At 41.1% G+C, this 54347-nt stretch overlaps 2 protein-coding genes across 3 annotated transcripts; one reads left to right on the top strand and one right to left on the bottom strand.

The window, feature by feature from the left end:
* Positions 1-615: 615 nt before the first annotated feature.
* Positions 616-29197, top strand: SCG3 (secretogranin III). 2 transcript variants are annotated; one of them, XM_033070523.2, is made up of 12 exons: positions 616-746; positions 1415-1467; positions 2031-2076; positions 2178-2393; positions 3395-3537; positions 4685-4846; positions 5154-5331; positions 7153-7269; positions 18920-19003; positions 19593-19721; positions 21727-21795; positions 25946-29197. In XM_033070523.2, exons 1-12 carry the CDS (start codon positions 662-664, stop codon positions 26062-26064), a joined length of 1401 nt encoding a protein of 466 aa, XP_032926414.1. In that variant the 5' UTR covers positions 616-661; the 3' UTR covers positions 26065-29197. The 2 variants fall into 2 exon arrangements, with proteins under 2 accessions (XP_032926414.1, XP_032926413.1); XM_033070522.2 differs by having other exon boundaries at positions 21727-21807.
* A 3408-nt stretch (positions 29198-32605) lies between these two features.
* LYSMD2 (LysM domain containing 2) lies at positions 32606-44035 on the bottom strand. Its single transcript, XM_033070989.1, has 3 exons — positions 43673-44035; positions 39845-40176; positions 32606-33385 (listed from the first exon to the last, which is right to left on the bottom strand). Exons 1-3 carry the CDS (start codon positions 43868-43870, stop codon positions 33334-33336), a joined length of 582 nt encoding a protein of 193 aa, XP_032926880.1. The 5' UTR covers positions 43871-44035; the 3' UTR covers positions 32606-33333.
* Positions 44036-54347: the final 10312 nt, after the last annotated feature.

Genomic DNA, 54347 nt, shown 5'->3' with positions numbered 1-54347 from the left:
GTTCTGAAAAAGAGCTACCGCTGCAATCCTTTGTTCTGCCGCGAACTGGTGAAAATGTCTTCCTCCGATCCCTGGGGATTTGCTGATGTTCTGTCTGCAAGGGCTAGATTTTAATATCGAAAACGTTCAGAAATAGCTTACATGCTTATTGTCATTTGTGCTACTGCTTTTTAAATCCCAGATTTTAAAGAGCAGGACGTACTATAATTAAACTTTCCAAGTCCTCTCTTTGTCGTACAAAGAGTCACCGACGACCGTGCCTTTGCTGTGTAAGTCAGCCCCGTGGCGAGGGTTTGAGTAGATGGCAGGCAGTGATTCAGTGACCGACTTTCCCCGCACACTCAGCCGGTGTGTGAGCGCAGCCCGAGCCCGGTGGGTGCCGCTGGGTGCCGGTGCGTACCGGGCCCAGCACACCCTCCCTCCCGCGCCCCCCGCCGCCGAGCGAGGGGCCGCGCATGCTCCGGGCCCGGCCCGCCCCCGGCTCCTCCCCGTGCCCGGGGCCGCCGCCGGGGCCGGGCTCGACCATTTCTGCGGGCGCGGGGACGAGGGGCCGAGCCCCGGGCAGCGGCTTCGCCGAGCTTCAGCACCGCGGGCCGGACAGCGCCCGGCGGCTCCGCGGGCGGCGGTGAGGCAGGCCCCGCGCGGGCTGCGCGGCCGCACCATGTTCCTCGGGCTGGCGGTCGCGCTGCAGGTGCTGGCGCTGCTGGCCAGCCGGGGGCACGGCTTCCCCAGACCCGCGGGCACAGGTAAGCGCCCGCCCCGAGCCCGCGCCCTTTGCCGCGGGTGGGGAAAGTTCTGCGGGCTAGAGATGGAGGATGGGAAAAACTTTCCTTCCACTTGGCTAAAAGCGATGAGATCCTAAAGCAACAATATTCCATCGATCGCTGAAGCTGCTACCTAATATTAAAGTGAAGGGATAGGTGCTTGTAGAAGGAAAAGCTCTGAATTGTTTCAGTCTTTTCCAAGCAAGGTTTTCATTCATTCTGCAGTAGTGTCTGCACGAGTCTTTGCTTGCTCCCTGTCTCCCGCGATATTCTGGATGGAAGAAATTTTTAATCTCTTGGTTGTGCCAATCCGATTATTGCTATTTTAGTCAATCTCTTCCAGCACTTTTTTTTTTCCCAGTTTGTGAGTTTTCTGATCGGAAAGAGGTTGCTGATTCTATATCTGTATTTCTGTTTTCTGCAGAACCTCTCTCTCTCTGTCCCAGTCATGCTTTGTTTAAAGGTTTGAATTTTTTGTGTTCTCATTCTTCTAGGAACACTGAATTTTTTGCAAGAACTAGCAGTTGGCATCCTGTTTAAGACCCCATGTTTTATGGGAGAAAACTATAAATTAAGAAAAATTGTGCTTTCTCTTTGTAGTTGCATGTATCATATAATTGAGTATATATGTGTGTGTGTGTTTATCCTAGATAAAGCTATACACAACAGACAATTAAGTGTAGAAAGACCTTTGGAGGAACAGGTGAGTGAAATAAAAAATATTTACAAATTTTTTTTTAAGGAATTCCTATAAATATTTTTAGCCTTTCAGTTACTGGATCCATGAATATCATGAATGACTAATGAGTGGGTAAAAAATAGATTTGTCAGTAAAGTGATTATTGATGGGGTTAGATACAAAACAGAGTTTCAATAATTTTTAAGAATTGGCATATAGACTTTCACTGTCCAACATTCTAAAAGCAGGTTGTTAGCTCCAACAGCTCACAGATATGCCACCCCTTTCTATTGGCATCCTATGGGAATATAGCATGAGCTTGGAATGAAGAAGGAAAATGTAACTGGCTTTTATTTTAAAATGGAAAGTGCATTGCAGCTTCTCTTAATGTCTGGTTCTGTTCAGAGGATGGGTGGTGCTGACAGAAGTGTCCAATGCTTATTCCTGTTCTACTTATTCAGGCAAACTTCTTACTAAGAGTGAAAATCAGGCATTAAATCCTCTGCTGATACTGATAAATTAAGAGGTTGCACATTTTATTCCTTCTACCTGTTTGCTATTTTGTTTGCTTTATTTTTGTATAATAGATTGCTGAAGCTGAGGCAGACAAGAATAGGAATATAGCTCCCACAGGTAAAATATCTTTCCTGCTTTTATAGCAAGATTCATAATGGTATTCAAAGAGGTATCAGATTTTACGTTATGTTGATATTGATATTTAATATATTTTTCAGAAAATAAGCCAGAGTTCAGGAATTATTCCTTTGTTGATGACCTGAACCTGCTCAAATCAGTAGCAGAAAGAGAAAGGAATGAGAAGGAGAGGGAGTCAATTAGAAGCTCTTTGTATGAACAGCAACTGGCCATTGATGATGCAGACTCCACCAAGAACCGCAGGCTTGTGGATGACTATGACTCCACTAAAAGCGGGCTGGATTATAAATTCCAAGGTATTCCATCATCGTCTTTAAGTGACTTCTAGGTTAGATTTCTCTTGCAGACTGATTGTCTTCATGAATGTTGTATTCACCACTAAACATGAGCTCTGTTTGTTATTCCCAGTTGTGGAAGCTTGTTGTATTATGGCTAGTTTTTTGAAACACAGTACAAAAGAATTGTTCTTGATTTGAACAGATTTCCATGGATGATAGTCCAATTGTCTAATCTGTAGTGTTTTTTAGCAATTTAGATTTGATGGAAGGAAAATGGGTCATATTTTTGAATGAAAATATATTTATTCTGGTTTGTGAGGAAGAAGCACTTCTATATGCTGCTAAATCACATGTATTTATTCCAAATATTATGTGCAGCTTTAGATAATTCTCATAATCACAAACCTAGAGGAAATTACCAAAGGCCAAAGGATACTTGCCTTTGCTACAGGAGTAGTTAATTGACTTGTAGTTTAAGTGAGTCCTCTGAGAATTGTAAGCAGCATTTAGCTCAGGATATTTTTAATTATATCAAAGTATGCTGATCACAGACCAAAGCTCAGTCAATTGTATTCCCTTTCCCATTGTCACGATGATATTATTTGCCATAAGTAACAATTACATAATTAAAAGTTAATTTGCTTAAATTCAAACAAGATTGTGTACCATTTGTCATGAACTGTTTTCCATACAAAGAAAGTAGATACCAGAAATAAGTGGATATGGAAATTCTACCAATAATTTCTATAAACAGGAGAGTAAGCTCCTAAAGTTCATCTCTGCTTTTTCAGAAAAGCCAATCAGAATGACATTTTTCAGATGTGGAAAATTGACACAAAGAACTTTTCCCTGTGACTGATTTAATGACTTGCAAAGTGTGTATCAAAGTATATTCCTAATGTGTCTAAAAATGCAGTTTTGTTCTGAAGAGAAGAAGATGTGGGCAGATATTTTTTATGAGGTGTTTAATCTAAATGAGTTAGGATGGCCAGCCCAGAATAAGACTGTAATCCTTTCAGATGATCCAGATGGCCTCCATCAATTAGATGGCACTCCTTTGACTGCTGAAGACATTGTTCAAAAAATTGCTGCAAGAATTTATGAGGAAAATGACAGAGGGGTGTTTGACAAGATTGTATCAAAACTTCTAAATCTGGGGCTAGTAAGTATCTTGGTAATTGTCATTTAACTGGGTTTTGGATTGGATTAATGCTCTTTCAGAAAACAATTCAGATGGACATTGTGTGGAGTGGGACTCAGGGTCTAAGCAAATTTCTAGAGCTATTTGAGCTTGCTGGTTCAGTTCTGCAATAACATTGTTGTTCCTGTGATGTCTTTGCAACAAAATAGACCAAACTGCAGAGTGTTTCTGATGTTGAAAAAACATTCACTGATTGTACTCCTCCCATGTCTGGCCTCATTTTTCCTTTAATTTGTCCTCTGTTTTTCACTGAGTGCTTCTCTAATATTATTTTCTTTTCTATACTTAAGGGGGAAAGGTCAGTCTGAGTTCATTCCTGTCCTCCTAATGCTAATCAGTGTCATCAGCAAACACTTACTGTTGCTGGCTAGTTGAGGATATATTACTTTACTGATTTTTAGGAAGACTGAATTTATCTCTGACCTCTGGATGTCTCAAGGGCTTTAACCATTGCCGTTTGGGATCCTTTTATTCTAAAATACTCCTCTTATCTTTTGAGCACTACATTGTGCAGTTGGGTATTGCACCCCACAGATTACAGAGGGAGCTGTGGGACAGCTGTATGGGAGAGTTCTTGTTCAAGTGACAGCTGTTATGAAGCAAAGAGAAAATATTTTAATTTTATCATAGATAGCTATTTGGTTTTGGTTTTTGGGTTTTTTTCATTCTCTATTACTATATTCTGTTGTAATTATTCAACTGTGCATAGATGTGTTGCAGAGCATATGCATTTCTACATACAAGCACATGGGCACACACACAGGGAGGTGCCACACTTGCAGCTCCATCTTTCAAGCTGCACTTCTGTATGTTAAGACCTAGAGAGGTTTGGTTTGAAGTTTGTGTGTGTCAATGGGTGGGGTTTATGTGTACACACATATTTGATGTGTATTTCTATGTATATATGTGTATGAGTGTTATAAATGTAGACATGTTTACACTGTATGTATGCACACACACAGGTATTACACCTAATTTGGCTGTGCTCAGCTTTGAAGCAAACATATTCACAGCAACCTATTTTCATACTGATACCAGGTTTCATATTGATGTTTGATCTAGAAAAAGCACAGTATCTTATAGATACTCTGCACAAATATTTTAACAGATCACAGAGAGTCAGGCCTATACCCTGGAAGATGAAGTGGCAGAGGTTTTACAACAGCTAATTGCAAATGAAGCAAAGGAACGTGAGAAGGAGTCTGAAGATTTTGATTACCCTGCAAGTAGAGCAGAGAGTGATACAAAAGAAAAACAACAGGAAAGAATGGTAAGCTAATAATTTTATCTTGCTTGCCAAACAGTACTAGTACTGCATTCTTTAGGGAATACTTAGTTCAATTTGGAAACAAGATGTGTTCTTCAAGAAATTCTGTCTGATAGAAAAAATAAACATGAGTTACTTTAAAATTTAAGCCAGATGTCAATTGAAATATCTTTGAGAAAATAGTATAGTCTTCACCTTGCAATTAGGACAATGTTGGCATGAGATTGTGATAGAAATGTTTGCTCTATTAACTCTATCACCAAAAGCAATGTGCTTATAGATTTTTCTTTTTATTTTGTCTTATGTGGAGACACCAAGCAAACCTGATCAGGATAGTTTCAATAATGGAGAAGTTGATGATACACTGGATAACACGTGGTCATCATCTAATGTGTTGGAAAGAAGAAATGAGCTGCCTTCTGAAGATAATTTTGAAGACCTCCAATACTTTCCAAATTTTTATGCATTATTAAAAAGTCTTAACTCAGGTGAGCTTGTCATGTGGTTACAGAAATATTTAGGAAAAAACTTTTAAAATTGAGATTCTTTGTTTTCTCCTGCTCTTTTCCCTTCCCCACAATTCCCTAGCTGCTTTGAAAATGTTCTGTAAGATATATAGCAGAAATTATTTTGCTTAGTGATTTTGATGACAAAACACTGACAGGAACAGCACTCAGAACTGCAAAGAGTGTGGCCTAGACAGCCCTTCCCATCTTGTGCTGTGTGATTCAGGAGTCCTGAATTCTTTTCATTCCCGTAAGGACATGATGAAAAACTGGCAAATGGTTTTCCCCAGAGATCTTTCCAGTAACATCCATGTCTTCTAAGCCAACAGAGATACAAGTAAGCCACAGTAGAATCCTCACAGTGATGGTACCAGTAAATGAGTCTGAGCCTCCCAGCCTTTCCACAAACCACAGGTTTGCTGTTTATTGCAGTGAAAGCCCTGCACGTCTCTTACTATTCCGGTGCTGGACATCAGTGCCTTCCATTTATTGCAGGCAAGATTGTGGCTCCTTGCCACAACCCTGTGTCAGCACCCTCTACACACACCCACTCTCTGCAACCACACACTCTCTCTAACTTTTGGAGGGGTGGGGAGGAGGGTGTTGTTTTGTAGATCCCTTGTCATGCAGGGGCATTAATATTGCTTCAAATTGTCCCCATATGCACCTGAGTGGAGAGCTAAAATGAAAAACCTGGGGGTGTATTTTGCTCAATTCCAATCTACAAACATTATATTCTTCTTCCTGTTCTTTTTCATTTTCCCAGGGCAATTCTGCATGCTAGTTCTTCTCCTTTTTCTACTCACAATGCAGGCAGGCATGTTTGGTTTAACAGGTTATCAAGCAAACAGAACCAGGTCCACTGGCTGCACATCTCCTGCTTTGTGTTCACCTGTCAGGTTGTATTGAGCTGGAGGAGAGGCTCCAACAGCTGTGTGTTAAATTGCAGGCAGCAATAAAAAGCCTGCTCAGCAGCTCTCCAGAGTGGCTGGCTCTCTGCCAAGGTTGGGAATATGTTTCTGACTGTCCCTGCCTAACAGTGCTCTGCTGGGTCCTTCAGTGACAGCCTGGGGAGTGGGGAAAGCTTGTGTGACTCTGATGGGGGAATTTCACACTGCTAATGCAGAAATAGCAGAAATATGGTTCAGCATGTAAACACAGTGGGAAAAGAAAAGCTAAGAAACAGGTAAGTGTGGGCAAAAACTGATTATTTTTATAAAAAATATTTTTTGTAGCCTGTTCTGAAGTTATGATCCTCCCAGCCATGTAATGCTATGTTGTTCCAGTATGCAGGTCATGGACTTGTGCACAGTAACAATCTGGTCTGGGACACTTTATATTTTTGTCATTGAACCCATGGATCTTGTAGGAGAAAGGATCTCTTTCATGCAGAGCCCGACTGATCTACTAAATAGTTCACAAACAAATAAAAGAAAAACTACAGACTGTAGAAACTTCTGCCATTATCTGACCTCCGACCACCAAGTTAAACCATCAGATCACTCCATTTTGGTGTGCTTAGTGTTCTTAGCTGTAAAATGGAATTAATACCATTGGCCTTCCATGACACAGCCCCTGAAAACAAAAATCTATAAAGAAGAACCAGCCTCTGATTATATTCAGCTGTACTTTGCAGAAACTGTTTGAAAAGAAACATACATTAAATTCTCATTGCTAATTCAGCACAGCATTTTCTCTTTTAATGAGTAGGTCATTCTTTATGCATGAAGTTTGCACAGTTTGCAGAACAGTTTTTCCAAGTTGCCTGAAGTCTGACTAGTTTTGCTTCATCCTCTCACACAGAGACAGAGACAAAAGAGAAAGAGACCTTGATAACTATCATGAAAACCCTGATTGATTTTGTGAAGATGATGGTTAAATATGGAACAATCACACCAGAAGAAGGAGTTTCCTATCTTGGTGAGAGTACATACTTTATACAAATGTTATTAATGGTGTGTTCTTCCTCTACCAACGGTGATAATTACCTTCTCATCTTCCTTGCTGTTATGAAACCTGTTTCAGATTTGTTCATTGAAAATGCTAAAGCTACACTTCCAAATGATTGATCATTCCCTACAGCAATGTTCAATTCCATACTGCTTTAATATTTCCAGCTAATGAAGGAAAGGTAATTTATCAGATATGCATTTAGAGTATTATTACACTTTCACATCTGTGAAGCACAATTTATTTCAGTGACTTTAGTCAGGGTAATATTAGAGTTTTCTCTGCTCTATTAAAGTGGATTAGGTACCTGCATTTCCCAAAAAGGCTGTCTACCAAGTAAAACTCCTTCCACCTATGAGGAGTGTCAAATCTTGGCACTGAGTCGATTTTGAAGCAATATTTCTTGGATCCATTTTAGAGTCTGTGGCTATGTGGGTTTTGAAAAATCGTTACCATTTCCTGAAGAGGGAAGTTGGAATGGCCTGGATTGTGTCTCACACACCTTTCCTGGCTTTGACAAAGTCTCTTCCATTCACTGTAGGCAACCTGTCTAGTTAAACAAGCTGACCTACAGAGGAAGGGCTCATCTGTACAAACTCTGCACAACCCTTTCATTTTTCTGAAGTATTTCTTGTCTGGATTAGTCTGAAAAGCTTTTGTTTGCATCAGGGCAATTTCTCAGCTTCATAAATCAGCCTGTCACAGAGAGAGGACTGGCAATGATCTTTCTACATTGCAAATACTTGTTTGATGCAATTGTAACTGTGTGGATTGATTATCAGTTACTTGCCTACAAAAGATCCAGTGAATCATGACTCACATTCAATGCACGATTGCACCTCCTCTCTAAAGAATTCATGATGTATCTGACCAAGGCTATCCCTTTATTTGCCGTTAGAAATCTCCTTGAATTTTGGAATATTTGAACAACTTATGCCCCAGTTGAGCTCTGTATTTCTCTGTCTGCCAGTACATTTAAAGAAAGATGCATGTAAAAAAAATGGTTGATTTTAAGCATAGTGGTTTCAGTGTCATTCTAGAAATGAAGATTCTTTGGTTTGATCAGATATTGCCAAAACTTAATAGGCTAAATTAATCCCTGATGCAAGACCATGCAGATAATACAATTAATACAATTTTCCTACTACAATTCAGGGCAGTTGTTCACATTGGGTTTTGTTTGAGCAAATAGATACTGTAACCCTGGAAACAAATTGCCATGATGACATAGTACAGAAGGCAAGGATTAGGTTAAGAGTTTGAGAGGTCTGGATTTAAAGTAAGGCTATCAACTGATGTATCCAGACTCTGCCTTGCAAATGAGTGATTTAGGCAGAGATGGATTTTGTGCTCCATCAAAGCAACTTACTGTAGTGGAAGAAGCTTTCTCATAGATTCTCAGGTTGCTTCTGTGGTATTCTTTTTTCAGACTTGCTGTTGAGAAATTGCTTTAAAGCTGACCTTCATTTATTGAGCTAATACTCTCAAATACTGAGGAAGAGCATCCAGAGGAGCATGTTAGCTTCTTGCCCTATCCTTATGCATGGCAGCAGTTTTATAGCCACTCTTATTCAACTGAAAGTTCTATAGTCTGTGACAGCTGGATAGGTGCTGTGTATCTTGGTGCACTTTGGATTAGGGGATTGATACACAGCTGTGCTTATTTATAGCAGATAAAGGAATTAGCATGAATATCTGTCAGAGAAAATAATCAGTGTAAAAAATTGGCACCTTTTTGTTGCTTCCTTAGTCTATAATCAGTGAGCAGATTCTGTGCTACTTTGTGGAAAATACCTACTGGGTCTGTGCAGATGGATTACATCCTCTCTCCATTTTATTACAGTAGGAAACTGCCTAAATTAATTTTCCCCACTCTGTGACTGAAGCCATGCGTAAGCTATGCCTCTGAATTATACATCCAAAATAATAAATCATTTACTGAATCACGTCACAAGGTGCAGCTTTTTTGCCTGTCACAGGGATGCAGAGACAGTGAATTTGAATGCATATACCAGTAACAGCTGGCTTGGGATTTGGAAACCACAGCATTATGTCATCATCATTGTATCTTACTCGAGGGGAAAGTATTTCACTGCAGCAGTGACTGATGTTATTATGTTTAGCTTTAAGTTACAAAGGGTCTATCTGCAGTGTGGTGCAAGAAAAGCACAAATGCACATACATGGAAACACAAGGAATAAGTTTGTTTTTCCATACATATATTCAATATTATGTAATATGTATTTAAAGTTTTCCATATGTTAAATGTAATCTGTAACAGAATACAGAAAGCCCAAACCAGCATATTCATATATAGGAATCAGGAGAAAAAGTAAAGTCTGCCTGGAAGCATTAAAGAGAGCCCATAACAAACTGATAGAAAATGTGTGTTCAGCTGAGGTGCACCTTATTTGATAATTATCCTGCTATGGCAAAATGCCACAATTTTCTATCACTCTTTACTTTCTTAGCTATGAATACTGTTACAGGGAGCAAATTCTTCTGTGGAGTGAAACCCTCATTATAAGTTTCTAGCCTGTTCAAAGGCTTTCAGAAATCTTTCTAGAATGACCATCTGCCCTCTGAAAATTGAAAGCTACTTCAAAATAATTTTTGCCATTAAAAGAAGGGACAAATATTGTTTGGTACAGAAAGCATAAGGTAGTAAATTATGACACAGGATCTCAGGAGCACAGGTGAATTAGATCCAACTGTGATATTAACTTACCCACCTTTGGGTTTGTTGGCAGCATTCAGCAAATGCTGCCCAAACAGCTGAACTCTTGCTTGCTTCAGCCTGCCAGAGGCATGGGCTGCTCTCCCTGTACAGGCTGAATTTTGGGAAGGGCTTGGGACAGATACTGAAATGATGTTGCTGTTGGCAAGGGTGCAGTGAGGGGAATGGAAGTGTTGGAACACTTCCACGTAGTGACCAGCGGAAAGCAGCAAGAGCCTTTCAGATAAGTTATGACTGATTCAGCATTAAATATTTCATTATTCATGGCATTCATAACATTTATATTGCATAAATAGCTGATACTGATGCATAAATATCTGATTCTCCATGCACAACTGAAAGGACAATATCCTTCACAGCGCTGGGTGTTTCAAGAGAAAAAGAGCTGTTTGAGCCAATAGCAAAAGTCACTTTGATTTCAGCAGAGTACAAGGCATGCATTGCACAGATACTTGTACTGTTTAAATATTAGTTTGTGAGTAATATCACACTTCTCTTCATTTTCCTTCTGTCTGTTGAGTAACATGACGGTGGAGATTCATTCTGATAGCCTTTCCACCAAAGCCATCCATCACAGACTGGATAAATATTAAGGAAAAACTTCATCTACACCACACAAAGAATTTTTTGTATGACAAGTGATTGTCTCTGCATATGACAGGCTATCTAGCTACTTTTAAAATGAAAGCATATCAGTCCACTACCATCTTGATAAAAGCTCTTTTTATGGTAATTATATAAAGCAAACTATAGTTTTGTAATAGATTTATTTTAATAATACTGTTGTCAGCTTAGAAACAGGAACAAATGGTTTTGCCAGTTTGCCCAGGTACAGTTGTAAATCACCTCCCACTAATAAGACCAAAATAATGAGTGATTTTTAGAACCATTCTAGGAAATATTTGCAATTAGAGGCTTAGGGCCATAAAAAATACAGCCTTCAGAGATGACAGACAAATTCTTAAGAGGCATATATGTGTGTATATATGAATCCTTTTTACTCAGCAGATTACTTATATCCTCCTGCTGGGTGCTGCTTACAAGAGTAGATTTGTAGCAAATTTATCCATTGCCAGCCCAACCAAGTGAAAGTTGTGTTACTCAATAACCTATTACCTTAAAAATGCAGGTTTAGTTATTTGCACATTATCACCTTGTGTGGAGTTCTCATTTATTAACTAGCACATGTAGCTTTTGCCATTAGTATTTCTCTGTCTCACAGATGTGTACTGTATCTTCCACAACTGGAGAAAATAAAGGGGCAAAGGACTGGGAAGAAAATTAAGAATTCTGTAGCTTTGCTCTCTCTGAAGGGGATCCCACTTTTTACCTCCTTGTGGTAAACATTTAGACTACTGGAGCTACAGTGTAGAACACACAGCCCTCAGCAGACTGGTTGAGGAGCAAACCCCCCTTTATTTAGGAGGGAAACAGAGAAATCATTCCAGCTGATCAGTGTGCAATGTTTGAGTCACAGCTGCCTTCTTCCATAGACCAAACCAAAGCCACTTCTCACACCTTCTCCTTTGGCTCTGACTCACTGTCAGAATCCACACTGTCCCCCGTGACTGAGTAGGAGACTGTGTTAGTTAGAAATGGGCAGGAACAGATGTCTCTGTTTACTTTTCCACCCTCACATCACTTGTTCTTCATGGACAAAAGGGAAGAAGACCAAGCTGCAGGATACACAAGCAACAAGAGATGGATTGTTCATGGGGAACTATTGCTGAGGAATATGAACACTCATGAGTTTAGTCCTTTCCTAAAGAACAGTTGGGATATTGTTCTGCTGTAATACTGTCTTTTAGGCAGACTGAAGCTGCATGAAAGGGGAAGGAGAAGAGACAGAAAATCTCCTATTTTGATTTTAGACACATCCTTCATTAGCATCTCCACTCTAAGGAATATGAAGTAGCTGTTGTACCTCTTGTAATCATTCTTGTACCTCCACAGCTCCACTTCTGATGGAGCCAAAGCTCTGTGATTTCCCCATCGTAGCCAGTGCACAGCAGACACAATCTGGCCTTTCCTTGGGAGAGGAAAACTTGTTTGAATAATGTGTCCAATGCCTGAAGTTCTCATCAGCACAGATGCTGCAGGCCAAAGATCTGATCCTGATATTTGTTTAGTTAGCCAAGAGCAGGCAGAGAGCCAAGAGTGTGAGGCAAAGTGCAGATCCCAGCCCACACTGGCCTCATCTTCCCTCTCCTTGCTGTGACCATAAGATGATGCTCCCTGAGGCAGGCTGTGATTTCAGAGGGTGAGGGAAGGTGTGGCTAAAGCAGAGCCAGAGAGTACAGTGGAATATGGACAGTGTCTTGTGGACCTTTTGTTAATTTTGACCTGGGCCATGAAGGACACTGACAGTATTTCATACAGGGAACCATTCATGCATAATACCATCTTTTTCTTTTAAAAAATTATTTTTTCCAATGATCTCTTTGTTGCTACTGTAGATTTTCTTCATAAACATTAAATTATTTAACAATTTTCCCCTGTATTAATTTTCCTTTTTGGTGATTTTCCTTACCCAGTATTTATCATGTGAATGATGCATACAGCTGCCAGTGGGAGTTATTTAATTTCAGGCAGTTCTTTTCTCTGCTATTTATTTTTTATCTGATGAACTAAGGTCACACAGATGCCAGTATACTGTACTATATCTGAAAATCAGAGACACCTCAGATAGCAAGAGTGGGGTGAATACTGAGGAGCAGCAGTCATTATGTAAAGTATATGCAAATAGTTAAACTCAAGATGAATTTGCATGGAGATAAAATGATGTGGGGACAGGGAGTGTGCAAAGATCTCGGGGAATACTGCAAACTTGGAAGTATATTGATTGCAGACCCCACTGCTCCTTTACAGCTGTTCTTTCTGTAACCTCCTCCATGTCTGTCTGCTGCTGCTTCTGCATTTAAACAAGCACATGAATGTGGGTTTTTTCCCATTACTTAGATCTTATCTTTCCCCATTCACACTCTCACTGCATAATAAAACAAATGGGTGGCTATGGTGTGAAGAGTCTGTGATCTCACAGTTCTGGAGAACCAGGACCACTACATACTGCAGGAAACTGGGCATCACCTGAGGGTGACATTGTGTGTGAGGGCATAGTATTTTCAATATCCACAGGTTCTAAACCTTCTCAGACGTGTTTTGGGAGAGATACAGGAGTTTTAGTATCACTAATTGCTTTTCCCACTACATTACATGACTATCAAATCATGTGTTCAAGAATCCAAACAAATGCTTTACAGTTCATTCCTTTGTTTATCACTATCTATCGTTTAAATGTGCAGTTTTTTCTTGCAAATATATTGCCTCTTCTTCCATTTCCCTTGACTGCCTCTTCTATGCTTTCCCAACTGGATGTAAATCTCCATCTTCTCATAGTATCTTATTTGACAAATATATTGCTTGGTTCCTGAAGATCTAGGTTTTGCATCCTCCCAAGTAGTTTGTGTTTCCAAAGGAGGGCAATGCTTTTATTTTTTTCTCACTGTATTTAATAAGCCCCCCCCTACTTTCTGAATTCGGTGTCTCTCTGTTGACAGTTGAGCACTGAGACTTGTGATTTGAGATGATTATGTGGGTGTGGGGTAAAGAAGGTGTCACTCACTGAACATTTAAAACTCCATCCCACTCCTGCAGGAGAGGCAGCTCTGTGCTGCTTCAGTCTCAAACCATCATCCTTGTAAAGGGCATGCTGTGAAAACACATAAAGTGTGTGCACAGGCCACAAAGCAGCTCCAGGATGGGAAAGGATGAGCAAGGACTGCTCTACTCAGCTCTAAGAGACCTGCAGTAATGCAAAAGAAATGCCTGTAGAATATTAAAAGGATAAATCTGAGAAATAGCCTGTGAGGTAGGGAATTTAATAAGGGTGATAAAGAAGACTTGGTCAGAGCTATGTTTACCTCAGAGCACATCTATTTAATTGTGTTTTACTTTTGGAGTTGCTTTTAACCTGATTGCCAAGTGATACTATTGCTGTCCTAATTTCAAATCTCTCTGACCATCTCACCTGTAATCCCTTTACAAGTGATGCCATGACCTGGGATTTGTCACCTGACACATCCTCATGGCAGCATTAGGCTTCAGACACTCCGTCACAACAGATCAGTCAAACAGGAAGATTCAGAAGAAAATTCCCTATCTTGACATGTAAGGCAGGGAGCTGGAGAGCAGCAGGAGGTTTGCAAGGCTGAGACCCATCTGTAATTCCACAATGGAGGGATTTCTCTTGTTCATCACAGTTTTAGTAGTTTATGTGACATCTGCTTGATACAGCTATAGCTGACCAAAGGTCAAACTCTGCCTTTGGCTACACTGGGGAAAATCCAATGGATATTGACAGTTCTTGGACATGCATTTGTCCAAAGAATTAATCAGATATGCTCTTCCCATTTAAGAGTCCCAAGCAAATGCTGAGATGTCCAGAGATTTTTCACAGATGGAAAAAGGCCTTGCAAACTCTTAAGGATCAACTACTGCAGGGGACAGAAAAGCCCTAGGAGAACCATGATTTTTTAATGCCTGAAATATGTACATCTCATACAAGCAGCCATCAGCACAAAGCTTTCCAGCTGAAGCAGTTGGAGTGTATGAACTCATTAAGTAAACTAATTTTTTAGCTAGCGTTAGAAGTGATCTCAGGTACCTTTATGATCCCTTTTCTCCTTTAATAAACACACTCTTTTTGTGCTGTATGAAAACAGAACAGGAAAGCAGGTCTTTCTGTGGAAATTTAATGACATAGAATCTCAGCTTCAGTCAATTTGATGAGGATAGAATGTGAAACTGCCTCCCAGGAACAGGGCAATTACACAGACAAAACCCTTTAAAGGAAAATTTGCAAGAGTCTGGAAACACCTTGAATCTGTCTGTTGAGAAAGGTCCATGTCAAGCTTCCATTGCCAATTCCATTAAATACTCAGATGTCTACGTTAGTTTCTGCCTCTCTAATAAGAACAAAGTCATTTCATTTGTAATGGTTATCCATGTAGTATCTTTTCCCATGGATTTAGAGGGTAAAGATAAAATATTCTGGGTTTATGCAGTTCAGATTTTTGGATGTCTAACTTGAAGGACTTGAGAGTTTCAAAAGTGCTGGGAATTTGGATTTTCAGGTGGAATTAAGAGCATCTATAAGTGAGTAGGAACTGGGCCTAGGATGTCTCAGAAAACCTACTCAAAACAGAAGCCCTCCTGCATCATGAATGCTTCAGTGAGTCATCCCAGATCAAAGAACAAGTTAGAAAGTGAGGCAAGGCAGGAACCAGATCTTGTGACGGGGTGTCTGCTGGATGATGAGATTATCCTGCTCCTCAGAACGCTGCCGCCAGGGCACTGACCTATTTACCAGCGTAGGTCACTTCCATTAGCTCAGTAGTTATTGTCCTGTTGTTTTAATTAGTGCCATTTCAAATAAGTGGCCAGCTCTGTGGAAAGGTCAGTACCTTTCTAAGCTCTTCCTCTGTGCAAATTAGGTTGCTAAGGAAACGACACCGGAAAAGTAATCAATCCTTGTTAGACCTGCGCTAGGACACGCGGTTGCTTAGCTGCTGGCCAGGCACAGCTCATCGAGATGATGATTCACTCCATCAGTGGAACCCAGAGCAAACACTGCTCAGCCCTGGCCTAGCCACACAGGGCAAGTACAAACATGTTTTGAAACAATACCAGCTGTTAAAGCATTAATTTTGAAACGGAACAAGGACAAGAAATCCTGTTCAGGAAGAACTGGGATTATCTGGCAATATTCTCTCTAGGGTACATATGTGGGCAGGTCAGACAAGCCCCTGAACCATGGACTTTATCACTCAGGAAATACAATTATAACTGTTCAGATCCATGTTGATGTGCCATCCATCTGGCAAGGTAACTTCACCACCTCTGTGAAATGCAGTGCCTGATAAAAGGCCTGTCTTGTCAGTTTGTCTGCAATGGGTTAACTGCACCACCTAATTAGTGGCTTGTCTTCATTTTCTTCTGCCTTCACTCAGAGTCAGGATTAAAACTTGAAAGAGATTAATTTCTTGTTTGGACTTGGTTGTTTATTAAATCTTATCTAAAGTACAGAGAGTTCTGCAACACTTCTAGCTACCAACTTAAAGCAAGCAAAATGGAGAGTGAATCTACCTAGTTACAAAGTCTTTTAAAGCTAAACAGTCCAATTAAAAGCTAACACCTGTATTATTTATACTTTTGACCCAATAACCAAACACCTGTGACCTGCACTGCAGGATTTTCTATCCAACCAAAACTACTACCTGAAAGCAAGAAGAAGAAGGAAGAAGACAAAGAGACAACGCCCAAGAATGTCCATCTTGTCCCATACCTATTACTATATTCTAAAAACTCAAATTCAAAACCCTTCACCATGTGAAGTTACACACTAGCTACACACCAGTGATTCTAACTCCATCACTGAAATTTGGAAGCCTTCTCCAAGGCCTCAAGTCAAAAGCAGTGTTCTTTTGGGGGTCAGTGTCAGAAAGTACAGAAAGTTCAAAACTCCCAGACTTCTGGGTTCCAGCCTTTGTCCACATCCCCACTGACAAAACAGAGCTTTGAGAATGGAACACAGTGGTTATTGCATTCAGTCTGGTTTTAGTGGCAAAGCTCAGGTCATTAGTGGCCAGCATTGCCTTATTATACTTCATGGGGCTGGAAAGCAGTTCTGTACTCACACAGGAGTGACAGCGAACTCACATGAAATTGTTAGCCAAACCAAAGGACTCAGAGAAACTGTATAATTCCTGATGCTACTTATAGAAGTGAATAAATAATGGAGAAGTATAAATCCCATTGCCTGCAGTAGCACGTGCTGTATGTGGATATGTGTACAAGTTTGTAACACTACAGTCTATTGACAGAACAAAAACCTTTGGAAATACCAGTGATAGACATTCAGATCTAAAGATTTCTTGCAGGTTATAAATCTATCTCATGGTGGATTCTTTTTGTTTTCTGCTAATAGAAACTTACTGCCTAAATGCAGACACTTGTAATGAAGATAATGAAAGGCACTTATGAATCAATGCATTTATATATGTGTAATATTTTAAATTTTTAAATACTTTTATTTTTTAAAACACCATGTTTAGACTTAAAATTAAACCTAATTTAATAGAATATTCTGGATTAAACTCCAAAATCAGTGACATTTTTGCATTTGCATGAATTAGTGAAGGAGAATAATGTATTCACTTGAGTTTACAGAGCTCTTAACTGAATAATCTTACCCTGAAAACTCTGCCTGTTATAACAGAGAAATCCTTATATTCCTGTTGAAATACTAGTATGGTACTGATTCAGGATGCAAACTAGAATCTTAAGATGAACTGAAAGGGATGTTTACAGTCCTTTCAATAAGCTTTGGATCAAGTGATTAGTGAGGCATCAATACCACCACTATAATTCTAGCTTGTTTTTTATTTCACCAGGATGTCTGATCCAGCTTGTAACACAGCCCAGACCTGTTTTGTTTAGGGCATATGGGGCAAGGTCAGAAATCACATTAAAGGGATATGTACCAAATGAAAATATTCACAAAAAACCCCGTGATGTGATGTAGAATTGAGAGGGTGCAATCAGGCAGGGTGCCAGCAAATAATGCTTACATTTTAATTTTATGCAAATAACAAAATATAGAGGATGCAGGCAGACAGGATTATGTGATTTCTCATCAGATGGGAGGCACAATTGCTTATGGTGAACTGCCACAAAGAGAAAAATGCTTGATGAAAAATTAGTCCTTAGGTTTCAGTGCTGAGTATCTTTCTAATGGAAAAAAGTGCTCCCAGCCATTGGATAAAATACTGGCCTTATACAGAAAATATGATTTTAAATATTATTAGCCTTTTTATATCTATTCTGCCACAGTTCCCACATCTCACACTGAATATTTCAGCTGTTTGTATAAAAGGAATTTTGACAAATTTCAAAACTAAGTCTCAAAAATACCTACCAACAAGATAGTATGTATGAAATTTTGAATCCATGTTTAACTGAACCTTTAAAAAGCTGGTAAAAGGAAGGAAAATTTTATACCATGTCCATAATATGACAGAGGAAACATGGTGATCTGTATTTTGAATATTTACCAAATGTGGTATCAAAAAGATTTTTTTCCCACATAAGCATACAATGTTTATATCTGAAACATCCATCTTTATGAAGAGGTGCTTTTACTTTCAAATTAGATTAATTCAGCTCTGGAATTTGCATAGAAATACATTTTATAGTCTTCTAGAGCTGTATGCTTGGCCACAGCTGTCTAGTTGGTTTTCAGGCAAATTCTTGACTTCAGCAACTTTAAAAAGCATTTGTTTTAATCTTTTCCATTTCCATGCTTATTTCATCTACACATAATTTAAAACCTTTTACCAGACAATTTTCTAATGAAACTATATAAAATCGAGACACATAGGCAGTATAGGATAGTGTTTACCCACCAGGATGAAGCACATATTTCATAGTCTTGTATTTTTTGTGAAGTTAATTAAAGCCTTTCATTGCTTTCATCAGAATAAATTGCTATAGATAGTCATCTGTATTTTGTGACTTACATGACTGCAATATGGAATATTATGCATGCTTTTACTGACTTTATGCATGTTGGCACTATTTGTTGCTCTTATTGTCATGGTTCAGTTGTTAATTTTTTTAAGTAAGATTGATCAATATTCCATATAGCTATTTGTTCATTCTTTTAGCATTGGCTCTGCATTAATTGTTCAGGGGCAAGGATGAAGGCTGTTCTTTTAGATTTCTATTTACCATTCAGACTGGTGTTGGGGAGAATATAGCATGGATTCTGCATCTTATCTATTGAAGAATAACTGGGGTTTGGTTTTCTTTTGCCTTGATTTCTAGAAAACTTAGATACAATGATAGCTGAGCAGACAAAGAAGAAGCTTGAGAACCCTTCCACTAAAGCCAGGACAAAACTAACAGCAGGTATTTGCTCTACTGTTTTCCTTCCTGGAATCACACTTTTTTTCAACCTATTCAGTTAAAAGTATGCTAATTACTTTAGCAGCCAGACTGCTTGTGAAAGCCACAGTCTCTCAAAGAGCTGTACCAAGCCATGGCTTGTTTGTCTAAGCACACAACAAGAGAGAAATTTTCACTTAATTGTCCAGTCTTTGAGAAGTATATTCACTCTCTGTTTCTTCACTGGAGTCCAGACGTTACACATATACAAAAGCAAACTGTATCAGTGCTTGTTAATACTGAAATAATAATGAAAAAGCACTATTTGTCAACTTTGAATGTAGCAAATGCAAATTTCACAGAATTTTTCTCGGCACAAAGAAATGTGCATTTGCATTGCAGTCACCTGTATTCAGCTATTGTTTCTAAGAGCAGAAACAGGCATTCCTCTTTCCAGAGGTCTGGAGTTGAGATGACCTTTAGAAACCTTTTTGAGACAGGCTCCAATGAGGCTCTTCCTCAACCAGCAGTCAAAACTGTACTTGCCAAATGTGATTGAGAAGTGCTCCTGGTACATTTGATACAAAATTGTTTGCTTTTGTTATTTCTTTAGACAAGAGTAGTGAAGAAGCAGACAGTACAAAGGAGGAAGCAGCTAAAATGGAAAAGGAATATGAAGTTTCAAAGGATTCTACAAAAAATGAAGGACAAAATGCAGCAGGAAACAGTGAAGAATCTGGAGGTACAGAATATTGCTTTTCCTACTATGTGTGCTCCAAGTGATTGGAGTCTTTTCCTCTCTTTGGTGTTGATTTTCCACAGTGTTAGCATAAATGTCTTCAGTCACTGGGAGTGAGCACACAACAGCTTGATTCAGAAGTGTGCTTGTCTGCCAAGTTTTAGACATATGATACTACATCCCTTGCTGAGCAGACATTCACAGATTTCATAGACCCTTTTAGAACAATAAGAAATTAAGTTTGAGGCAGTAGTGCAGAGAGATTTTGCTTCTTTGCATCTGTGGCTTTTCAGTGAGATTGGATGGCCAGAATATTCAATATCTGAGCAGGCCCATTGATTTCTATAGTTTGCTAGAGCAAGCTGGGACTCAAAGGCAGTGAAGAGTTCTGCAGTGACACAATTTACGTTTCCCACTGTCAGAGGTTAAAGGTTATCAGTAATTAGCCTGTTTTACATAACTTTGAAAACATTACAGTAAGTTAGTGTCTCCCTAAGCAAATGTAGCACAGTCGTGCAGTTATTTTTGTCATGCCTCAGCATGACAAATAATGCCACGTGCTAAATTACACTGTGCTGGCTGGAGTCACCTGGGTGCAAATCAGCTACTCTAACTGAAAACAAATCTGCAGGGGACATCATGCCTCCTTTATTGTGCTGAACCCTTGAAGGAAAATGTTTGTTGGTGCAGAAACCTTTCAGTGAGTTCTTACTGTAAAGGGTCCAGCATAATATCTATGTTTTGTAATCAGTTTGTTAAACAAAATTGCTTCTTTTGCACCTGTGCTGTCTGATGCTCACACTTTTTGGAATGCAGTGTTTTCACTCAGGCTGCTCAGTAATGAATTGCAGAAATCAGGACTGCAGTAGATTGTAGTCCATCAGTCACCTGGTTCAGCTCTGTGGACAGTGCAGCCACTCGCAGAGGGAAGGTGACATTTTTTTCCAGCAGCTTATTTATTTCAACATGGAAGAGGAAAATAGCTCAAGATGGCTGTCTGATTTCACAGTAAAATTATCACAATACCCATGGGAAATTGTAAATAACACAATTTTGCTCATCTCTTGAAGGTTTGTCTTTTCAGTTTGGTTCAGATGATTTTCCTTTATCTTCAGCCCAATACCTTTTTAGAAATTTAAATTGGATCGGTATTTAGTTCTTTGTCTCATCATGCAATGCCCTTGCTCTTTCACAAAGTAACTTACTGTAAAGTTACTGCACTCCCAGCTCAAAAACGAGGGTGTACCTAATACTGCATCCACTTACTAACAGGAGCACACATGCACAGTTGGCAGTAGTAACCTTCTACACAGTAATCACACTAGGTTTTTATTCCTGACAAATATAAGAACATTACATCAATAAAGCTCCAGCCAAGTTAAGAATTCAAATCCATTAGCTGGAATATTTCCTTGGGGGCCTTATTAGGTAATCCTTGTACTAATTCTGTCCTGTGTGCTTTCTAGTCCAAAAATAGCCATCATTTAAATTTCAGCTATAACAAGGAGTTATCATGGTAATTTTAATACATCCTTTTTCTCAGTATATATAGTAACTGTATTTCAAGTAGTCTTTCCAAAAATCACAATTTTAGGTTTGCTGTATGCTGCTAGTACTACTATATGGAGGAGTTTTGATACTGAATCTCTCAGCTCTAATTAAGTCATTCCTTGTTATCTCAACAGCTTTTTATTTGCTGAACAGTTATGATGATCAAAAAGCTCCAGGTTGTTTTTAATCCACATACATAGTTTCTGTGGACCAAAAGCTATGTATAAAGATCAAAAAAAGCCATGATCCTTAGTTTGTGTATGACTAATCTTGCACAGGCAACACCTGCTAACCATCTGTGGGAATTTTGCCTAACTGAGTTTGACAGGACTCGGGTTTTAAAGAGACACTAAGAATAGTTTTAATCTGCCTTTGCTGTGACCAACTTCACCCAGTTAAGCAAGCTGCATCAATCATTGATGTAAGTGCCTGATTTCTCTCTCATCCTTTCCTCCAGGGAAATCTGAGGCATATTTGGAAGCAATCAGGAAGAACATAGAATGGCTGAAAAAACACAATAAACAAGGTAACAAAGAAGGTATGAAGTAAAAGGCCTTGACATTGGGGTGGGCACCATATGCATTAAAAAGCAAGTAGTTTATATTGAGTTAACTTAACATTGTGTTATACCTTAAATAATAGTATTGTGAAACTGTGCTTGTCTAGAGTGTAGTGATCATTAGTGGTGTTAGAGTTAAATAATACAGGTCATGTAAAAGTTAAGCCAATGAACATAAATAGTGAATTAAGGTAGATTAATGTAAACTGGGTTGAATGGCCACTGGCCACAAAACCCACAGAGGCTGACCCACAGAGACTGCTCAGCAGGGAGTTACTGTGCTGCCCATGCAGTCATGGTGGTCTGCCTGTCACCTGCTAGCTGTGTCAGCTTTGTCTAGTGCTTTTTTTCTTACCTCATCATGATGTTTAATTATGACTTTGTGGGTGAGATAGAAGCATTTGAAATGTCTGGACATGTCTAGAGCAGCTCGGTGCATCTGGCTAGCATGCCTGCACCAATAGCAACGAGTCCTGTTCCATAACCAGGAACAGTTGAGGTACAAACTTATGTCAGTAGCACTGTAATAGGTTGGATTACAGCCCAAGTCAACTCGAATGACTTGTAGCTCTCACATGCAAAGCTGTGTAGAAGGGAGCAGTGACTGAAGCAGCTGCACAGGGTTTGCTCACCAGCTGTCCCACCATTTGCCTCTTCCTTGGAGGCAGGGCTGTGTGCGAGTTGCTGGCAGGGACAGAACAGTAGCAGGATTTCTCCTTTATTTTTTACAGATCTTTATTTATCCATACATCTTTTCCCTCAAGTTCTGACATAAAGCCAGCTTCCTATGCCTGTTCTCTGCATGGCTGTGTGTTCTGCCATTGCCTGCTCTGGAAGTGAAGGTTCCTAGCCAGGGGTTCCATCCCTGGGCTATGACTGGTGCCTGGCGAGAAGGATCCTTCTTGCACCAGCCAAGCAGAGGGTGATCTGAGCTGAGATTAGCCCTGGGTAACCTATCCATCCTCTCTGTGAGGTTAAGTGTGTATGAATTCCATTTCAGAGATGACTGCATGCCTACAGCCCAACACATTCATTTTTCTGTACAGAAACTGTAATAGGAAAGACTATTAAAAAAAAAGAAAATTCCCATCTCTCAAATAGTTTCCACACAATGGCAGTCATGGCACTTAGCAGCAGGCCTACATATTTGCTTGAGAGTTTTCCTGCCAATTTTAATTAATGGTTCTCTTTAGCAATGTACTCATTGATATAATTAGATCTCCATCACGTGTGATTATATCTCTGTATCACACATACTGCCTGAGCAGCCCCTCGCTCCTCTTTGTAGTAATCTTTTTTCTGCACTGCTGCAGTCTGAAAATGGCTGTGACTGCAGATCAATAGCATTTTATCTGCCTCTGAATACATTAAGATATATATATATCTATATAGATGGATTTTCATTTGCACTAAAATATCTTTATTGTCCTCTGGCAATGGAAATAGGCCTTAAAGTGAGTGTAAGTTATGATAAAATTAGAGTAGCATTCTTACTCTTCTGATACATCATCTTTATCGTATCTTCCCATACTCTTTATTTTTGTAAAATGCTAATTCAGTTCCTCTGGGATGATATTAAAGGAAATACAGTCAGGGTAAGCTTATCTAACCATGAATGCATTGCAGTGTTTCTTCAGTGCAAAATTAGGTGGTGTTGCTGTGCTCATCAATCATTTCTCCACTTCCAGCTGGCACCTGGGTGCTGGCAGAGAAGCAATTCTCAAAGTAATTCATGAATTAAAATGGCCAGACTTTCCCAGCCCTACTCATGGATTGAGTAGGGTTTACTCACCAAATATCCTTGAAGAGGTTTAGGTTTTCTTCAGGCAAATGTTTGTGGGTCCTTCATTTTGTATGAATTTCAGTAGATATTATTCATTCAATGACTAATAACCCTGGAAATGTTGATTTGCATATTTGCATTTGGAAGTATCAATTACCTGTTAAGGAGGCTGGTAAGCTTGTGTGGCTGGGATAATTTAAAGATAAACATGTCAAAAGTCTGGATTTTGAACTCACTGCCTTTGGTGTCCAAGGTTTGTTTTGCCTGTTTCCAACCTACAGGCTCCATGGGCCTGTCCTTCACATCTCCCAGACCTGGCTTGAGGCTGGAAACCATTGCAGAACTGGGCATTTAACCCATACGTGCAAAGAGCATGTGTGGATTGTTCAACAAATACTTAGGTAGTTCAGAGCTTCATAGCAGTAACAGCAGCCATTTAGAAGTGAAAGTAAATCCTGTCATTAATTTAAATGGCAAATGGCTTGATCTGAATATGCAGATAAGAGCTCACTTCATTTACTGGAGCTGTTTCACAGCTCCATGTAATGCTGCAGCTGTTGCAGTGAATCAGCACCCAAAGCTGATTTTTCTAATTACAATAGATTCTAAATAAGTATCAGAAATTGGCGGTTATCAATTTCTAGGAAAAAAACCCAATTTAAATTGCTGTGAGTTGTACAAATTAGCCTGAATTGGATAATATCATAATGGTTGTAATCCCACGCAGGATGTTTAGTAATTAAACCTTCACATCTCCACATAATAATCTTTGCATTAGAAACAGTACTCTGGAAGTAAAATAAGCAGAGATTTTAATGCAAAAAATGTGGATATTAAATTCATTTAGTATTTGTTCTTCATTCATTTCCATTCCTTGGTAGCTCACTGGAGACCCTCATTCTGTCAACTTGAATGAAATCTCTCATCCCAATTATGAAATTGCTCAGTACTATTTGTCCCTATTACTCATACAGGATGGAGACACAAGCAGATTACATTCTCTTAAGTAATGACAGTAACAGACCAGGCAGGAAATCCTTGCCTCAGTACAGCAAGTGGCAAAATTCCTGCTAACTCAGATCTGGAGAGGACACCTCTGCAGGAGTGGGGAGTGCTGAATATCAATTTTCTGTATTTCTCAGTTGAAATTGCCTTATGCTGTTATAAAAATGATGGCAAGCAGTTTGCTTCTTAATATCTTTCTATTTCCGTTCCATTTTGGTCAATTTTTGAAACCTAAAAACCCACACATTCATTATTGTCTATTTTGTTAAGAATGCACAGTTTGAAAGAAGGTTCTTCCACATATTGCTGTGTGATGTTATACACTGGACATTGCAAAATCAGTTTTGATATATTCTGAAGGCTCCATCTGTGGAATGAGTAATTTATACTGAAAAATTCAGAATGTACTTGTACTTGTGAAAGATGCAAATTCATTTAACTTAGTATGAACCCTTAAAACATTGATGTTCTTCTTCTGAGTCTAACAAATTAGGCATTTCATTTATGCAGCTAATTATGTAATTGAAACTTTATTGTGTTTATATGTGAATATGCTGAATCTGCTGCCAGAGTCATGTCTACACGTAGGTTACCTTTCTATTTGAAAAATTGCTTTGCAGTGGAATTCTTTTCATGGAAAATAGTGATGATTTCCAGCATAGGAAAGGTCTGTTTAATGCATATGGTGTGAATCAGGCTGCATAGAGGCCCTCCTCTCTTGGAAAAGGAGGAAGGATCTTTCAGCACTCTGTTGCAGATTGACAGAGAAAGATTGTAAAATCTGACACTAACACTGTCACAAAGGCTGCTCACTGCAGTACTTTTCAAACCAGAATATTATGTTCTGTAGCAAGGTAAATAATTGTATTATTCTGACCTATTTTCAAAGAGTTGCTTTCATGAATTTCCACTACAGTGGTAATAAGTGGGCATTTTACTAGGATTTCAGTTTTACTGGAAATAGTCCATTTAATACTTTCTTTTGATTCCATGACAGTTGTGAAAATAATAAGGCACAACAGCTTTTGCTGTGCAGACTAGAACATCAAATCCCTGGACCAGAAAATATTCTTGCTTTAGCACTTGACAGCAATCAATCAAGAGCAAGAGATGATTATTCCTCTTGGATAATAAATGCACTGTGGTGTGTAAAAAGACCTTGTGCAGCTGATTTGAGTTGTTTAATGTTTTCACAAATTGCACTTCGAGAGAATTCTCTTCATGTTTGATAAAGTGCACTGGTTGGATTAACTTTACAATGACATTGTTTCTTAGGTGAAGCAGTATAATGGCAATGACTCATTGTGCAAATGAATTCTTGTTTTTCAGATTATGATCTTTCAAAGCTGAGAGATTTCATTGATCAGCAAGCTGATGCTTATGTGGACAAGGGCATCCTGGACAAGGAAGAGGCTGATGTAATTAAACGCATCTATGGCAGCCTGTAAAAAGTTAGTGACTGCCAAACCTGTAGAAATCTAGTCTAGATTCCCCCACTCCTGGCTCGATGACTTATGGTCTGTTAATTTGAGGATATCATTAGAAATGCTCTGTTTGCATTGTACTGACAATTCTAGACAGAAATGAAGAGCTGTAGTGCTCCATTCACTTTCTGTATACTGTATTTTCCTACATTCACAAATCAACCCTAAACACCAAATTCTGAAACTCAATTTCTATCTGATAAGGTAACTATTTCTGTAATGTTTTCTTTGATTTATTGTTTGTGTTTGGTTTACTTTTGTAGCTAAACCAATCATCTCTGATGGAAATTTCTTTTTATGCTACATTTTTTTGCTTTCACTCAACAAGCTTTCTATAGATGCAACTATGTAAAGGGCATTATTAGAAAATAGTTCATAGTTCTCTAAATAAAATATTTGAAAATAATTTACCTATTAAAGTTTTCATTAATCTTAATATTATTTTCTATTCATTAATTTTGGTTTTAAATACTAACACCTTTTTTTATTCTTTGTTATTTTTTTATGTAGTATTCTGTAACTTGGACTGTAGTGTCCTTAGCAAACTGATAAATCTTTGACATTACAGTTGCCTTCCATATTACAGAGCTGTATTCTCTTCTTCAGCATGTGTGAACATTCTCTTTGCACCATTTGATGATTGTGCATGCATAATTAGATGAATTCCTGATGTGAATATCCTGATAACAAGTGTAAATAGCCATTGCTTTCTCTAAAGAAAAAAAAAAAGAAGAAAGCAAATCAAGTCATTTTGTATGGAAAGGGAAGTTTGCAACTAGAAATGTTTTTAGGAACATGGGCCCTGCTTTTCAGAAAGACTTAAAGAATCTATTTTATCCCAGTACCTGTGAATATCAAGGCTGTGGTCTGATTACTGACCCCTGTTCTGTGCTGAGCAGTATTTTCTTGGAGAACTTTTTTTTTTTTTGGCCTGTATATGCTAGCATTAGCTGAGAATTTGGTACTTCCCAAAGAATCAAAAAGAAAAACAAAAATGTCATCCTCATTGTGCTTCCTCAACTAAGAAAGTTTTGGAAGAATGGTTTATGAAGTCTTTTATCTTTAAGTGCATGAATAACTTTATGTATGAAGAACTGATGAAGCAAGATCCAAGTTAAAGAAGCATTTAGAAAGGTAAATTTCAAACAGAGTCCCAGAAGATGTAAGGCCTTAGACCCATCACCTGCAGCAGTCAGTTGAGTAGAAGAACTCCAGGAAAGCCCTGTACTCTTTACTTAGAGATTCTTCAGTCATAATTGAGGTTATCCCTTCTCTGATTTTTAAAAAAACTTATGATATCTCTAAGATTGATACAGTTAAAAATGTTATCTGATGCAGAGGTTGGGATTTGCCTGCCAGTGAATGGAGATACTGATTTAGAGCACTGCCTGCACAGCACAAAGTTCTGTGTTAAATCACTCCTTGGGTCATTTCCTTCCTCACAGTTGGAGATTAAAGAGGAGGAGATTTGAGAAATGTTTCTCAGCCAACTGAAAGAAACTCTGGAATCCCTGCAAAATGTAAATTGTCAAGGGTGCATTATTGGTAGTCAGTACTAAGGGAATATGATAGCACTGCTGTGTAACAGCATAACTCCTTGCAAATTGATGAAACATAAGCCAGTGAATGTTTTCCAGCATCCACAAAATACGTCATCTCTGCCTGCTCATGCACATCCTGATGTGAATCACTGAATTGCAGTATCAGTCACTAATGGTGATTTTTTTTTTACATAAAAACTGTATTCAAAAATGTAATCAATGTAAGCTTCCTCTGACAAATAATCCCTTAGAACTCTATAGAGAAAACAATTAGGAGAAAAGAATTAATGTTATTTTAAGTCAGTGCATTCATTCTCATCTAAACCCTCTTGTTTATTATTATTTGCTATTGTTCCCAAGATCCAAATTTCTTTATGTCCGTATAGATCTCAGTTGCATTCTGCAACAGCTTCTGACTTCCTTTCTTATGTGACCATCACATGGGAAAAGCAAACTTTTTCCCAAATTTGGATTTATGACAGAGATCAGGAGGATGATAACTAACCATAGACCTTTACAGCTGGGGAAGTGGTAGTGACCTAGGTGCACTTGAAAAAAACAAGAAAGGAGAAATTGTCTTTCCCCAATGACTACTTTAAAAAAGACCCTGAGTTTTCTTCTGCTGTCAATATGATGAGTAGTATAAGAATAATTTCAATTTTCATTGGAAGTTAGTTTCTTACTTTGTCCTCTCACGAGTCTGGTACTAAAGGCCAGATGTCATCAGCTAGTGCCCAGTGATTACAAACAGTGTGTGATATTTGTTAACCTCTCAGTTTTGCAAATTTTATAGCTTGAACAAAGTATCAGTGGTATAATTTAGGAAAATAAAAACCCAACAATGGGTATGACCTGATGGTATTTCAGAGTATGCACATTCTTGGACTTGTTCTGTGCTTACTCTGCTGCTGTGCATCCCTGGGGGTACACATGGAGATACCTGGAGCAGCCTGATGAGTGGCTGAGAACAGAGCAAGCCTCTGACAGATAGAACAGAAATCACAGCTACAGGTCCTCAAACTGAATTCACTTTCCATCCTGCCCGAGCCCGCTAAACTTGTTACTTGAAAGCTTCAAATATATGGTACATGGAATGAACATCTATGAGACATCACACCTTTCAGAACCAGGCAGTGAAACACAGCCAGCCTGATGAATCACCCTGTGTTCCTGAAGGGCTGGGACTTACTCGAAATAAAATCAAACCGAGTGACGCAAGTTCCAACCTGCACCACGGATCAGTCCTTGTTTGGCAGGGAACACTTGGAGCACATTAGGACTTGACATGCACTGCTGTGTGTTTAGCCATAATTAGGAAATCATAGTGCTTGCTTTCTTCCTGGTGAGAAAGGTATTTTCAACAACTGCACATCTCTGTTTCAAAACTGACAAAAATCCCTTTCTGTGTTGTTTCTCTCTCTGCTGGATCCTTCAGATCCTTCACTTCTAAAATAAAAATGTAATAAGTAAAATATATATGGTATTCACCTTTTGAGCTTTTCTAATAGACTATTGTTTCTGATACTGTACTTTATTAAACACTTTACTACAAGCTACATTAGTGTGCTGCTTTTGGCTGGGGTAGAGTTTATTTTCTCCACAGTAGGCAGTACAGGGCTATGTTTTGGATCTGTGCTGGAAACACAATCATGTTGATAACACAGGGATGTTTTAGTTCCTGCTGGGCAGAGCTTGCCCAGAGCCAAGTTCCTGCTGCTCAGCCCAGCCCTGAGGAGGCTGGGGGTGCACAAGGAGCTGGGAGGGGAGGCAGGACAGCAGATCCCAGCTGACCAGGGGATGTTCCAGACCCTGTGGTGCCATGCCCAGAGTGTAAAGCTGGGCAGGAGGAGGAAGGGGGCAGGGTGTTCAGAGGGACAATGTTTGTTTTCCCAAATAACCATTACTTAGGGTGGAGCCCTGCTTTTTTGAAGATAGCGGAACCCCTGCCTGCCCATGGGAAGTACTGAATTAATTTCTTTCCTTTCCTTTCCTGCCCAGCTTTTGCATTACCTATTAAACTGGCTTTATCTCAGCTTGTGAGTTTTCTGCCTTTCAGCCTTGTGATGCTCTGCCCCATCCCTCAGTGGGGGAGTGAGCGGCTGTGAGGGGCTGAGCTGCCAGCTGGGGTTGAAGCACAAGAAGCAGTAGTTGTGTGTCACAATGCACCTTTTCCATCCACTGCCCAGCTTTTCCAGGCTATCCTGCACCCACAGCCACAGCAGGTCACTGCCATGCAGGAAGGGTGGGTGACACAGGGATGCCCTTCTGAGAATGTCACATGCAGCCACAGCACCTGGTGGCTAAGTCAGCTGGATTCACAGGGCTTTAGTGGTCTCCAGATACATTGCAACCCAGGCCCAAAAACAAAATTTTTTACCAGGTATGTCCCACATATTTCACTTTAAAAGATCCTGTCCAAGCCTGCCCAGGTTTTTACTTTTCAAACTTTGACTGAAGAAATATGCAAAAACAAAACTTCAAACATGCAGGTTCCTCAGCACACAATAGCTGCAAAACATGGAACTTTATCTGCTTCCCTTCAGCCTGACGCTGCCCTATTCCAGCCCTAAACAACACCTTGCAGAATTAGTAAAAATATATAAACAAAGATTGAAATTACAAGTGTATGAAGAATAAAAGCAGAGTGGGAAGCAAAATATACATGGTAATGAATAAAAATACGTAAGATACACAGGAAAATATGCCACTTTGCTAGGTAATGATGTGAATTAAGATATTAAAACATTAGTTATTTCAGAGAACACTTCTAAGAGTGAAGCCCAACCTTGACTGTGAGTGTATTACAGACAATTGCCAGGCACTGTTTCCTCTCACCTGGGGCTGAGCAGGCCCAGGGTGCCTGTTGTGACACCCATGGAGGTGATGGGGCCTCTTGGCAGGGAAGGGGTGCAAGGAACTGGCAGAGGCACAGCACAGCAAGTCCCAGAAGCATTTTACCTATACATAAAACCCAGGCAGTGTCTCTCTGGATTTGCCCTAGGGACTGTGATTCACTACAGCTACCTATCCAATCTACCTGAAAACCAGGCACAGACATTAATTAAACCCAGCAAATGCAGCTCTTCACCCCCAGGGGCTGCCAGGACAGAGCATCTGTCACCTGGTGCTCAGGGTGCCCACAGGTGAGGAGCCCTGGCCAGCCAAAGGCTCCTCAGAGCCCCCGTGGCCATGGACAACACCCAGCCCCAGGGCAGGGCAGAGTGGCTGTGGCAGACTCTGCTAAACACAGCGGGAAGAGCCAAAGAGGGCGGAGGGGAAGAGCTGAGGCCTCTCTGCCTGGCCCTGAGCCCTCGGGCACCATGAATAAAGTGTGTGTGGCAGGAGAGGAGCAGGGACCTGCTCTGGGACAGTGGTGGCAAGGTAGGGCTCTTGCAGGTGGCCCTGGTGCTGGGCAGTGGTGGCCCTGAGCTCCTCCCTGAGGGAGGATCCTTGTGTGGTTTGGGCATCTCTGGGGGTTTTACCAAGCAAACCTTGCTCTGTGTGGCTGTGGAGGGGGGCTGTGAGGAGAGGCTCTGTGTGTGGGTTAGATCAGGTTTTACAGTGTCATGGCTGTGGAAGGGTGTCCAGCAAGGAAAGGTTCCAGAGGTTATCAGGGGCTGGTATCTGCATAGTATCATGTATTATCATGTATTATCATACATTATCATACATTATCATGTATTATCACACATTATTATGTATTATCTGCAGTGTGGTCGCTGCTGTCTGAGGGGATGGGTGTGCAGCCATGAGCTCGGTGTGTTCAGGCTGCCAGAGCAGCTTCCTCCCTTGTGTTTCTGTATGGCAGCTTTCTGTCAGGTGCAGATGCTGTTTGTCCTGCAGGTCCTGCAGCCCACAGGCACAGCCCTGCTCCTGGAAAGGCCTGGCTGAATTGTGGCTTCCCAGTCTGGGAGGCAGGAGGGGCAGTGCTCCTGTGCCAGGGAGCTGTTCTGACCTGCTCAGCAAAGAACCCTGGGCCTGGCTGTGCTGGAGCACTGGGGAATCACAACATCACGTCTTTGGTAGAAAAGGATTACATTTTTCTGTGGAATAATATAATATAACTGGGTTTGGAGCTAGGGTTGCCTTTGGAAAAGTATCTCATTCTGGCTTTGTAATGTTCTACTGAAATTAAATGACAGCAAGAGAAGGTAATAATAATAAAAAATAATAGTGCAAGAAACAGATACAATCCCCATTCAAGAAAGGTGCAAGACCTAAAACTAATTCACCAGTCTCTTTAAGAAAAATCAGAACTTTTTCTCGACTCTAAGCTTTTTCTGTTCTTGTTAATTTGTGTGCCACTGCAGACCTTCTCTTTAGGACAAGCTAGAGTTGATTTGAATGAGCCTGCTGGCTCGGAGTTCCTGCCAGCTCTGGGGAAATACCAATTCCTGCTGAGCTTTGAATTTTTACTTCTGGTTTTAGTAAATTAATGAAACTTTCCATGTTGTTTCCCTCTTAACATACTGCAGAAAGGTTTTGCTTCAAGGGAGTGATACTGATGAGCTAAAAGACAGGAAGGTGCATCTGTTGCAGTGGGGATCCAGCAAATCTGTAATGACAACAGCTTTATGAAATTTATGGAATACTTGAGGAAAAAATACAGGATATTTAACAAGAAGTTGCTAATACCCTGACTTCAGGGCAACAGTGATTGCAGGCTGCACTCTGCCTCCCTGAGCTTCAGATGGGGTCCACTTGCAGAGCTGAACACTGGCACAACAGGGAAGCCTGTTCTTCTCAGAACAGGGAAGGCTTGCCAATGTGCCTCTTATTCATCTTAACAGACTGCACAAGTAGGGCACATAGCTCCTGCAGGTCTCACTTAGGAGGGTGAGTTATATGGAAAGGGTAAAGACATCATTTGCCCTGAAATTAGTACCTAATAGCTTGTGAAACTAGACAAACATCTTCCCCAAAAACAGGCTAGACCCAAGCTGACTTCATTGTGAACACACACATCAGTATTTTTTGTATTTTATTAAATTAAAACCACACAAAATTTAACTGCACACAAGAACACACATCTGATATTCCAATGTCGTATCTCACAAAAAACCTCTTGTGTAACTCGTCCCTTTTATGAGTAGAAATCCAATATGCAAACAGTTCTTCAACCAAAAAGGCTTTAACTAACCAAAACAAGCTGAATTCCCCTTTCTAGGAATACATCATAACCACACACAGACACACACAAGATTCATAGGCAAGTTTTGCAGCCCTGAAGTAGACAAAACTTACACAGCAAACTTGCCTATGTTTGCAGAAGAAGTAAATTTCTATTACTTTCATTGTTTGTCATTTACAAGCAAACTTATTTAATATTTTTAAATACTTAAAACAAATTTCACTTTAACAAGTATTTACAAAATCTTTACTAAAGATCAACATCCTGCATAAAGGTGACCTCAGGGATGGATATATAGTTGCTACCATGCTACAGTTTGCACAGAAGGGGTAAAAAGGCCATTGCTAGTTTTGGAAGGCTTAAACCTTTTATTGATATAGCATAAGGACATTAACCTATGGAAGGCAGAAGAGGTCATAATTTCAGTGCAATTACCCATTCATGACTTCTTTTAAGTACATCAAGAGGATGAGTCCAGAAGACTTGGGTTTTGAATTATTGACTGTTTAGTTCTGTAAGAACTGATTTCATGGAAAGTTTTCAGACCATCACATCTGTCTTCTACTGGTGATACGAAGAAGTTGCATAGGGACCTTCCTCATTCTCCTCATCTCTGAAAGGAAAATGATCACAATCATCAGGTCAGGAGCATACCATGTATCAACAGTAAAGCTGTAATGAAAATGCAGGTGACCAGTTTCAGTGGATCAAAACAGGCAATGCCAGCCTTGCCTAACAGGAATATTTGCAGTGTAATACTGTACTTACACATCTCTGGAGTTCCTGAGATGTTGAGAACATAATGCTGAAAACAAGTAAAGCTGTGTAAGTTCAACAGCATCAAAATGTATTTTAAAAAGTATTCTTGATCAAATCAATAAGAAAAGCTTAAAGGGTAACAAGGTGGAGGGCATGCTGGAGTTCCTGCACTGTTGCTTTTAATTTCTTCTGTTAAAACAGTAAAGCTTAGTTAGAGGTTTGTTTCAACATTTTGGATGGCAGGAGGGACAGACAGACCAAATGAAGCAAGAGCAGGAGCAGTCCATCATAGCTGTGGGTGGATCTGTCTGTGTCCTGATGCTGCAAGGCCCTTCCTGATGTATACTTCCCTTGCATCAATCCCCATTGAGACTGATCACTTGGATTTTCTTAGGAAAAAGCAATTGCTCCCAAGTGCTATTGTTAATGCAATAGCTGGATGTTGCTTTTAAAACATCCTCAGGAAAATCAGTCTGCCTGCTGTTTACCTGCCTTTTAAAGAAAGGAGTTATGTAACCCTATTGCATGCAGCATCCAGTACTAAATCAAGGATGCCAAGTTCCCCAAAGGTCAGTGCTTTGTATTACTGTAGCTTTAAATTTTGTTCCTCAGAGTCCAGCCTTAAAGCTGCTGCCAAGTTCAGTGTTCTGGTAAGAACAGAAGGACTTTACAGCTGCTACACTGTGAAAGGATCACTTTTAATACTGTGTATACCTTCATACAAAGGTACAATTAATCCAAAGCGTCCAATAATGGCATAAGGTAAAAAGTAAATATTTCAATAGCAAAACCATGAAGACTTTTCCCTAATAAACATGACTATTTATCTACAATTTAAATTTCATACAGCCCCCAAAATAGAATTGAAGAACCCTACAAACTAACCAAACAGCAGAGTAACTTGCACTTGTCTTCCCAGCAAAATTATCATCTGAAGCCAAAGGCATAATATGTCTTTTGCCTTGAAATAATCTTGCCAAAAAAAGAAACCTCAAAAAACCAAGTTTGAGATGAAACTGGTTGTTATTGCAGGGATGTGTGGTTACAGTAGCACTGAGAACAGACTTTCAGCCTTCCTTACAAATCTACATCCATTTACATTACTGGTGCTACCAACCAGTACCAAGGATGCAGGTATCTGTGTACACTTAAATAGCATCCTTCATTATCTCCAGTTCTGCATCCAAAACTGCCATGGAATACTGTAATTTAATAACATATCATTTGCAGAAGCTTTCCATGATACATGGCATGACAGTAAAGTAAGAAAGCAAATAACTCATGTTTAGTTGAAAAAGCATTAAACCACTTTTAGTCATAAATTCTCTCAAGACATTTTAAAGCTTTTTTCAGAATTGAAATCCATCAACATCCCAAGCTTGTAAGACTGGACTGCAGGACTGTAAAATTCAACCATAACAACTTGGCCAAAGCTAAATATTTCAAAAAGTACATTCTGAAGCTCAGACATATGCTCTTCTGGAGCAATGGGTGTGGATCCACATGCAGAACTTAGTTGCAAATAGCAATCTCCTGCTAGCTTGTGTGAGGATGAAGATGTTTTATTTTCAGAGCTTAGACTCCCCAGTGGGGGAGAAACTTAATTTATATGCTCTACACTGGAAATTACTTTGTACTGCTTAGTTTTGTTATGTTTCCCATTTTAGGAGAATAAAATGTGGCAGAGCTACAGCAAAAAGACCTTCCTTCTAATCAAAGGCTTTTAGAATCAGATTTTCAGTCATTCTTCCTGAAAGACTTAGAGGAATACCATCCATCCTGACATGGCAACAGCCAAACACTGGGCTGAAATGAGTTAATTATGGGTGATTATAGACAACTGAAGAGCTGAAATAATGATGTTGTTGGCAGGTCTTCAGACATCCAAGTACCAACACCATTGTCTAGGCTGCTTGTCCCCACCTCCCTTGTGCAAGGTGCACAGTTATGGGTGGCAGTGGTCAGCTGAGGGCACAAGGCCAGCACTGGGGCTGTGGCCAGCCTTGAGGGGCTTCTCCACAGGGCAGGGACATGAGAACCATAAAGCAGCTTGTTACGCTGGAACTGAAGCAAAGCAGTGACCAGGGTAATGTGCAAAGTACATTTCTGACCAAGGCTTGTAACTGCTCAGCAAGAACAGCTCCTGCTCTTCTGTCCCAGGCTGCAGTGCCAGGCTCTGGCAGCTCTGCAGCACTACCCCAAAGCAGGGGAACAACCGGAAATAATACTCATGTAGATCTTAGAACCATACACAGCAAGTACAAGTCTGTTCTGATGGCTTAAAAACAAGCTGAGCTTTATATAAAATAAAATTATATAGTAGTAGCTCTGGTCTGGGAGCCACAAGCACCACCATGGCAGTGTGTGTATGTTTAATGACCAAACAATTTACTTCATTTTTAAGATGCTTAAAATAGCAAAGTGGTAAGTCACAGCAACATTCTCCTTCAGGGGATGGAAAAGGAACAGCACAGCATTACAACAGCCTGCAGTGCTGTCTCTTCCTGTTTGCTGGCACTACTTTGCCCAGTGGGTTACAGGAACTGAAAGACATCTCCTGCAAGCCATGGTGTGCATCTGGCCACAAATAAACACTTCTGTAAAAGCAAGGACACCTGACTGTGAGCAAGTACACTCAAATGCTTGGATGCTTCTAGAATGCACAGTTAAACAAGGCAGCAATCTGAGCTGTTAGTTTTGGAATGTCTGAAAGGATTCTCCACAGACAGCCTCCTTTATTGAGGCATCTCTTTTCTCTGCTGATAGCCAAAGAGGGTGAAAATTTATTGGGCAAATTATCTCAATTAGTTGTGAGTTTTGAAGGCTTCAAGACCATACTCTTCCCTAGGTTCAAGTCAAGGCAAGTGAGCAGATGACAGTACAAGGCTCTAATCCTGTGCTGACACCAGTTACATTGGCTTGAATCACAATCACTGATTAGAGAGGCTCTGTTCAGTTACAAGGTTTTCAAAACTGGACACTCCAAGGCAATAAAGAAAGATGTGACCTGCTCCAGAAGCACAGTATATGGTTTAAAGTCTGTCTTAAGGACTCTGTATAAAGAACTTGATTAGAACATCTGGTGTTCAACTATCTCATATTCAGCTATCTGATACAAAAAGCACCACTGAAGTAATTTTCAGTTTTGGTGTAACAGCATTTTGGGCCAGGGGAAGTACCACTATATTTTCTCAAACTATCACAATTGTTTTTATTCCATGTGTGAATAAAACTAATGAGTATTCTTCCCTAATATACAAATACATGAGTTATACACTACAGACAACTGTATTAATCCCTTTGCATTTCTTTTGGCTTACTATAAAAACATTGCTCAAAACAAAAAGGCTTTATTGCCTTGAGCTGCATCTTGGGTGAATATGCATGATTAATGATTCATTAACTGATGACTTCTTGCTCAGTGAAACTCTAGTAAAGTACTATTACATGCAGATCAAGCCATGTGCTTATATAAACTCTAATAGTGAAAGGCAGCTGGCACAAACTGAATGCATCACATTCTGTAACCTTTTATACTCATCTGTTTGCATAAAATGCACAGCTATTATACTTTAATATCTAGTCTACATCTGCAACTATGTGCTCCCCAATTTTTCTACCTTAACTTTATTCCTTTAAGGGCACTTAAGGGAGTGACTCCAACAGTTCTGATTAAACAATATAATTCACTCTAAGCTGCCTTTGTAGCACAGGGCAGCTTCTGACCATGAAACTTCTGTGTGTGGTTTAATCCAAATCAGTGCATATGTGCACATGCATTCTTGGCAACTTAAAGGAGGATCAGTAAAGAGCAATTTAGTCAATGTGGTTCTCACCATCTGTCAAATCAGGCTCATGGTATGGTGAGAAGTTATGGCTCTTTAAGTTCATTAAATGATAGTCTGCTTCTGCTTGCAGTTTTGTGAGTTCCAATGTCCTTTTTGGTGGCAGTGGATTAACTCCAGGTGCTCCTTTGTTACTCTCAAGCAGGCACAGTACTCAGCAGTGTTCAAAACAGGCCTTGACAAGGCAACCTGAATACAGGCCAGAGCAGCTGGAAACAGCACTCTAATTTCATAAATGGTTTTCACTCTAAGAATAGAAAACTTGCATATTCATGAGGCTGGTTTATTAACATTGCTGTCCAATTTCCAAAGGCTTCCTGCTCCAAGCAAGGGACACAACAGGACTGGGCAGGAAGGAGAGCAGGTGCCTTCTGGGGAGCTGCTGGAGCACAGTAAGGAATATTGCCACCTTCCAGTCTGGACCCAGGTATACCATTGATGGTACACAACTCAAAAGTACCTCTGAGGTTTTTGACAATGGTCTCTCTCTACTCCTGTTCTCTGCAGAGTAAACATTGACTTTGGTCCTTTGCCCCTTCTTGGCAGACTGGAAAGGAGTCTGTCCTTTCCAATATGTTGGAGAGGACAAGGCTAGGATGGGTTTTGTGAGCCATAACTGAAAGCCAGGGGCAGTGATGTAGAAGGGAGCATTATGAAGACAATCAGATGCACAGGAAGCTATTTCTCTTCCGAAGCTTTGGGCAACATCCTGCTCAGCAGACTGACTGCAGCTCTGTACTTCATGCTTCTGTAACATCCTGATCAATAAAGATCTGTTATATGCATAATTAACAGAATCACCTGCTAAATCTGAACAGGAAAATAACTCAACCTCCTGTATACATTATTTCTTGGGAGGTATTTCTTTGTACCAGGCCCCCATTTCCCAATTTGTAACTGAAGTAGTATGGGAAATGGGTATTAGTGGCAGCAGTGCACTATTTGTTCAGTGTCACTTCCACTCTATTGGCTCTGCTCAAGGTGCAGCAAGGTCTAAGTGAATTTCCCTCTTTAAATTAACATGTTATTTCGTTGAAGAGATGTTAAAATAACTGCCTTCCTCTGGCAGGGACTGTGGTTTCCTGTTATGCAGTTTAACTGCTGGGTCAACACCTACTCTAATCTGTGGTAGGTACATACATCAAATGATCTGAAAGTCAGCAGCAGCACATTTTGATAGGTGATCTACATTGCTTCAAATGTAACAATGGAAGTGGATGAGTTTGCACAGAGAAGGTTCTGAGTTCCAACAGCTCTTTTTCTTTTCATGCAACCAATTCAAAAGAAAGTAACTGACAAGTGTGATAACAAGATGTGAGAGCATTCCAGCTTTCCCTGAGACTCTAAACCAGTGTCCTGGCAATGGAGACTTGTATCTGGGGATACTTCTCCAAAGGAGACTTGTCCAATAGCTAAATATACTGTTCTCCTTCAAACTTTTGTCTGCTGAATGAAGTTTTAAAGTTGCTAAAATAATTTCTTAGTTTAAAGAAATTATGCAATTCTATACTCAATAAATTTGGTCCTGAAAGGTTATCTTCTGCTTGGCCTCAAAATCAGAGTATGTGGAGTGAACCAAGAGGGTGGATGAAGTTTTGCATTGAACAAATATGCAAAAGCAAAGCATTTATCTGCAGGCATAACCTCTCTCCAGCTCTCTGGAAAGAGAAGCACTAGCAGTCCCCTGCAGTCATACCTCTCATTGTGAGAACAACCCCCTCAGCATCCCCCACCGAGGGGATTTCTGCAGGGAATGAACAGGCAGACAGCCAGCCCAAGAGACTGATTGTGAACAAGCTGAGGAAGCTTGTCCCAAGGACATGGAAAACAAACACTGCTGAAGTCCACTCTTGCTCTGAGTCTTGCTTTCCATAGGATACCTATATATGTGAGGGGATATGTGCCACTATTGTGGCACAGAGCTCAGAAAGTACTGCTTTTTCTATGGGCAAATATGTGGGAGCTCCTAGCTGTGGAAATACTGAGAGTGAAGTCTGTACAGATGGATCCACAAAGGGGGAAACTGCATAGGGAAAGGAGATATGAAAGCTTAACTGAAACTGTCGTGGAGAATATTTACACAATGAGGCAATTTGGGACAGAAGAATAAGAGAATCATGCCTTGCTGTACACAATCAGCTTCCTCATAGGCCTTTGCTTAGCACTCTACCAAAAACTATGTTTTTGCTTAAATAGTTGCCTATTTACACAGCAAGACATCCTGGAGAATCCTGGCCTTCTGGCTTTTATGAAATACATTTGTGTTCTCTAAACAACCTTGTGAGGCAGCCTTTCTAACTGCCATAGCAAGGCACCTGCTAATGCTGTGCTCTGAATGTATCTGGTGCATGAGCATAGCAGGCACTTGCTGTTGACAAATAAAAGCCCCAGATGCTGTCTGGGGTCAGTTTAGACTACAATGTCATCAGGGTGAGATTAAGATGCTTAACACCAAAAGCAGCATTTACCTGACACTGTCATCTTTTAGTTTTCTGGCTGCTTGTTTGGATAACTTAATCTGCAAGTCCAATCTCTGTAGGAAATCTTTGGCAGATAATTCTTCTGGTGCAGTGGGCTGATTGTCAGATTCTTGAGGACTGGGAGAAGAACTACTTTCTTCCTGAACTGCCACTAGTCCTTCAGAAGGGGAGCTGTCAACAGTTTCATTCTCAGGAGACTCCAGTGAATTAAGTCCATTGAACAGTAATGGTTTCTCTGATATAACCGGAATATTCAGGGTTTTCCTCAGAAATATACAGTCATTAGTGAACAGTTTATTTGCCCTCTTTATTTGTTCCATCTGAAAAGAAGATAGAAAAAATAAAAGTTATTAGGTTTTGGCAAAGTATAAAGCACTAACTTTCTGATATAGTATAAAACCTTTAGTTAAAATAAATCTGTACTTTATTTGCAGCAGCAGTTACTTCAGGGAAGAATTTGTTTGCATTCAAAGAGATTTCAGTTCTGTTCCAGCCTTGCTAACATCCCAGCTTTATGTGCACTTGACTCCACAATACTGCTTTTTCCAAAGTCTTGCACTACCTAAAGATGCTTTCCTTGAACAGTTTTGCAGTCTCTATGCAGGCTCACAGGAACAGCCTGCCAAAGAACAAAAATTCTATCACAGAAGTACTGTTGATTTGGATTTATATTAGAATAAGGCTCAGAACTGCAAGCAGCTCCTGCAGGTGAACTCTCTGGTAAAAATGATGCAGAATCCAAACAAGGGGGACAAAGTTAGCATGAGGATTCCACCTGTTGATGCAGATGGCTAAAATGCTTAGATACAATAATCCCATTTAAAAACTGAATAGCTAATATCCTGTATCACAAGTAAGAGAAGATCACTACTCTTCCATCTCCTAAAGCTTGGAAACCATTTTTAGTAAGGTTCAAAGAGTATAAGGGTGCAAGTTCTCTCCCAGGCTGAGCACCATCTGAAGGGCATAACGGAAGCTTTACCTTATTCAGTCATAAGATTTCTCATGGCCCCAGTGTAAATGTCAATTGTTAAAATCTCTGTAAGTTGTCTGTCTTGATGGGTATAAAAAAAGTTTAAAATACTAGCTGGAGTTTTTCTTTAAAAATACAATACAGAAGCTGAAAGCTGAGATCCTACTGCAGGGGAGTTGGAAGGTGACGCATCAAAGGTGATAAATAATGCACTGCATTGCTATTCTCTCTCCAATTTCACTGTAACTCCATCTCTGGTTATTTCTCCCTCAAATACCAGTTCATAGCATTTGGAAGTGTGTACCTCTGCACTGAGCAGTAATGAAAAGGAAAGTACCTGTTTCTAGAAAGAACACCCCTCAGCCCTGAGCAGGTTAGTTTGTATGTGCAATGTAACTCCTACAACTCAGTGTGACTCTGTACATCCAGAGGTGTAGGGAGAGCAGGATTTAACAAGAGTTTTCTTTTTTTTAGTGCTAGAAAGACTGAGGTAATGCCTGTTAGCTACAAGTCTATCATAGTGAAAGAGCAAAAGCTTCAGCACGTTTAATATTGTAACTGAAGTTGTAAACTGGTGCTGAACAAAGTCATCAAAACTACTTCTACTGACAATGAAGTACAGTCCTCACCCTTCTCCCCTCAAAAGGAATACAGCACTTGCACTGAACCATAAATTGGCTGAACTATAAACGTGAATTCCCAGTGTTTATTTAGTCAAAAGGAAAATACAACAAATGCAAGTTGTAAAGATAATAGACAGTATCTGGGGGAGGCAGTGAAGGGCAGAGGAAGAGGCCAAAGAAAGCACACTGATGCCTCTCCCCCAGCATGGTATTTTTATCTACCTGGAACTGTCTATGCCCAGTCATGCAGAGGCAGGCACTGGACAGGATGGCTCTGGCTACAAACTGACTCCCAGTGAGGAAACCACAGGGGAAAGTTCTAAAACCAGTTACACTGGAGGCAATGGCAGCCAAAGATAATTCTGATGTTTGCATTACAACTCTCACTTCCAGCCAAGAACGTGTGATGCAGGAAGCAAACAGAAGGACTCTTCAGAGAAAATCTGTCCTTGTCATTGTGTGAGCACACAACAGTCTGCATTTTGCTAAAAGCAAACATGTTTGTATACATTCCTACCCTGGGCTGAAACCCATGAAAACATAAACACAGTGGCTGATTTTGCTGAACTTGTCATTGCTCTTAGGGGCATTTCGTGTCAGTTTAACCTCTCTCAACTGCAGTCTATAATGGTGCAGCTCTGGCTTCTTAAGAAGAAGACTTATTAACTCAAATAAGCAATTAGATATTGAGAAAATGCCCCAGCATATATATTCTACATCATCTGCACAGCAAAAACTTATCAAATTCATATTATAAACAAAACTCATGGTTCACAACTTAGAGCTGTTGGTACAGGTTTGATTCACAACTTCACTTTAGCTGAAAGGGAGCTGTAAATCGCTTAGAAATGCCTTTTTTATAGAAAACTACTATTTCAGTGATCAGTTTGTATTTCTCGCTTACTGGAGTGAGCAAACACACCTCTGAAGAAGAATAACATGGCTAAAACATTTAGGCCAGAGACTTTGTCCATTATGGAAAGTCCTGCAAAAAACAAGCAAAAAAATCTAACATCCAAGCAGCTGCTTTGCCCTCTTAGTAAGCAAAAGTTTACTTTAATGTGGACCAGTGTCATTAACCTGGCAGCCAACAAGAATCAGTTAAAAGTGGTGTAATATTTTAAAAGAGGAGAAAAATAGACTTTCAACCCTTTTCACAACGAAGGCTGAATGCTGTGGAAGGTGATGGAAGGCTTTAGTAGATCTTGCAGACCAAAAGAAGAAAAAGAAACCACTTCAATCAGACCCTAATAGTTTGGGATTACACTGCAGCTCTTCTAGAAAGAGCCCAAATGGAAGGTGCTGTTTCAAATAAGTGTTAACGTGGCACTGACTGTACCAGTGCCATGCTCATCAGCTGCTCAGCCCTGAGCGATTTTCTGTGTTGGGACTACTGAAGCTGCTCATGGGAATATGGGCCACATGTAAGAGGGGATGAGGCAGGGATGTGAATTCTGCTCCTAGACTTTATTGGACTCTGCACGTCCTAGGCTGAACTGAGCCTTTCACCATTTGAACTTTCTTTTTCCCTAGAAAGTGAGCAGAAAAGCAGCAATACTTTCAAGTCAGTGGTATGCGTGCCTCACCTCTGGGCTGGCAGGCAGATCACAAATGAAGAACGTTTAGCCCAGAAGCTAATGGAAGAAATTCCTTCTCTTGTCACAGCCTGTGTGTCAAGCTCAAAATAATGTTTCTTTTCAGGATAGGTTTAATCACACTGATTTTCTTTTTTAGCCTGAAGTGATTGTAGCGGTGTGAGCACAGGTTTATTGGGCAGTAGCAGGAGTGTGTCCTTTCCCCAGCCCATGGTCCCCAGCCCTGTGCCACCAGCGCTGTGTGCTGACCCTGCGGGCAGGCCCTAAGTGCTAATGTCAGCATTTAAACACTGAAACTAAAACTCACAGCGCAGCCACACCGTTTCCTGCCCACGGTGTGTGTAAATGCCCCACGGGACAACTCCTCGCTGCCACCCGCGCTCCGGGCCCCGCAGCTGTGCCCGCAGCCGCCAGGCCACGGAGGCGGTGCCTGCCCCGAGCTGCGGCTGCTCCAGCCCCGGAGGTGTTCATAGCCAGGCTGGATGGGGCTCTGAGCACTCTGCTCTAGCGGAAGATGTCCCTGCCCACGGCGGGGGCTTTGGAACGATCTTTAAGATCTCTTCCAGCGCAGGCCGCTCTCCGGCTCCAAGCGCCGCTCGCGGCCCCGCGGGCGCTGCTCCCTTACCGTGACGCCGTACTTGAGGGCGATGCCCTGCAGCGTGTCCCCGGCGCTCAGCCGGTGCTCCACGTAGCGCTCGGCCAGCGGCGCGGCCACGCTCGCCGTGCTGCCGTACGAGCGGGCCTTGGTGCGGGCGAGCCGCTGCGACAGCTCGGCCTCCGACTCGGGCCCGCCCGGCGGCTCCTGGCGCAGCGCCTCGGCCATGCTGCCCCCGCTCAGCGCCCGCGGCCCCGCGCCGCCGCCCCGGGCCCCGCTCCGGGCATCGCCCCGGCCCCGGAACCGGCCCCGCGCCGCCCCCGGCGCGCCGGACACGGGCCCGGCCCCGGCGGAAGCCCCGGCTCGGCCCGGCAGCCCCGCCCGGCGCAGACAGGCCGCATGCGCGGGGAGCGCCCGCCCCGCGCCCGCCGGGCAGAGCCGGGCAGAGCGGAGCTGGGGCGTCGGGCTGGGGAGAGCCGGGCAGAGCAGAGCCGGGGCGCGGAGCAGGGCAGAGCCGGGCCGGGCAGAGCCGGGCCGTGTAGAGCCGGGTCGTGTAGAGCCGGGTCGGACAGAACCGGGCTGGGCCGGGCAGTACCAGGCCGGGCAGAGCCGGGCCGGAGCGCGGGGCCGAGCTCAGCCCGCCGCACAGAACGCGCTGAGCCCAGGCTGCAGGAGCCGGCGCTGAGTGCCCCGGGCTGGGGAGGCTCCAGCCCGTTTGCCGGCCGGAGGCTCAGTAGTGCGGTCCGTCAGAGAGAGCGTAAAAAGGAGTGACTTCGGGCATAAGTGCACAAATACGAAAGTTTAATTATGCCAGATTTATTGAAACAGTAAGACGTGGAAAAATTTATTCAAGGAAAATAACTTGTGTCTTATAATCATAGAATCCCTAATGTGGTTTGGATTGGAAGGGGCCTTAAAGATCTCTAGTTCCAACCTCTCTGCCATGGGCAGGGACACTTTCTGCTAGCCCACTTGATCAAAGTCCCTTCCAGCCTGGCCTTGAGCACCTCCAGGGATAGAGCATCCACACCCTGCCAGAGAATCTGTTCCAATGCCTCACTACCCTCACAGTAAAAAAAAATTCTAATATCTAATCAAAACCTACCCTCTTACAGTTTGAACCCATTCCCCATTGTCCTGTCACTACATGCTCTTGGCAGATAGTCTTGCCCCATCTTACCTAAGTTCCCTTCAGGTATTGGAATACCATATTGTATTAAAAAGAATGGTGAGTGCTTCTCACCAAGAAACCTTGGAAAGCTGGTCCGTTACTGTTGAACTGGAGCTTTCTAAAAAACCCCTGTATGTCACAAATAGATGGTGCACATGTGTGCATCCTGTACAAACACAATATGTACAAAATACCCAGAAGTGTCCAGAGCAGCCTGCCCTAGGTGCTTGTGCTGGAAAAGATGCCCCTCAAAGGTCACTTCCAGCCTCAGCCAGACTGGGATTCTGGGAAGTGTGTGTGTGTGTGTGTGTGTGTGGTGTAATTTTTTTTCTGGGAAGTGATGCCCAAAGAAGCTACCTAGGACAGACATTACACAGTGTTAAGGGAATAAAGTAGGTATTTATTAAAAGGCCTTCAAAGGATACACCTCGGGCAGTAGAAGAGCCCAGCTGTGGCTCTGTCTAAAATGGACTCCAAGTCCTGAGTTTTCACACTTATAAAGTTTTGGTCCATTTACATTTTGGGGTTAATTGTCCAATTAAATTACAGCTTCAGGTTATGGAGTCCCATCCTCCCAGATTGCTCTCCTCAATTCGCTGCTGTTTGCACTTTTTGGGGCTGAAGCTGCAATGGTGTCCTTGGTTCTCAGGCTGGAAAAGGATTGTTGTGTCTAACTAAACTGTGAGGAAAACTTGCTAGCACTTTATGTGAAGTTGAGTCACATACCAATGCAGTGCAGAATCTGGAAAATATGAAAGCTAAAACTGAAGGCATCAGAAGTCCTAGAAAGATAGTGGTCTGTCTAAAACCTAAGCAAAAAAGGCATGCATGTCATAACCTCAGCATTCCTCAGCCCAGTATGTATTCACACAAGTATTTGGAAAAAAAATAAATAAATACATAAATAAAAATCAACTGACATGATACATAGTTGTAGTTTTCATTGTTTTCAGATTATGTTCAGTGGTAGTAATGGAGTCTCTTAAAGGTACAAAAATCAAGGCAGATCTCACAAACATTGTTAATCTGGCCACGAGTTTCCAGATGTAAATTAGGAAAATACACAAGTTGCCCTGCAAGACACACAAGTTGCTGATAAGGAATGACACATCAGCACCTCACCAGCACATGAGAAGCCAGAGTGACAATCCTGAACAAAGAGACTGTAGGCAAAGCAGAGACAGAGCAGAGAAGTACAAGAGACTATAAAATAATGGCAAGAAAAGGTTCTGTTTCATTTTTCTTGCAGTCTACAACATATTTGGGAAGTTGGAGACTCCCCTAGGGATGTTCAACTGAGTTTATACCAACTATGGAAAGCGAGCACCAGACTGTGACATCTCAGTGCTTTCAAGTCCTTGTGAAACAATTTGATCTGCATCAGCACTTCAGCCATGACCCACCTAGCAAAGAGCTGAACTGCAGGTCAGCATTTATTAAAAGTGTCTACTGTGTGTGCAGTGTGGAGCCATAGATCAGCTTCAGCCTCTTCAGGCTGATTAATGGGAGTTGCAAACATCTGGATGCCTGCCTAGAGCTGGAATTACTCAGACCAGTGACTTCAGCTAAAATGCCTTTTAGTAAAGGGGAGCTACAATTCAAGAAAATGGAAATGTTGTTTAACAATAGAATGAGCTGAACATGCAATATCAATTAGTTTGGAAATGTGCTTGACAGGTACACTAATATTAGATAGTATTATTCCCTCTAATGTTGTCTTAAACTATTTATATGGAAAGTGTGTGCAATACACTTTAAATCAGCTGTCATGACTGTGAGAACAACAGAAGCATCCCTTGCAGTGGTATAAAGATACCACAGATATTTTAATATTTAAAGTTTTATTTTAGTAATAAACTTTTTAAAGGGTAGATGAGTTATTTTTTTGTTCTAGATTTGCTGGATTGTCCTTTTTTTTTTTTTTTTGTCAGCAATTTGTGGAAATGTTTGTTTCTTATCTCAAAATCTGTATTATAGCCAGAGGAACGTTTGAATCTGGAATGTTGCCAAGCTACTTGATCTGATTAGCTGATGCCTTCTTTTCTACGTGAAGTGAATACCCTCTAAACCAAAACTTGAGTTAGAAATTTGGGCAAGAGCTTCAGTTAGGCAATCAATTTTTACCTATATCTTCTAATTTGCATTCAAAGTTACAGAAGAAACTAGAAGTGTCTTGCTGATGAAACTTCATTTTCAAAGACTGTGTCTGACCCCAGACAAGTGGAGGTCCTCTAGCAGGCAGAAAGAGGTGTGACCATTCAGTGTCAGGACACCAAACATTAGAAAGAGTCCCTGCTATAGCCTTGGGATTCTCAGCTCCCCAGTTCCCCCTCCTGATCTCTGAATCAGCAGCTTCTTTATGGCCGTTGGCATTTGCTGATGGGCAGGGGCTACATGGCAATCAGTTTGAATTTACTGTCTGATCATGACCTTCTCTGTTCAGGGCACCTCATGACTCCACTTCCTTTTCCCTTGTTCTCTTCTGGTTTTGCTGTTTCCTTATTACTGCGTCTGTGATCTCTTTCCCCACAGCAGCTCCCAGTTTCAAGGAGCTGTACTTTTCCAAACCCATTTCTTGCTCACTGAAGTCACATATCTGAGGACTGGACTAACACGGGACAGAGGAGTTCACTCCTCAGAGTCATTGTCCCAAGGGTGACTGCAGACATTGCTAATGTGTTACTCATTTCACCTTTGGGAGTTTATTGCTGCAACTATAGCAGCTAGAAACACACTTTTAGAAAGGAAGGCTTTCATTTCATAGAGCTCAACCAGGATGAGTGGAGTGTCTCCCAACTCTAAGGTTACTTAGAGTGGAGTCCGAAAAAGATGAAGACCCTTTCTGCATTTTTTTTTTCCTCTGGAGCATATTCAGACCTAGATAATATTAATTTTGCATTCTTACATAAAAACTCTGGACAGGAATTGGTTAAGGCCAGAAAAATCTATATTTCAGTATTTGCTCATGCAGCAGTAGTTAATGGTAGCTCTAGTGAATCATTAAGTCTAGGAACTTACTGCCTCTTCTGTCGTTCTGAATTTCTGAGGATGAGGCTTTTTAGTAATGCTTCATGATGAATCTTCTAAATAACCAGCTGTTTTTAAGCCTATGTTACTTCCAGTTAGTATTGGATGTCTAGCTGCCATTTTATCATTGAAAACCATTCATATCTAGATCAGTAAGTGCACAGTGATCGTGATTTATTTTAAATATTATATGGGTCAGCAGACTACAGTCAGCCATCTTCTAAGACAGAAATCAGTATCAACTCAGTCTACTAAGGTGGCCATTTAATTTTATGGCAAAGTAAGTGGAGAGACATTGCCTTCTGGCTAATTAATCACTCTGTTAGTGGTCAGCTATTCATCACCTACTTTGCCAGTAAAGATGCTCAAGCTTGCTTAGTAAAGGATAAAAGGAAACTGAGCATTTCCTAACTTTGATGTTTATGATGATACAAGCCAGGACCATTACCATTTATAATAGTTGCACTGATGTAGAACAGAGAAGAATGAAAAGCCCTTTCCTTGTGGGCTATTTGTGTGGGCAGATTCACACTAATTAGGACAGAAGGGAGGAAAAGAAGGCTGCCCCTCTGGTAATGAGTCCAGTATCAAGCTAAATCATCCACCTCTGCTCATGTTGCAACCTCTGACCAAAAAAAAAGATGTGATGTAGGACAAAGATCAGAGACAAATCCTGCCTTTTAAGAATAATAGCCCTGGGTTCTTCAATTAATTGCAGCAAGGAGAGAGGGTCTTGCATGAATTTCAAAAGGAAAGTAGGATCATCTGAACTGGTGCATATTGCTTAAGCTGTGCACATCTTCCTCATCAAAATAAGCCCATTATGTAGCAGTAGCAGCTGGGAGCCATTATTAATATTTAACACTCTTAGCAGGGGTTACTCTGGGTTCCTGTATTAAGGTTACAAGACAATGTTGCAATATCATATGCTATGGGTTTGCATTCTTTGAGCTTTTTTGGCTTTGTATAAAGTTCTAGTGAAGTTTTATTAATTCCCCTTCCTTACCATTTGCAGAGGCTGAATATTTTTCTAAGCTGAACTGTGGTGCATGATTATTCATTCTTCAGTGCCTCCAGCTTTACTAATCCATCACCTGCTGCTTGGCAATGTGAGCATTGCAAGTCCCATGCTGGTAGGAGCAAGCTTGCACAGGAAAGGATGAAACCAGTTTTCTCCCATAGTGAGGGCTGGCTTCTGCTATCACAGATATGTTCTGTTTCCTCCAGCTGCGTGGTTTTTGGTGTGACCTCCTGGAGAGTGATGATACCACTCAACCTCTCCTTAACTACACCTTTTGATTAATACTTGCTTTTTACCTGTTCATGTTGAAAGGACAAGCAGTTCTTGGAAATTTCATAGTTGTTTTCACTGAAAAAACACCTGTTTTCTGAGTATGTAGGATGGAATCCCCATGTTCTGCACATCTCTGTCTAAGGGGGCACTATCCATGGCTGTACCAGCCCTTGGGACGTGGGGCCAGCAGGCAGTACCCAGTGCAGCCTGGGGGACTTGGCAGGCAGGCAGCTTCTGCTGACAGTGCTTTGGAGGAGTGTGGGATGAGCTCTCCACTGGCTCTTCAGGGACAGTCTCTGGCCTTCAGGCTTGCTTTTTGCTCGTATTTTGTTTTCACACTTTTTATGGTTTATCAGCTTTTTCCTTGAAGTCATAAAACCCTTGAAATCAAATTGTTTACAGCTTTTTCTGGTTAATAAGTTATCAGGCAATGAAGCCAACAGTACAGAAGGGGGAAACATTTGGAGCATCATCATCATCATCATCATATATATCCTTTAACATCATAAACTACATAAATCACTGTTCTACATCAAGAAGCAATTGTTAGGAAGGTGCCCTGGGACAGTATCTGCTGTCCTTCCATGACTACTGGATTAAATGTACTCAATTTAGAACTAAAATGTCAGGCTAGAGCCTTGTTTAAATTCATGCCTCACTGATGACCTGTAACCTGAGATTCGGTGTGGCAGATGGCTCGATGTTTACTGATTTCACAATGCCTCAGTAGTTCCCTTTTGCACTGGGTAGCACATTAGTGACAGGAGACATTGGCAACGCACTTTTATCTCCTGAGCTGCCTTGGAGATTTGCTGGAGGAATTGCCTTATGTTACTAATCTCTTGCTGTCCATGTAAACCCTGCTGCAGCGTGATGGCAGCACATCATGCTCATTTTGGAAGGGCAGGAGGGCAAAAAAGTGCCCAAAACATGGAGGTAAGTGTGTGTGAAGAACAGTGAACCTTTTGAGTCATTCCATTCTCATTGGACCTCATGATGGGATATTTGATTTCAGTTTCTGGGGTGAATTAAATGTCAAATTGCCAATTAGCCATTGCAGAATACTTCTGAGTTTCATGTTTTTAATTTAGCTTCTGTGTTTTTCTATTCACATTGCCTGAGCTGTCCAAGCTGACAGCTGCTTCCCTTAAGCCTCCTCTGTTCACAAGCACCTACAACACAGCTACAGCTGGATATGCAGGATCCTCACCATCATCCCACTGCCATGCCTGCTGAGCCTGCTGGTGCTGAGTTAACAGTAGTGTCTTCCTTTTCCTGCTGAATTCAAATTCAGTGCAATTAACCACTGCTTTAGCCTCTTTTGATTAAAAAACAACAAACACAGTAAATCTGGCTGTAATATGGATATTCATGGCACCTGCATTGATGTGCTGTGAGTCACTTCTGAAATCACCTGTCTTTATTGAGTGCAGAGGATGCACCCAGGCCTGAAGGTGGTGGCCCTTGTGACACTCCTCTGAGAGCAGCCTGTCCTCGTATGAAGGAAAGCTTCTCTGGAATAAGAAGGCAAAACCATGACATAGATGCATTTGAAGCTGTGTAGCAAGTTTCTATTCCAAGAACTCTCTTTGCCTTCCAGACAGAGTTTACCAGTGTTTATTTTCTTTCTATTGGTATATTTTAATTTGACCTAATTGGCCTCATAGTGCGTGTTGTCATTCAGTATGCAAAAGTGGAGTATGTTTTTGTCCTGTGACTATTTTTAGCTGCTAAGTAGAGCACTAGCCCAGCAGCATTCATGATTTTATTACAAGCTTCTCACTTCAGGCAGTGGCCCTTAGAAGTGCCATGGCATTACTGGAAGCGAGAAGGTGATGATGATGGTCCAAGTGTGTCATTGTTCTGTATCCTGATGTTCCTGGGTGCTGTTCCTCGGCTTTTAAAGTCACTCTTGTACAAGAACTTTCTCGGGTCTGGTCAAAGAGAGTTGGTTGCTCTGAGTGAAAACCTTTTCTCTTTCTCAGATAAATTGTTTCTGTTGGAGGAGTGTGGGAGACTTGGATGTGGGTGCATCTGCTTTTCCTTTAGGTGGCTAAGCCACATGTAAACTAAAATGCCTGTACAGTGTCTGCTCAGACTTATCTGGTATTGACCTTATAGTCCCTCACTGCTTACACTTCAGTACTCTGCTCATATTGCCTCCCTGTTCAAATAGCTACGGAAAGCCTGGAGATCAGCCTGCAAACACAATCCTCACGGTGAGCTAACACAGTCCGGCAGTTTGCTGTCCTTCATTTTTGTTCTCTCGTCTTTTTTATTTTACTGAAATGCTGCCCTCGAGTGGTGAGCGGCTGGTTGATCCCAGCGGGGGATGGAGCTGTTCCTCCTGCCGGGCCCGTGCCTGGTGTCCCTTGGGGAGGGAAATGTTCCTGGTGGCCAGGCAGCCACCAGCGGGGCTCAGAGCCAGCATCCAGCACGAACAGCTGCTCACCTCTGCTCTGCAGTGCTGGAAGTTTCCCAACAATGCTATGGCACAGCAGCTGGAACTCCCTGGCACCAACAGCGTCCTCAGCTTTTACAAGAAGGTGAAGAACTGAAATTCTGAAGGAAATGTAATGTTTTGATATGTTTATCTCATCATAAGCCATCTAAATTTAATTTATATGATTATTTCGTCCAATCTGTTGCACTGTTTCTTTACATGACTTCAAGGTTTTAATGTAGAAGCATAGAAGAGTGTTGTTCTGTGACGGGGTGAAGATCTCTGAGCCTGTCTAAGCAGTACCTCCCCTGCGCTCTCTGGATCTTAGGAGGAAATGTCGTGTTACAAAAGTCCTGTGTGAGGTCCTGAACGAGCTCCAGAGCACCCCAACAGTGTGTGAAATTGGAACACAACATCAGGTGTTAATAAAAGCATAAAGGTGGTTTGTGGTAAAGCAACATGAGGCATTATGCTTTGAGCTTTTTTCTGTGTGTCTATGCCAGAGCTCACAGCCTTTGCAGCAGCGTTGCTGGGAGCACAGGGACGCTGGCTCCTCAGCCAGTAAGTCATGGCTCAGTGTGCTGGTTTTGCTCTGATGGTTGTTTTTCTGGGCCACTGAAAACTGTGTCAGCATGTGACTTGTTTTACCTGCAAGGTAAAAAGCAAGAACAAAAACGAGGAAGGGTTTTTATGTGAAGGGAGAGGTGTCTTTTGGGAGAACTTTGTTCTTAGCATTCCCAGGGTATTTGAAGAGCACTCCATGATTCCATGCTTCACTAAAGTCCGATTATCCAAAGGGATATATAATCCTACCTGTATGTAATTAACTCTTCTGGCAAGTACCTAAGTGTGTCCTATTGGGAATATTCTCATGTTCTCATCTTTTCAGAAAGACAAGACAGTGCTTTTCCTATATACTGTAAACTTCTATCATCCTGCACAATATGCAAATACCATGATTTCTTCCTGCATTAACACATTTAATTAGGGATAGGCTTGTTTGTTCAAGCATCACTATGTTTGTGAACTCAGATAAAGTGAAGACAGAAAGATAATTTCAGATGCAGAGTCCCTTCTAGGGAGTCTTTCAGGACTGGTTATTTAGGTGCTTGCTGCAATGACCAGCTAATTCTTGCTCACCACCCTTTGGGTGGTTGTTCTTGGCAATAGATCTACCTATGTGTATATGAGTATATGAAGGCCTCTGAGAGGCTCTGTGTGAAATATTTGTCAAATACTGTCAGTTAAATAATTGCCTTGATGATTTGGCCCAACTGAAGACTTCTTGTACTGAAAAGCTCTCTCAGAAATTATTTACATCTCTATTTCTAGTCGCTGAGAGCTCCTTAATTAAGATGCTGATGCTAGCCATGAAATGTGTTTTCTTCAAATGATCACATTAGCACCTCATCTTTTTTTACCCAGCTCTTCTGAAATCTCATCAAAACACAGTGAAGTATGGAAGGCTGTCTGGGGTATTATTACCACAGGGAGGAACATAGAAAGGAAATGCCCAGGTACAGATCGGTTCATGCTCTGAATTTTCTAACATGAGCTCCAGACCTGCAAGCTGATGGTACAGGTAGATAATTCTAGGATGGAAGTTAGTAATTTGGAGTGCCTGAAGCAGTGGTTATGTCTAATATTAAACCAGAAATAGGTGAAAGCCAATGCCAGTGCCTAGGCTGTGTGTATTAGAGGTCTGGACAATGTAGTTACTTTTCACTGGGCTTGTGAATGGAGGCAGTTGCCTGGCCAGAGCTGCAGGGTGAGGAGGCAGAGTCTCCCTTTCAGATAGACTGTACTGGTTACAGTATATGTCATATATGTTTATAATAGATACATTTTTGTTTATAATATATACATTTTGATACATTTAATCTGTTCAGGTGAACCCTGAATTGAATAGGGACCCATTGATTTGCTTGCTGCTTATATCAAATCTGCTTTACTTCCCTTGAATTTCAAATTTTGTCTTGTGTCCTTAAAAACATAATGAAATAAATTTAAGGGAGGAAAATGGAGAACATCAGTAAAATAAGAATGTTTGCTCCCTGCAATTCAGTGAAGAAAAGCATTTTTTCCTTCCTTTTTCTGGCTGAAATACTCCATATACTTTTGGCTTTGGTTTCCAAGCTCAGTCCAACATCCATTTGTTACTGTGCAGTGAATCCCTGTATGACACTAACTAGACATGGCAGCTCTTTTTTAAAATAGACCATCCCAATCTGTCGCTCCATTCTTTGGCAGCAGGATTTTCACTTTCCTGAGATGAACCCCGCTGCTGGCCATCAACCTGGTGGAGTGGAAGAATTGCAGAACAAACTGCAGCCATCAGCTAATTCACCTGAACAGAGCTGTGTGTGAGACCTACCTTGTCCTGTGACAGTCCTGTCAGCTGTGGCAGCTGAACAAATATTTTCAAGGTGGCAAGTGAGCCAGTTATCTGGAAGAGCCCAAACAGCTTGTGCAAATATCTATGCTGTTCTTAGCCACACAAATTTGCTGGAACTTGCCTCCCTTCTTTCCTGTTAAGCAATTCTTTCAAGGTGCTCTGAATCATTTCCTAACTCCATGCATGTTAAAAGCCTGAAAGTTTCTCAGGATCAATCTTCTGCTGCTTCCTGGTGAGAATCCCAAGTAGGTTTTTCACTAGGAAGCAATCAGGGAATTAATTAGCATTTAGTTTCAAGGCAGACTTTGTTGTAAAATCATATCAAACCCTGCAGCATATTTGTTTGTTACACTGGTTACAGCTGCCAAGATGCAT

The sequence above is a fragment of the Catharus ustulatus genome, chromosome 12 (assembly GCF_009819885.2).
Source record: "Catharus ustulatus isolate bCatUst1 chromosome 12, bCatUst1.pri.v2, whole genome shotgun sequence".
In the NCBI taxonomy this organism is placed as follows: Eukaryota; Metazoa; Chordata; class Aves; order Passeriformes; family Turdidae; genus Catharus; species Catharus ustulatus.
The sequence above is the reverse complement of the archived record's forward strand: the minus strand, read 5'-3'. Positions and strand labels throughout refer to the sequence as shown.

Coding starts and splice junctions, on each gene's coding strand:
- SCG3 (XM_033070522.2), top strand. CDS start 662: ATGTTCCTCGGGCTGGCGGTCGCGCTGCAGGTGCTGGCGCTGCTGGCC. Junction 5,332..7,152: donor ATTAAAAAGTCTTAACTCAG/GTGAGCTTGTCA, acceptor CCTCTCACACAG/AGACAGAGACAAAAGAGAAA. Junction 19,004..19,592: donor CAGGACAAAACTAACAGCAG/GTATTTGCTCTA, acceptor TTATTTCTTTAG/ACAAGAGTAGTGAAGAAGCA.
- LYSMD2 (XM_033070989.1), bottom strand. CDS start 43,870: ATGGCCGAGGCGCTGCGCCAGGAGCCGCCGGGCGGGCCCGAGTCGGAG. Junction 40,177..43,672: donor CCCTCAAGTACGGCGTCACG/GTAAGGGAGCAG, acceptor TCTTCTTTTCAG/ATGGAACAAATAAAGAGGGC. Junction 33,386..39,844: donor CTAAAAGATGACAGTGTCAG/GTAAATGCTGCT, acceptor TTTTCCTTTCAG/AGATGAGGAGAATGAGGAAG.